This window comes from Salvelinus alpinus, chromosome 1, assembly GCF_045679555.1.
Source record: "Salvelinus alpinus chromosome 1, SLU_Salpinus.1, whole genome shotgun sequence".
Classification (NCBI taxonomy): Eukaryota; Metazoa; Chordata; class Actinopteri; order Salmoniformes; family Salmonidae; genus Salvelinus; species Salvelinus alpinus.
Genome location: NC_092086.1, coordinates 16,415,704 through 16,481,206, shown reverse-complemented (window position 1 = coordinate 16,481,206; position 65,503 = coordinate 16,415,704). Strand labels below are relative to the sequence as shown.

The 65,503-nt window shown below is 46.8% G+C and overlaps 3 protein-coding genes and 1 long non-coding RNA gene across 17 annotated transcripts; 3 read left to right on the top strand and 1 right to left on the bottom strand.

Moving 5' to 3' along the window:
- The first annotated feature begins 5,834 nt into the window (after nt 1–5,834).
- Nucleotides 5,835–9,159, top strand: cldnk (claudin k). 3 transcript variants are annotated; one of them, XM_071392822.1, is made up of 2 exons: nt 5,835–6,204; nt 7,908–9,159. In XM_071392822.1, exon 2 carries the CDS (start codon nt 8,204–8,206, stop codon nt 8,846–8,848), a length of 645 nt encoding a protein of 214 aa, XP_071248923.1. In that variant the 5' UTR covers nt 5,835–6,204; nt 7,908–8,203; the 3' UTR covers nt 8,849–9,159. The 3 variants fall into 3 exon arrangements, with proteins under 3 accessions (XP_071248923.1, XP_071248940.1, XP_071248929.1); XM_071392839.1 differs by having other exon boundaries at nt 5,840–6,204; nt 7,933–9,159; XM_071392828.1 differs by having other exon boundaries at nt 5,840–6,223.
- Nucleotides 9,160–12,764: 3,605 nt separating this feature from the next.
- Nucleotides 12,765–43,579, top strand: hgs (hepatocyte growth factor-regulated tyrosine kinase substrate). 11 transcript variants are annotated; one of them, XM_071392782.1, is made up of 20 exons: nt 12,765–13,004; nt 14,447–14,531; nt 14,772–14,847; nt 15,388–15,480; nt 21,194–21,311; nt 22,238–22,290; nt 22,395–22,463; nt 24,543–24,667; nt 25,740–25,845; nt 26,921–27,019; nt 27,103–27,198; nt 28,007–28,045; nt 28,555–28,749; nt 29,160–29,370; nt 29,792–29,964; nt 33,105–33,245; nt 37,010–37,178; nt 39,510–39,634; nt 40,508–40,699; nt 41,160–43,579. In XM_071392782.1, exons 1-20 carry the CDS (start codon nt 12,968–12,970, stop codon nt 41,253–41,255), a joined length of 2,298 nt encoding a protein of 765 aa, XP_071248883.1. In that variant the 5' UTR covers nt 12,765–12,967; the 3' UTR covers nt 41,256–43,579. The 11 variants fall into 11 exon arrangements, with proteins under 11 accessions (XP_071248883.1, XP_071248875.1, XP_071248910.1 ...); XM_071392774.1 differs by having other exon boundaries at nt 40,505–40,699; XM_071392809.1 differs by having other exon boundaries at nt 29,157–29,370.
- Nucleotides 43,580–44,465: 886 nt separating this feature from the next.
- On the bottom strand, nt 44,466–45,467 carry LOC139570650 (uncharacterized). The gene is made up of 3 exons (XR_011674136.1): nt 45,148–45,467; nt 44,774–44,852; nt 44,466–44,611 (listed from the first exon to the last, which is right to left on the bottom strand). It is a non-coding gene; the product is annotated as an uncharacterized lncRNA (long non-coding RNA).
- mrpl12 (mitochondrial ribosomal protein L12) lies at nt 45,439–59,342 on the top strand. Of its 2 annotated transcripts, none has more exons than XM_071392700.1 (5): nt 45,439–45,656; nt 48,645–48,837; nt 54,512–54,586; nt 56,372–56,509; nt 57,188–59,342. In XM_071392700.1, exons 1-5 carry the CDS (start codon nt 45,598–45,600, stop codon nt 57,302–57,304), a joined length of 582 nt encoding a protein of 193 aa, XP_071248801.1. In that variant the 5' UTR covers nt 45,439–45,597; the 3' UTR covers nt 57,305–59,342. The 2 variants fall into 2 exon arrangements, with proteins under 2 accessions (XP_071248801.1, XP_071248794.1); XM_071392693.1 differs by lacking the exon at nt 57,188–59,342 and adding an exon at nt 56,865–57,038.
- Nucleotides 59,343–65,503: the final 6,161 nt, after the last annotated feature.

The following is a 65,503-nucleotide window of genomic DNA, read 5'->3' as shown; positions in this document are numbered from 1 at the left end:
AGGGGAGGGGGAAACTGAAAACGAGCTGTTATTGGCAGAGGTTTGGAACTCTCTTTCTTATTGGTCTGCTACCAATTTATGACCTGGTGATGTCACCAGGCAGGCCAAAACTCCATCCCACCAGAACAGGCTGTAATTTCAGACGGTCTTTTTAAACAACTCTTACGCTATAAGGGCATTATCATACATTTCACAGTTGCTCAGATTTATTCCAATCTCATAGTGTGGAAATATATATAAACACAGAAAGGTCTAGTTTTTGATTGAACTGGGCCTTTAAAGTTGTCAGCAACACAAGTGCTCCCACCCACTACAAGACCATCCACTACAAGACCATCCATCCACTACAAGACTATCCATCCACTACAAGACCATCCACTACAAGACCATCCATCCACTACAAGACCATCCATCCACTACAAGACCAACCATCCACTACAAGACCATCCATCCACTACAAGACCATCCATCCACTACAAGACCATCCATCCACTACAAGACCAACCATCCACTACAAGACTATCCATCCACTACAAGACCAACTATCCACTACAAGACCATCTATCCACTACAAGACCAACTATCCACTACAAGACCATCCATCCACTACAAGACTATCCATCCACTAAAAGACCATCCATCCACTACAAGACCATCCATCCACTACAAGACCAACCATCCACTACAAGACCAACTATCCACTACAAGACCAACTATCCACTACAAGACCATCCATCCACTACAAGACTATCCATCCACTACAAGACCATCCATCCACTACAAGACCAACTATGCACTACAAGACCATCCATCCATTACAAGACCATCCATCCACTACAAGACCATCCATCCACTACAAGACCATCCATCCACTACAAGACCATCCATCCACTACAAGACCATCCATCCACTACAAGACCATCCATCCACTACAAGACTATCCACTACAAGACCATCCATCCACTACAAGACCAACTATGCACTACAAGACCATCCATCCACTACAAGACCATCCATCCACTACAAGACCAACTATCCACTACAAGACCATCCATCCACTACAAGACCATCTATCCACTACAAGACCATCCATCCACTACAAGACCATCCATCCACTACAAGACCATCCATCCACTACAAGACCAACTATGCACTACAAGACCATCCATCCACTACAAGACCAACTATCCACTACAAGACCATCCACTACAAGACCAACTATGCACTACAAGACCATCCATCCACTACAAGACCATCCATCCACTACAAGACCAACTATGCACTACAAGACCATCCATCCACTACAAGACCATCCATCCACTACAAGACCATCCATCCACTACAAGACCATCCATCCACTACAAGACCATCCATCCACTACAAGACCATCCATCCACTACAAGACCATCCATCCACTACAAGACCATCCATCCACTACAAGACCAACTATGCACTACAAGACCATCCATCCACTACAAGACCATCCATCCACTACAAGACCATCCATCCACTACAAGACCAACTATGCACTACAAGACCATCCATCCACTACAAGACCATCCATCCACTACAAGACCATCCATCCACTACAAGACCATCCATCCACTACAAGACCAACTATCCACTACAAGACCATCCACTACAAGACCAACCATCCACTACAAGACCAACTATCCACTACAAGACCAACCATCCACTACAAGACCAACTATCCACTACAAGACCAACCATCCACTACAAGACCAACTATGCACTACAAGACCATCCATCCACTACAAGACCATCCATCCACTACAAGACCATCCATCCACTACAAGACCATCTATCCACTACAAGACCATCCATCCACTACAAGACCAACTATCCACTACAAGACCATCTATCCACTACAAGACCATCCATCCACTACAAGACCATCCATCCACTACAAGACCATCCATCCACTACAAGACCATCCATCCACTACAAGACCATCCATCCACTACAAGACCATCCATCCACTACAAGACCATCTATCCACTACAAGACCATCCATCCACTACAAGACCATCTATCCACTACAAGACCATCCATCCACTACAAGACCATCCATCCACTACAAGACCATCCATCCACTACAAGACCATCCATCCACTACAAGACCATCCATCCACTACAAGACCATCCATCCACTACAAGACCATCCATCCACTACAAGACCATCCATCCACTACAAGACCATCCATCCACTACAAGACCATCCATCCACTACAAGACCATCCATCCACTACAAGACCAACGATGCACTACAAGACCATCCATCCACTACAAGACCATCCATCCACTACAAGACCAACTATCCACTACAAGACCATCCACTACAAGACCAACCATCCACTACAAGACCAACTATCCACTACAAGACCAACCATCCACTACAAGACCAACTATGCACTACAAGACCATCCATCCACTACAAGACCATCCATCCACTACAAGACCATCCATCCACTACAAGACCATCCATCCACTACAAGACCATCTATCCACTACAAGACCATCCATCCACTACAAGACCATCTATCCACTACAAGACCATCCATCCACTACAAGACCAACGATGCACTACAAGACCATCCATCCACTACAAGACCATCCATCCACTACAAGACCAACTATCCACTACAAGACCATCCACTACAAGACCAACCATCCACTACAAGACCAACCATCCACTACAAGACCAACCATCCACTACAAGACCAACTATGCACTACAAGACCATCCATCCACTACAAGACCATCCATCCACTACAAGACCATCCATCCACTACAAGACCATCTATCCACTACAAGACCATCCATCCACTACAAGACCAACTATCCACTACAAGACCATCTATCCACTACAAGACCATCCATCCACTACAAGACCATCTATCCACTACAAGACCATCTATCCACTACAAGACCATCCATCCACTACAAGACCATCCATCCACTACAAGACCATCCATCCACTACAAGACCATCCATCCACTACAAGACCATCCATCCACTACAAGACCATCTATCCACTACAAGACCATCCATCCACTACAAGACCATCCATCCACTACAAGACCATCCATCCACTACAAGACCATCCATCCACTACAAGACCATCCATCCACTACAAGACCATCTATCCACTACAAGACCATCCATCCACTACAAGACCATCCATCCACTACAAGACCATCCATCCACTACAAGACCAACTATCCACTACAAGACCAACTATGCACTACAAGACCAACTATCCACTACAAGACCATCCATCCACTACAAGACTATCCATCCACTACAAGACCATCCATCCACTACAAGACCATCCATCCACTACAAGACCATCCATCCACTACAAGACCAACTATCCACTACAAGACCAACTATGCACTACAAGACCATCCATCCACTACAAGACCATCCATCCACTACAAGACCATCTATCCACTACAAGACCATCCATCCACTACAAGACCATCCATCCACTACAAGACCATCCATCCACTACAAGACCATCCATCCACTACAAGACCAACTATGCACTACAAGACCAACTATGCACTACAAGACCAACTATCCACTACAAGACCATCCATCCACTACAAGACCATCCATCCACTACAAGACCATCCATCCACTACAAGACCAACTATGCACTACAAGACCAACTATGCACTACAAGACCATCCATCCACTACAAGACCATCCATCCACTACAAGACCATCCATCCACTACAAGACCATCCATCCACTACAAGACCAACTATCCACTACAAGACCATCCACTACAAGACCAACCATCCACTACAAGACCAACTATCCACTACAAGACCATCTATCCACTACAAGACCATCCATCCACTACAAGACCATCTATCCACTACAAGACCATCCATCCACTACAAGACCATCCATCCACTACAAGACCATCTATCCACTACAAGACCATCCATCCACTACAAGACCATCCATCCACTACAAGACCATCCATCCACTACAAGACCATCTATCCACTACAAGACCATCCATCCACTACAAGACCATCCATCCACTACAAGACCATCCATCCACTACAAGACCATCCATCCACTACAAGACCATCCATCCACTACAAGACCATCTATCCACTACAAGACCATCCATCCACTACAAGACCAACCATCCACTACAAGACCAACTATCCACTACAAGACCAACTATGCACTACAAGACCATCCATCCACTACAAGACCATCCATCCACTACAAGACCATCCATCCACTACAAGACCATCTATCCACTACAAGACCATCTATCCACTACAAGACCATCCATCCACTACAAGACCAACTATCCACTACAAGACCAACTATGCACTACAAGACCAACTATCCACTACAAGACAATTCACTACAAGACCATCCATCCACTACAAGACCATCCATCCACTACAAGACCATCTATCCACTACAAGACCATCTATCCACTACAAGACCATCCATCCACTACAAGACCAACTATCCACTACAAGACCAACTATGCACTACAAGACCAACTATGCACTACAAGACCCTGGTGTTTACCTACGGAGCAGCAAGGGGAACTGTCCCTCCTTGCCTTCAGGCTATGCTCAAACCCTACACCCCAACCTCCCGAGTGGCGCAGCGGTCTAAGGCACTGCATCTCAGTGCTAGAGGCATCATTACAGACCCTGGTTTGATTCCAGGCTGTATCACAACCGGCCGTGATTGGGAGTCCCATAGGGTGGCGCGCAATTAGCTTAGTGTCGTCCGGGTTAGGGTTTGGCCAGGTTAGGCCGTCATTGTAAATAAGAATTTGTTCTTAACTGACTTGCCAAGTTAAATAAATAAATAAAACCTGAGCACTCCGTTCTGGTGTCTTGGTCCTCCCACCCCTAGGGGAGGGCAGCTCCCACTCAGCCCAGTCAAAGCTCTTCTCTGTCCTGGCACCCCAATGGTGGAACGAGCTTCCTCATGAAGCTAGGACAGCAGTCCCTGCCCATCTTCTTAAAATGTCTGTACCTCTTCAAAGAGTATCTTAAATAAGACATCCCAGTCTTATTTCCCCTCCAACTTAAAGTTAACTTCTCTTTTCCTACAAGCACTGACCTTGCTGATAACTACTTTATTGAGTTAAAAAGGAACTTACTGTTGTTATATGTGGTTGTCCCACCTAGCTATTTTAAGATGAATGCACTAACTGTAAGTCACTCTGGATAAGAGCGTCTGCTAAATGACATAAATGTAAAACGTAAAAAGTTAATTTTGATCCCTGTCTGTTCTTCCAGTACTTCCTGTTTCTCTCGTTGGTTAGTTGAATTCTCGTCGTTGATTAGCATGGTTAACAGGTTGATGGTTGATTACCACAGCTACAACGGTCCTTTTGTAACTCCCAAAGTTCAAGTTAAAGGCAGGTCTTTAGGAGACATGATTTTCCTCTTTATTTTTCTATTTCCTTCATGTGAACAGGAGGTAGAATAAGGGAAAGAACTAAACTAGAGCCCTCTGTGACCCGCCTCAGTCACCAACTTCAGTTGAACACATAAAACATTAGAAACAGGGAGATGAAAAGAATGGAGCACATCAAAGAACAAGAGAGCGAAAAGATGAAAAAGAAGACAGAATGGGTTGTTGGCCTGGATGGATGGAGGAATGAATGGATGATGGTGTGGGGGCGTCGGAGAGAGAGAACAGCAGTGGAGAACAGCGTGTCATTGTACTTGAACACCAGGCACTGGGAGACACACACACACATTTACACACACACACACACACACACAAAAACACAGGCACACACACTGTCACACACGCTTACACAGACACACTCACAGACACACAAGCGTATGCTTCTACCCACTGCCACACAGACTTGCGCTAGCTGGCATCTCAGAGGGCAGCCCTCTCTCCAGTCCTGTCCTGGGTGTTGAAGCTAGCTGGACGTTGAAGCTCTTCACCCCTCTGCAGAAGCCAACCTGACCTCTCAGGTCCTCGTTCGTACCTGTGGACTGAGCTGAACCTTCAAGGCCTCTGTCTCCGCCTCCCCCTCAACCAGCCAATCCGGCTACCTACATCCACCTCTGACCTATACAACCACAGCACCACAGGACTGCTGAAGAACACGCTGCTTTTCCAACGACTGCTTGGAAGACGAGAGGAGATCCATCACACTACATCTGAGGTGACTAATGTACTCTAAGGTATTGTTTGTTGTGTATTGAAAATACTATGGTGTTGGTATAGTCAACAAAAACATTGTGGTATTGAAACATTCCACCTCAAGGTTAAGAATGTGTATTCCCTAGGTTGTTGGACCTGTCTGTGTCAGGATTTCACTGTCTATTATACTAATCTGTTTATTCTCTTTTAGGATCTCACTGTCTATTATACTAATGTGTTTATTCTTTTTTATCATTAGTATGATACTGTAATTTACAAACTGGGTGGTTCTTATTGCTTAAGTATCTGATGCCTATTCTTTTTTTTAAACAATGTGGCATGAAACTAGAGAGGTGAAACAAAAGTTAAAGGTCCATCCCCTGTTAGACAATATTTGAATCATAATCTTATTTCATCATCCCACTGGGCACAGACGTCAATTCAATGACATACATTACATTTGGTTGAGTTGTCAACTAACCGCGAATTCAACTTGAAATGAACAACAAATGTCATCATGTCATTGGATTTAGGTTAAAAGTTAGGTGAGAAAAAGACGAAATGCCCGTTACGTTGATGACTTTTTGATCCGGTCAGTTTCCCACGTTGATTCAACGTCATCACGTAGATGTTTTGTTGTTGTTGAAATGACGTGGAAACAACGTTGATTCAACCATTTTTTGCCCAGTGGGTTAATCTCTATCAATTTTGCCCAGTGGGTTAATCTCTATCAGTTTGCCGCAGTGGGTTAATCTCTATCAGTTTTGCCCAGTGGGTTAATCTCTATCAGTTTTGCCCAGTGGGTTAATCTCTATCAGTTTTGCCCAGTGGGTTAATCTCTATCAGTTTGCCCAGTGGGTTAATCTCTATCAGTTTTGCCCAGTGGGTTAATCTCTATCAGTTTGCCCAGTGGGTTAATCTCTATCCGTTTTGCCCAGTGGGTTAATCTCTATCAGTTTTGCCCAGTGGGTTAATCTCTATCAGTTTTGCCCAGTGGGTTAATCTCTATCAGTTTTGCCCAGTGGGTTAATCTCTATCCGTTTTGCCCAGTGGGTTAATCTCTATCAGTTTGCCCAGTGGGTTAATCTCTATCAGTTTTGCCCAGTGGGTTAATCTCTATGCGTTTTGCCCAGTGGGTTAATCTCTATCAGTTTTGCCGATACAAGTAGTGATTGATCAATCTATTGTATTAGTCCAGCTGTTATTTCTCCCAGTGTAATCAGTCCAGAACAGAGTTAAACCGAGCTGGGTCCTCAGTCAACAGAGCCTGGGCCCACTGTACCAGTCCGGTATGAAAGCCCTGCTGTGTTCCGATCCTCCTCGTGTTTTTCTGAGATAATCCAGTGTTCCGGCCAGGCAGGCATAGCAGCTCGTAGCTCCAACACCCACAACAGCACAGTCAATGGAAACCATTCTCTCTGCTCCTTCGGGTCCACACTGGAATCCAGTCACTCTCGGGCCCTCCCTGCCTGTTTACAAATAGTTATGATAAACATTATTTACAGTAGATAAGCACTGTGATTATTTTGACTTTGGAAATGTTTATTAATGCCATGTTAATCTGTGTAGGATTCAATAGACTGGGTGAATGTTATTTACAGTGATTAATGATTTGATTTGCTATTATTCTGGTGGTTTAGAAGTTAATTTGCATAAGTACAGTTCAGAAATGTCCTCAGCTGGATCATTATACTAACCACTGCTTTAATTTCATCTGGTTGTTAGGACTTTTGGCCTTGTCTGTCCCCAGTTGGCCTCCACATCAACCAGAGAGAAGGAGAGGGGCAAGAAGAAGAAGAAGAGGAGGAAGACATCTGTTTTTCAAGATTTCGGGGGTGCATAGACTTTCCACAGCTTGGGACTATTTTAGTGAGACAAAGAGAAAGGACTTTAACATCCCAGTAACAACCAACGTGGTACAAATACTTACGAAGATCCAGCCAAATACCGGTAGACATCGTCAACCGTCACCACAACCGTTACTACTACCACAACAACAACAACAGCCTTTCACCTTCACCATGGCGACCACCGGCATGCAGCTCCTGGGCCTGGTCTTATCCCTGGTTGGCTGGGTGGGCGGCTTCCTGGTATGCTCTGTTCCGCTGTGGCGCGTCACCGCCTTCATCGGCAACAACATTGTGACGGCTCAGATCATCTGGGAGGGGCTGTGGATGACCTGCATCGTCCAATCAACAGGCCAGATCCAGTGCAAGGTGTACGACAGTCTCTTGGCCCTGCCCAGCGACATGCAGGCGGCCCGGGGCCTCACCGTGCTCTCCGTCCTCCTATGTGGCCTGGCCCTGGCTCTAGGCGTGGTGGGGGTAAAGTGCACCAAGTGTATTGGTCAGAATAGTCTGAAGGCTCGTATTGCAAGGATCTCCGGCTTTCTGTTCGGCATCGCTGGGTTTCTCTACCTGGTTCCTATCTGCTGGACGGCACACTCCATTATCAGGGACTTCTATGATCCCCACGTGGCCGCGCCGCACAAGAGAGAGCTAGGCCCCGCCCTATACCTGGGCTGGGGCGCGTCAGCCTTGCTCCTGATTGGTGGTTCGCTGCTGTATGCGGGGTCGAGTCCTCCCGGCATCCCCGGGTCTCCGACCTTCAGCAGCGACAGCAGCCCCCGTAGAGGACCTGCCGCTCAGGTCAAAGGTTACGTTTGATCGGAATGCCACAAAACACAAAACAACACCCCATGATTCCGAGAATCTATGATTCTCTGATTCCATGATTCCGCCCCGACAACATGAGAAACCCTCCTCTCTTAGTATTTATACTTTTTAATACTTTGGAATGTTATTATTATTCTGTGGTGCTTTTTCTCATTCTTTCAAAAGATGCACTAGGAGGTTATGAAGGGAATTGTGAAATCATTTTGTTATTTCATGTGTCCCTGTTGTCCTCCGATAACCCTATTTTCTGTCAGTCTGTCTGTCAGTGTAAAACCCAATAAAATCATCAGTCTTTCAATTCCTCTCTGGGAAACTCCTCTGTGTGAATTCATCTATTCTAGGATACAGTAGCCTATATATGCTTCAAACCAAAGGATTAGAAATGATGGTCACCAAGAGTAAATGTCTTGGCATTGTAGTGGGCCAATGGAACATGTTGTCATGTCGTCACCATTGTGCACTGTGAGTGGTGGTGCAGATTGGAACGGAACAATAGAACAATGGGGAACTGTGTACGTGTGTACGTCTGTGAGTGTGTGGTGTAGCGCTGATGGAGAGAGCACCAGCGAATGGTCTTTTTCCCAACCAGCTACCACTCATCCTCCATCTCCCATCAGGCCATCACTACAGTCTGTACAGTTATCTCCATGTTTCAATGTCTCCAGTCCAGTCTAGATATCAAAACCGGGGTCCTGTCCTCAGTTCTTAGGGGACACTGCCCGCGTCCCAAATACCACCCGATTCCCTATACAGTTCAATGCTTTTGATGGAAGCATAGAGCTCTGGTTTAAAACTAGTGCACTACAATGGGCTCTGATCAAATGAAGTGCACTATATAGGGAATAGGGTTCAATTTAAGACTCAGACTGGGTCCAGTCCAGCAGAACCAGGCTCCTCACAAATGATTGGCTGACAATGACATCATCACCTGATGATGTCATTGTATAGTTCCCATACAACGTAAGACATGGTTCGTCAACTAGGTTTTTGCCTCGGGCCCAAAAGGTTTTCTGAGCTAATAGTCGGCGGGTCGGAACATAATTAGCATATAATACGAGCAAGGTTAATAGGCTTACACTACAAATGGAACAGCATTGTTTTTGAACACATGATTAATACATAATACATTGAATGACTATAACATAATCATTTTGAATTGATTAAACTCATAAAATCACCCCAATGTCTTCTTATTCAGTTCTTATTTAGTGTATTTCTCTGTGCGTTGATTGGTGGGGAAAAACAGCTCTACGTAGTCTACTGTAGGCTACGCTAGTTTTACTTACGGCAACATTCCTTCAGAACAATTACCTTCCATATACTGGATGATTTGATGTCAAATCTCCACTGTTGATTGAGTACATTAGAAGAAATGACAAACATCTCTCCATTCAAACGGTAAGTGTGAGTGTGTGTGTGTGTGTGTGTGTGTGTTTTGTCGAAGCATGTCATGTGGGATGTGTTGAGGCCCAGTAATAAATATTGTATTCATGAGGCATAGTTGACATCCTTCAGATTCTACAGTGCAGTGCTGTTATAGCTACTTTAATTTGATAAGTCATTTCATAAGATCTATCCATCTTACAAATATGACAACCCACATCACCGGCAGGAATAATGACTATCAATGTATCATATATAAATGCAGATTTCATTAACTGTACAGCAGCAGATATGTATTACAGTGCATGGCATGTAGCCTCTTAGTGTAGGTACAGTCTGAGGTCATTAAAGATCCCATGGTGCTTATTGTAAGAGTAGGGGTGTTAACCCCGGTGTCCTGGCTAAATTCCCAATCTGGCCCTCAAACCATCATGGTCACCTAAGAATCCCCAGTTTACAATTGGCTCATTCATCCCCCTTCCTCTCCCCTGTAAATGAGAATGTGTTCTCAGTCAACTTGCTTGGTAAAATAAACTAATAACACACTAATTATTGTATTTTTCTTGTTTATATTGAATACATCGTTTAAACATTCACAGTGTAGCTTGGAAAAAGTATGTGAACCCCTAGGTTATTGGAGTCAGGAGTCAGCTAACCTAGAGTCCAATCAATGAGATGAGAGCTTCCCTGCCCTATAATAAACACTCACAAAATTTGAGTTTGCTATTCACAAGAAGCATTGCCTGATGTGAATCATACCTCCAACAAAAGAGATACAGTATATAAATAAATCAAGTAACATATTTTAAACACACACATTCTACTTTTAATTAAAGTAGAATGTCTGCACACAAAATGGTATCCATCTCATTAAATTAAACACATGTCATCTGCTATAAGCAGTTGTTTATACATTGTCTTGTTTCTTTGACTGGTGGGTGGTGAGGACGCTCTTGGCAGCTTGTCTCTCTCTGTGTCCAGCCTTACCAGCTAATAGTAGAGGCTAGTAGACAGCAGTGGTGGAAAAAGTACCCAATTGTCATAATTGAGTAAAAGTAAAGATACCTTAAAAGAAAATGACTCAAGTAAAAGTGAAAGTCAACCAGTAAAATACTACTTGAGTAAAAGTCTAAAAGTATTTGTTTTTAAATGTATTTAAGCATCAAAAGTAAAAGTATAAATCATTTAAAATTCCTCATATTAAGCAAATCAGACGACACAATTTTCTTGTTTTTTATAATTTAGGGATATCCAGGAGCACAGTTCAACACTCAGACATAATTTACAAATGAAGCATTTGTGTTTAGTGAGTCCGCCAGATCAGAGGCAGTAGGGATGACCAGGGATGTTCTCTTGATAAGTGCGTGAATTAGACAATTTTCCTGTCCTGCTAAGCATTAAAAATGTGACGAGTACTTTCGGGTGTCAGGGAAAATGTAAGGAGTAAAAAGTATATTATTTTATTTAGGAATGTAGTGGTAAAAGTTGTCAAAAATATTAATAGTAAAGTACAGATACCCCCCAAAAACTACTTAGGTAGTACTTTAAAGTATTTTTACATAAGTACTAGTAGACAGCCTTCCTCTCTCTGCGTCCAGCCCTACTAGCTAACAGTAGAGGCTAGTAGAGACGGAGACACAATGCCACTGTATGGAGCATCAGGATCACAGCCACAACAATGGCCTCCAGTGTTGTGAGTGCCAGGTAGTGACTCATACATAGAAATATAATCCACAGAAAAGGGCTTGGAACCTCTAACCCTGGCAATTTGACTGGTAAACTCATGGGTACACTCACATTGGCTGCCAGTCCACCCATAATGTCATCATTGACTTGAATGGGGTGGGTCGTTCTATGCATTCTGCTTCTATGTACTCATCTATGACCTAAGTAGACCTATGTATACCAGTGTAGGGAGGAGGAGAGTGTGATGAAATATAGCAAGGCAGTTCCCATTATTCCTCATAACAATGTGATGGAATGGATAGATGGCTGGATAGGGCCTGATCACACTTGATGACGTAGGCCTATACCACAGGAGGCTGCTGACGGAAGGATGGCTCATAATAATGGCCGAAATTGCGCAAACGGAATGGCATCAACCACATGGAAACCATGTGTTTTATGTATTTGCTACCAGTCCTCCCCAATTAAAGTGCCACCAACCTCCTGTGGCCTAGACACATAGAAGGTTGCAGCTCCACCACCCACCAACACATAATGATCCCTCTCTTCTCTTGAACAATTTCATGTCAATTAAATTGGCTCACATAGGTAGACTGTGATGGGCCTCTGATTTGTTCTCTAAATTAAATGTCTCCCTATATTTCACTTTATCAAACTGAGTAGAATTTAGGTGAACCAACTGATCAGAAAACCGCCATCGTTTGGGATTGATTGAGTAGCCAGTAGGGCTAGCTTGTTGCACCGTCATACATGTTCCTATGTCAAACGTAATGTTATGGAACCCATGTCCACTTGAATAAACTGTACACAACAATGACCCCCTGTACACTCACCTCTTCAGACTCTAGGGGGCAACGTCGCAATACTTTTAGGAATAGACGGACTTCACCGAACCACAGAGTTTCTAAACCCGACACGGGAAGTAGGAAGTAGGAATAACTTTGCAGCTGGCTAGCGATCTTTACAGTGGATGTGTCAAAATAATTTTTGATTGACCAAAAAATTACGTCTCGTCAGCTAGCCTGAGTCATTGGATCAGCCATGGGAAAGGGTGGTGGAACATTTGAGAGGCTTCTTGGTAAGATATGAGTATCTTAACATTTTACACCGGTGATTGTTTTTGCTTATTGTTTTGGCAGTCGTTTGGGGCTGTGACACAGCCCTTCTAACATTAGCTAGTTACCTAGCTAAAATTGGCATTGTCTGTGTTCAGTTCGACGATAGGCCGAGGCCTCTAATCGAGAATCGTCTTTTCTATCGAGCATTGCAGTTTAACTGCTTATCAACAACATGTCATTTAATCTACCAAAAACTATGCTTGCATTTGCTCTGTAAGTTACCCGGAAAGTGTCAAGCCTAGGTTAGCTTGGCTAGCTAGCAACGCAATCAGAGGATGTTGTGTGGGTTCGCTGCGCCCCGATTTTCCCGACATAAAATCCTAAATACAAACATATTTGTTTTGTTGGATATCCCTGATCCTCAGACATAAATCATTGTTTTTGTAATTTGCATAACTTTCATTATTTGCCATCTAGCTTGCTAGTTGTTCTAGCTATATTAGCTCGTTTGCTAGTAGTAGCTTAGTTGGCTATCTATCCAGCTCACCCCACTGCGCCAGACAACGTCACCAGACATATTTTCTTATCAGCCTCATCATAGACTAACTTAAACCCCAAAACAGTTTAGACAACTCGCTGACAACTGTAATCACGAGTAGATTGCTTCAAGTGCTCTGATGTTATTGAGGGTGCCAGTGCCTATTGTTGAGCCCTGTGTTGGCATAAAAAAACTGGCCAACACATAATAAACTGGCCAACAGAAAAGGCCGAAGGTTTGTGTCAAACATAATAACATACAGGCTCATTCCCGGTCACCGACGTTTCCTCTTAGTTTTGCAACAGCCGCAAGCTAGTTAGTTACTGTGTAGAAATGCATTCCATAACAACATCCCTTGATCCACTCACTATTAATCACTAACTAGGCCTACCCCACCCCCATCAGTTACTGAATGGAGAAATCCTCTGGTTCATACCTACAGTGATCGTATAATATGATCAGTTACATTTGTATAGGCCCACACGCCATGCCTGGACATGTTCATATTGTAGTCTAAACTCTGAATTCATATGTGATGTGTGAAAGGCTGTTTTCTCAGTCATTAATGATTTTGAATAGGCCCTAGTCACATGAATCAATATCACCTGCTCACAAGCAAACACACAACTCTACTGTTTAGAGAAATAGCCTATGCTTTCAGGTGTAAGGTTTAGTCTTATCCACCCTGGTTAAAAGACCCTCACACTTCTCTTTTCTTACCTACACTCACTTAGCTGATAGCTACTTTATTGAGGAAAAGTGTACTTGCTACGACTGTGAAATGTGGTTGTCCCACCTGGCTATTTTAAGATGAATGCACTGGCTGTAAGTCAGATAATATTGTCTGCTGAATGACGTAAATGTTTATGATGATCTTGAATGAAAGACATGTGAGACAGTGAACCCTCTCCTCTCTGTCTGCAGATAAAGCCACCAGTCAGCTGCTGCTGGAGACAGACTGGGAGTCCATCCTGCAGATCTGTGATCTCATCCGTCAAGGAGACACACAGTGAGTAGTAGAGTGCTGAGTACACCACAGCCCTGATCAAATACTTACAATCCTTCCTTCCTTCTGGTAATCACTAGCCTAATCTCTGTGATTGGATAATTGCAGTGGAGAGGTCCTTAAGTGTTTCCATGACGAGGCCTAGGAAGGAAGGAACCATTTGAAAATAATTGGAACTAGCCCCATGTTTCTCCACACGATAGACGTGTGTCTGGTCTGATCAAAGTCTCTCTCTTCCTGCAGGGCGAAGTATGCCATCGGAGCCATTAAGAAGAAGCTGATGGATAAGAACCCGCATGTGGCCCTCTATGGTCTTGAGGTGGGTTACTAGACTGACCAATGCTGCGTGGATCTACGCTGAACCGCTTGTAATGACACCATGATAACCTTCTAGTGCTGCTTAAAGGATGGCTTGATCAATTATTCAAATTGGGACATATTCAGATGTTTTGAATAATAAATAGAAATTATATCCAGATTTATATGCCTCGATCACACCGATAGCGTGATTCCATTTTGGTACACCAGAGGTACGTTCGTTTCCAATGGAACGCTGTGTTAGCCTTGCAGCATTGCAGAGGCAGTGCGTTCTGTGTGGTGCATACGTTGGATTTATTGAACGTAAGCGTCTAACTGTATGTGTAGACGGCTTGACAGAAATGGTAGCAGAAGGTGAATGTTGAACTTTTGTTGCACACATATCCAGATGATGCTGTGTAACATTTTGCATAATGACGCTGTCGGTGCATCCAAGGTGATAGTCCAGTTCCATAGTAAAAAGTCTGACGTGAGGCTTAATCAGAAGAATTAGGCCCCTGTGTTGTGAAGTGTGATTATGAGTGTTTCTTCTACCTGTCAGGTGTTGGAGTCAGTAGTGAAGAACTGTGGGCAGACGGTCCATGATGAGGTGGCCTGTAAAACCACCATGGAGGAGCTGAAGGATCTACTGAAGGTGACCCTGTCTTGATTCACCCCCTCTACACCACCCCCTCTCCACCTCCTCCACCCCCTCTACACCACCTCCTCCACCCCCTCTACACCACCCCCTCTACACCTTCCATTCACCCCTGCCATGCTCCATCTTTCTTAGCATCATAGCAGTCTTTCACTTTGATTATTTTCTAGGTGGGGCACAAAGGCTCACAGGTCCACATCAAGGGCCTCTTAAACCAAAAGTTTCAATTGAAACCAACTGAAGCCAAATCATTTTAAGCAGGTTACTCAGATGTTTCTCTCTCTCTCTCACCCTCCCACTCTCCACTTGCTCAGTTCCACTCCAGGGAAGCTCCATTGAGACCTGGATGACCCCATTCTGATGGGTCATTCCTTAAAACAAGTAATGGAGTCAGGCCTAATGGTGTCATGTCCTTACCTTTACCTCCACTCCTTGTTGTATAGGAGTGTTACTGTAGAGGGGACTAGTCTGCTGTGGTCTTCTACAGGCCTACATCCCATCAATCTCCTTGTTGTAAAGGAGTGTTACTGTAGAGTGGACTAGTCTGCTGTGGTCTTCTACAGGCCTACATCCCATCAATCTCCTTGTTGTATAGGAGTGTTACTGTAGAGGGGACTAGTCTGCTGTGGTCTTCTACAGGCCTACATCCCATCAATCTCCTCATTGGGTTACTTCCGTTCAGACAGCTCTCATAGGGCCAGTTATGTTTGTGGTGAGCCAAGAGAATGAAGGGACAGGAACATTAATGTTTGTGCTGAGCCAAGAGGATGAAGGGACAGGAACAGTTATGTTTGTGGTGAGCCAAGAGGATGAAGGGACAGGAACAGTAATGTTTGTGGTGAGCCAAGAGGATGAAGGGACAGGAACAGTTATGTTTGTGGTGAGCCAAGAGGATGAAGGGACAGGAACAGTTATGTTTGTGCTGAGCCAAGAGGATGAAGGGACAGGAACAGTTATGTTTGTGGTGAGCCAAGAGGATGAAGGGACAGGTACAGTTATGTTTGTGCTGAGCCAAGAGGATGAAAGGACAGGAATCAATCTACACATTAGAATAATAAAAAAAATGTTAGCATTTCAATTTAGACCAGAAAAAGGAATGTCTTGGTTTTATGTCGGCTGTCAGTTTGACAAGATACAACTTATTCAGATCTCAGTGTAGGAACTGGGAGGGTTAGGCTGCAGCACTGAAATACTAATCCAATCACGTGAGGGTTTCTTGTGGACTAGGGTGAAGTTCTCCCTAGACACTGATCTTGGGTCAGTTTTGCATTCCCCCCCCACTAATGGTTAAGGTTTGGAGTGGGGGAGGGGAAGGTGACCCTAGATCTGAACCTAGAGGAAACTTTACCCCGCTCCTTGTGGAAGGAATGCCCTCCCTGGCTCTGGAGCTCTTGTGGTTTAGTTGGCTAAAGGAGGAAGGCTAAGACTAGGCCGTGACCCAGTCAGCTGACATGGGCTTGCTTCCCAAATTACACCCTGTTCCCTAGTGCGCTACTTTTGACCAGGGCCCATATAGGACTCTGGTATAAAGTAGTGCAAAGTAATGCACTATGTAGGGAATAGGGTAGCGTTTGGGACGTAACCATGGCGATCACAGCACAGCAGAACAGCTGTAATAACACAGCAGACACCTCTCCCTCTGCTCTGCTTTCTCCACCGTGTCTAGATAGCAGACATGGTCCCTCTATACTGAAATCAGCTTCATGGCCAGCTACAGTTTGTACTAGTTTTCACACACACCGTGTGATCTGTCTGGGGGATATGTCTGAGCCTTGTGCTGCTGACTCCAATCCTTATGACCTTTCAACCCTGCGTCTTAGCCTGATAATCACCCACTGGTGCTGTAGTGAACTGCAGACCTGGGTTCAAATAGGGTTAGAAGTCTTTCAAATATTTCTGGTGTTTTGCTTAAACCTGTCTGGAATGCCAGAATCTGCAGGGTTTGCCGTTTTCAGACTATTCTATTGGTTGCATTGCTCCAGGTGAGCTAAATCAAGCCTTGGTCAAGTCTTTGAAATGATTTTCAAATAGTATTTGAACCCAAGTCTGCTGTAGTCTGACAGCCTGGGAGCTGGCCAGAGGTCATTCAGTTTTCCACATAGAAATGTAGCCTAATGAGTGGAGTTGACATGATTCCTTACAGGACTGTCAATTGTATGTTCTACACAATGCGTTTCTATCTGCAATGTTCAGAATAAGATAGACATTTTATGAATAAAACTGAAATCAGTCTATTTTTATTTAATTTTTTATTAAACCTTTATTTAAGTAGGCAAGTCAGTTAAGAACAAATGTTTATTTTCAATGACGGCCTAGGAACAGTATCTGTTCTACACCACGCATATCTATCTGATTGTGAAGGGTATGTTAAGGGTGCACCCTCTTGAACAGTTCATTTGGATACACTATACAGCATGACATTGCAGTCTTTTGATTGGCTCCCCACCCTTGTCAGGTGACCTTTTGTTGACTTCCTGATGGTGATGTCATAGCTTGGTCACACGCTGATTCAGGTCAGACTGAGGGACTTCCCAGCACAAGTCTCTCCTCTCTGTGAGAGAACACAGCAAGACAACACTCTGAATGTTTAGTCTCTGAAGTGACGTCTGGAATGGGATTATTTTGGGGGAAAAGGACTAAAGGAAACCTTTTAGTTTGAAGTATTTCTCTAGAGACTTGTTGGTCTGGTAAAACAAGTCTCTCTAGCCAGGTTAGAACCTTGTTTCAGTCTAGATGTATTCATATGGTATTATTATTATTATAGTATAGCTTAGTATTGTCTTCTATTTTTGGGGAAGTGTTGTGTTTGTAAGGGGACTGAGGTGCCCAATTTATTATTATTTTTTGCACTTAATATAGAGTAGCGTTTTTAATGCAGTTTATCTGTCTATAAAAGGTGTACTTGTGAAGTTGTACTCAGTGAGTGGTGATGTGTATATGTACTGTGACTGTAACTCAGTGAGTGGTGATGTACTACAGTGTATCTGTACTGTGACTAACTCAGTGAGTGGTGATGTACTACAGTGTATCTGTACTGTGACTGTAACTCAGTGAGTGGTGATGTGTTACAGTGTATCTGTACTGTGACTAACTCAGTGAGTGGTGATGTGTTACAGTGTATCTGTACTGTGACTGTAACTCAGTGAGTGGTGATGTACTACAGTGTATCTGTACTGTGACTGTAACTCAGTGAGTGGTGATGTGTATCTGTACTGTGACTGTAACTCAGTGAGTGGTGATGTGTATATGTACTGTGACTGTAACTCAGTGAGTGGTGATGTACTACAGTGTATCTGTACTGTGACTAACTCAGTGAGTGGTGATGTACTACAGTGTATCTGTACTGTGACTGTAACTCAGTGAGTGGTGATGTGTTACAGTGTATCTGTACTGTGACTAACTCAGTGAGTGGTGATGTGTATCTGTACTGTGACTGTAACTCAGTGAGTGGTGATGTGTATCTGTACTGTGACTGTAACTCAGTGAGTGGTGATGTACTACAGTGTATCTGTACTGTGACTGTAACTCAGTGAGTGGTGATGTATTACAGTGTATCTGTACTGTGACTGTAACTCAGTGAGTGGTGATGTGTTACAGTGTATCTGTACTGTGACTCAGTGAGTGGTGATGTGTTACAGTGTATCTGTACTGTGACTCAGTGAGTGGTGATGTGTTACAGTGTATCTGTACTGTGACTGTAACTCAGTGAGTGGTGATGTGTTACAGTGTATCTGTACTGTAACTCAGTGAGTGGTGATGTGTTACAGTGTATCTGTACTGTGACTGTGACTGTAACTCAGTGAGTGGTGATGTGTTACAGTGTATCTGTACTGTGACTGTAACTCAGTGAGTGGTGATGTACTACAGTGTATCTGTACTGTGACTAACTCAGTGAGTGGTGATGTGTTACAGTGTATCTGTACTGTGACTGTAACTCAGTAAGTGGTGATGTACTACAGTGTATCTGTACTGTAACTCAGTGAGTGGTGATGTGTTACAGTGTATCTGTACTGTAACTCAGTGAGTGGTGATGTGTTACAGTGTATCTGTACTGTGACTGTAACTCAGTGAGTGGTGATGTGTTACAGTGTATCTGTACTGTGACTGTAACTCAGTGAGTGGTGATGTGTTACAGTGTATCTGTACTGTGACTGTAACTCAGTGAGTGGTGATGTATTACAGTGTATCTGTACTGTGACTGTAACTCAGTGAGTGGTGATGTATTACAGTGTATCTGTACTGTGACTAACTCAGTGAGTGGTGATGTACTACAGTGTATCTGTACTGTGACTAACTCAGTGAGTGGTGATGTGTTACAGTGTATCTGTACTGTGACTATAACTCAGTGAGTGGTGATGTGTTACAGTGTATCTGTACTGTGACTATAACTCAGTGAGTGGTGATGTGTTGCAGTGTATCTGTACTGTAACTCAGTGAGTGGTGATGTACTACAGTGTATCTGTACTGTGACTGTAACTCAGTGAGTGGTGATGTACTACAGTGTATCTGTACTGTGACTGTAACTCAGTGAGTGGTGATGTGTTGCAGTGTATCTGTACTGTGACTGTGACTGTAACTCAGTGAGTGGTGATGTACTACAGTGTATCTGTACTGTGACTGTAACTCAGTGAGTGGTGATGTATTACAGTGTATCTGTACTGTGACTGTAACTCAGTGAGTGGTGATGTACTACAGTGTATCTGTACTGTAACTCAGTGAGTGGTGATGTACTACAGTGTATCTGTACTGTGACTGTAACTCAGTGAGTGGTGATGTGTTACAGTGTATCTGTACTGTGACTGTAACTCAGTGAGTGGTGATGTACTACAGTGTATCTGTACTGTAACTCAGTGAGTGGTGATGTGTTACAGTGTATCTGTACTGTGACTGTAACTCAGTGAGTGGTGATGTACTACAGTGTATCTGTACTGTAACCCAGTGAGTGGTGATGTACTACAGTGTATCTGTACTGTAACTCAGTGAGTGGTGATGTACTACAGTGTATCTGTACTGTGACTAACTCAGTGAGTGGTGATGTATTACAGTGTATCTGTACTGTAACTCAGTGAGTGGTGATGTGTTGCAGTGTATCTGTACTGTGACTGTAACTCAGTGAGTGGTGATGTGTTACAGTGTATCTGTACTGTGACTGTAACTCAGTGAGTGGTGATGTGTTGCAGTGTATCTGTACTGTGACTAACTCAGTGAGTGGTGATGTGTTACAGTGTATCTGTACTGTAACTCAGTGAGTGGTGATGTGTTACAGTGTATCTGTACTGTAACTCAGTGAGTGGTGATGTGTTACAGTGTATCTGTACTGTAACTCAGTGAGTGGTGATGTGTTACAGTGTATCTGTACTATAACTCAGTGAGTGGTGATGTATTACAGTGTATCTGTACTGTAACTCAGTGAGTGGTGATGTATTACAGTGTATCTGTACTGTAACTCAGTGAGTGGTGATGTATTACAGTGTATCTGTACTGTGACTGTAACTCAGTGAGTGGTGATGTATTACAGTGTATCTGTACTGTGACTGTAACTCAGTGAGTGGTGATGTATTACAGTGTATCTGTACTGTGACTATAACTCAGTGAGTGGTGATGTATTACAGTGTATCTGTACTGTGACTATAACTCAGTGAGTGGTGATGTGTTACAGTGTATCTGTACTATAACTCAGTGAGTGGTGATGTGTTGCCCCTTGAAACAGACGGAGCCCAACGTGAGGAATAAGATCCTTTACCTGATCCAGGCCTGGGCCCACGCCTTCCGCAACGAGCCCAAATACAAGGTGGTTCAGGACACGTACCAGATCATGAAGGTGGAGGGTAAGTCAGATCCCAGATCAGCCCCAAGCCCCCTAGACACTCCTGAAGACCTGAGAAGACCCCAGATCAGCCCCTAGCCCCCTAGACACTCCTGAAGACCTGAGAAGACCCCAGATCAGCCCCTAGCCCCCTAGACACTCCTGAAGACCTGAGAAGACCCCAGATCAGCCCCTAGCCCCCTAGACACTCCTGAAGACCTGAGAAGACCCCAGATCAGCCCCTAGCCCCCTAGACACTCCTGAAGACCTGAGAAGACCCCAGATCAGCCCCTAGCCCCCTAGACACTCCTGAAGACCTGAGAAGACCCCAGATCAGCCCCTAGCCCCCTAGACACTCCTGAAGACCTGAGAAGACCCCAGATCAGCCCCTAGCCCCCTAGACACTCCTGAAGACCTGAGAAGACCCCAGATCAGCCCCTAGCCCCCTAGACACTCCTGAAGACCTGAGAAGACCCCAGATCAGCCCCTAGCCCCCTAGACACTCCTGAAGACCTGAGAAGACCCCAGATCAGCCCCTAGCCCCCTAGACACTCCTGAAGACCTGAGAAGACCCCAGATCAGCCCCTAGCCCCCTAGACACTCCTGAAGACCTGAGAAGACCCCAGATCAGCCCCTAGCCCCCTAGACACTCCTGAAGACCTGAGAAGACCCCAGATCAGCCCCTAGCCCCCTAGACACTCCTGAAGACCTGAGAAGATTGGCTCGCTGGAAGAAACATGGTGCCAGCTCTTTGGCATTTTGCTCTCATCCCCTCCTCTCAGGTGTCCTCAGGTTTCCCATAGGGAGGTTGGCTATGATCTGGGATTCAGACACACAGTCACTAACACACAGCAAACAGAATTGAGTAGTGTCACAGTAAATATTCAACTTGTATTAATAAACCTTTATCCTGTATTGTTGGACATCCTGTATCTCCCGTTGTTCCAGGTCACGTGTTTCCAGAGTTCAAGGAGAGTGATGCCATGTTTGCTGCAGAGAGAGTAAGAGTCTCCTTCTCACTGATGTTGTTCTGGTTTGATACGTCCTTACTACTGAATGTTCTCCGCTTGTTAGGAGGATCTCTGATGTCTCTCTGTGTGTCCAGGCTCCAGATTGGGTGGATGCAGAGGAGTGTCATCGCTGCCGGGTTCAGTTTGGAGTGATGACTAGAAAGGTAAGACAACACGGCAGACTGGCGGAATGACGGACTGGCGGAATGACGGACTGGCGGACTGGCTGAATGACGGACTGGCTGAATGACGGACTGGCTGAATGGCGGAATGACGGACTGGCTGAATGACGGACTGGCTGAATGACGGACTGGCGGAATGACGGACTGGCTGAATGACGGACTGGCTGAATGACGGACTGGCTGAATGACGGACTGGCTGAATGACGGACTGGCTGAATGACGGACTGGCTGAATGACGGACTGGCTGAATGACGGACTGGCTGAATGACGGACTGGCGGAATGGCGGAATGACGGACTGGCGGAATGACGGACTGGCGGAATGACGGACTGGCGGAATGACGGACTGGCTGAATGACGGACTGGCTGAATGACGGACTGGCGGAATGACGGACTGGCGGAATGACGGACTGGCGGAATGACGGACTGGCGGAATGACGGACTGGCGGAATGACGTACTGGCGGAATGACGTACTGGCGGAATGACGTACTGGCGGAATGACGGACTGGCGGAATGACTGACTGGCGGAATGACGGACTGGCGGAATGACGGACTGGCGGAATGACGGACTGGCGGAATGACGGACTGGCGGAATGACGGACTGGCGGAATGACGGACTGGCGGAATGACGGACTGGCGGAATGACGGACTGGCGGAATGACGGACTGGCGGAATGACGGACTGGCGGAATGACGGACTGGCGGACTGGCGGACTGGCGGACTGGCGGAATGGCGGACTGGGGGAATGACGGACTGGCGGAATGACGGACTGGCGGAATGACGGACTGGCGGAATGACGGACTGGCGGAATGACGGACTGGCGGAATGACTTTCTCTCTCTCCTGTCGCAGCATCACTGTAGAGCCTGTGGTCAGATCCTCTGTCTGTCTGTCTGACATTCTCTCCCTCCTGTTGCAGCATCACTGTAGAGCCTGTGGTCAGATCCTCTGTCTGTCTGTCTGACATTCTCTCCCTCCTGTTGCAGCATCACTGTAGAGCCTGTGGTCAGATCCTCTGTCTGTCTGTCTGACATTCTCTCCCTCCTGTTGCAGCACCACTGTAGAGCCTGTGGTCAGATCCTCTGTCTGTCTGTCTGTCTGACATTCTCTCCCTCCTGTTGCAGCACCACTGCAGAGCCTGTGGTCAGATCTTCTCTGTCTGACATTCTCTCCCTCCTGTTGCAGCACCACTGCAGAGCCTGTGGTCAGATCCTCTGTCTGACATTCTCTCCCTCCTGTTGCAGCACCACTGCAGAGCCTGTGGTCAGATCCTCTGTCTGTCTGACATTCTCTCCCTCCTGTTGCAGCACCACTGCAGAGCCTGTGGTCAGATCTTCTCTGTCTGACATTCTCTCCCTCCTGTTGCAGCACCACTGCAGAGCCTGTGGTCAGATCCTCTGTCTGTCTGACATTCTCTCCCTCCTGTTGCAGCACCACTGCAGAGCCTGTGGTCAGATCCTCTGTCTGTCTGACATTCTCTCCCTCCTGTTGCAGCACCACTGTAGAGCCTGTGGTCAGATCCTCTGTCTGTCTGTCTGTCTGACATTCTCTCCCTCCTGTTGCAGCACCACTGCAGAGCCTGTGGTCAGATCTTCTCTGTCTGACATTCTCTCCCTCCTGTTGCAGCACCACTGCAGAGCCTGTGGTCAGATCTTCTCTGTCTGACATTCTCTCCCTCCTGTTGCAGCACCACTGTAGAGCCTGTGGTCAGATCCTCTGTCTGTCTGACATTCTCTCCCTCCTGTTGCAGCACCACTGCAGAGCCTGTGGTCAGATCCTCTGTCTGTCTGACATTCTCTCCCTCCTGTTGCAGCACCACTGCAGAGCCTGTGGTCAGATCTTCTCTGTCTGACATTCTCTCCCTCCTGTTGCAGCACCACTGCAGAGCCTGTGGTCAGATCCTCTGTCTGTCTGACATTCTCTCCCTCCTGTTGCAGCACCACTGCAGAGCCTGTGGTCAGATCCTCTGTCTGTCGGACATTCTCTCCCTCCTGTTGCAGCACCACTGCAGAGCCTGTGGTCAGATCCTCTGTCTGTCTGACATTCTCTCCCTCCTGTTGCAGCACCACTGTAGAGCCTGTGGTCAGATCTTCTGTGGGAAGTGTTCCTCCAAGTACTCCACCATCCCCAAGTTTGGCATCGAGAAGGAAGTGCGTGTGTGTGAGCCCTGCCACGAGCTGCTCAACAAGTGAGTTACCGGGCTAGAGAGAGAGAGTTACCGGGCTAGAGAGAGAGAGAGACAGTTACCGGGCTAGAGAGAGAGAGAGAGAGTTACCGGGCTAGAGAGAGAGTTACCGGGCTAGAGAGAGAGAGAGAGAGAGTTACCGGGCTAGAGAGAGTTACCGGGCTAGAGAGAGAGAGAGTTACCGGGCTAGAGAGAGTTACCGGGCTAGAGAGAGAGAGAGACAGTTACCGGGCTAGAGAGAGAGAGAGAGTTACCGAGCTAGAGAGAGAGAGAGAGAGAGAGTTACCGGGCTAGAGAGAGTTACCGGGCTAGAGAGAGAGAGAGAGAGTTACCGGGCTAGAGAGAGAGAGAGTTACCGGGCTAGAGAGAGTTACCGGGCTAGAGAGAGAGAGAGAGAGAGTTACCGGGCTAGAGAGAGAGAGACAGTGAGTTACCGGGCTAGAGAGAGAGACAGTGAGTTACCGGGCTAGAGAGAGAGACAGTGAGTTACCGGGCTAGAGAGAGAGAGAGAGTTACCGGGCTAGAGAGAGAGGGAGTGGCTCAGCCAAAACCACTATCAATTCCATTTCATCAGCCTGTATATTTAAAATGTCCCACTTCAGCCTTCATAGAGCATTTCATCAGCCTGTATATTTAAAATGTCCCACTTCAGCCTTCATAGAGCATTTCATCAGCCTGTATATTTAAAATGTCCCACTTCAGCCTTCATAGAGCATTTCATCAGCCTGTATATTTAAAATGTCCCACTTCAGCCTCCATAGAGCATTTCATCAGCCTGTATATTTAAAATGTCCCACTTCAGCCTCCATAGAGCATTTCATCAGCCTGTACAAGATGTTGTTCTAGTGGTATCATTTCATGTGGTGGGTAGGTACAGTTAGTGAATGATCTGTATGGATACTTGTGATCTTCTACTGTAAATACCATTCTGCTGCTCAGTACCCTTCGGTTTCCATCCATCCAGTTTATTGTCCATGTCCAACCACCTCTGACTCACCAAGTTGTGTGTCTGACCCCTGACCTCCCTTCTGACCCCTCTCCTCACCAGCCACCCTTCCCTCTCTCCCCCGCCTAGGAAAGCTGAAGGGGGTAAACCCGTCGGGACATCCACCTCCGTGGCCCCAGGCCCGGCAGAGCTGCCGCCAGAGTACCTGACCAGCCCCCTGTCCCAGCAGTCTCAGGTAGTGGTCCAGGAAACAGTAAGTGAATGTATGGCCTAAGAGACGACCCCCTGGTGGTGATAGCCAGGGTCAGGGTGTCTGCGTCCCAAATGGCACCCTATTCCCTACATAGTGCACTACTTTGGGCTGTGACCACCAGAGCTCCATAGTAGTGCACCAAATAGGGAGTAGGGTTTAATTTCAAGTGCAGACCCAGACAGTCTCATCCTCCCCAATAGAGACGACATATGGGGATCAGTTTAACATGCCATAAACTACAACATGGGAGTTGTAGTTTGATGAGCTTTGTGGGGGGGGGGGGGTTGTAGTTTGACATGGTAAAATGATTCCCAATGATCACCAATCATCTCCCTCCCCCCTGGAACACACAGAAATCAAGTCTTTGTTATTAGATTCTTATAAGGCCCCACCTGCTATCTCTCGTTTTGTCTTTCTCCTAACGTTCCCTGCCTCCTTGACCACGGTGGGGTTCCAGGTTGTGTGTGTTTGCAGTGAGGCTGCTCCTCAGTTCATGCCCCTTGGTTGGAGAGCGAGGCAGCAGCAGTGTTCCCTCTGCAGTCGGGGGGTTCAGGTGATCAGATCTCACAACGTCTGTAGGACTGTTTTATGGTGAACCATCCATCCTGGAACTGCAACAATATGACAAAGCGATATTCTGAGACGTGAAGCACAACTGCAATGAAGACCACCTGGAACGCAGCCATTGGCTTGGCTTATTACCCAATGCCCACCCTGCTTTACCTTCCCTGGTGTTTCTCCTCTAACCTTCCCCTCCCTGGTCCTCTCTCCTCCCTGGTCCTCTCTCCTCCCTGGCCCTCTCTCCTCCCTGGCCCTCTCGCCTCCCTGGCCCTCTCTCCTCCCTGGTCCTCTCTCCTGTGGGCCCCTGTTCCTCCCTGGTCCTCTCTCCTCCCTGGCCCTCTCTCCTCCCTGGCGCTCTCTCCTCCCTGGTCCTCTCTCCTCCCTGGTGCTCCCTCCTCCCTGGTCCTCTCTCCTGTGGGCCCCTGTTCCTCCCTGGCCCTCTCGCCTCGGGGCCTCCCTCCCCTGGGGGTTTCATCTCTTTTCCCTGTCTCACCAGGTGCCCCCCAAACGGGATGAGGCGGCCCTGCAGGAGGAGGAGGAGCTTCAGCTGGCCATCGCCCTATCACAGAGCGAGGCTGAGGAGAAGGAGAGGATGGTGGGTAGTGCTGTATATAAATAAAGGGACTGTAGCTCCACAGTGTGAATGGAAAGACACTGATACATGTTGTGTGTCTACAGAGACAGAAGAACTCGTACGGGGTCTACCCCAAAGCTGACCCCGCCCCAGTCACCTCCTCAGCCCCCCCCGTCAACTCACTCTACTCCTCTCCTGTGGTAAGACTTACTCTCATCCACTCTCTCCATCCTCTCTTTCTGTCTATAGATGTACTCTGTGTTAACACCATCCTCTCTCTCTGTCTATAGATGTACTCTGTGTTAACACCATCCTCTCTCTGTAGATGTACTCTGTGTTAACACCATCCTCTCTCTCTCTAGATGTACTCTGTGTTAACACCATCCTCTCTCTCTCTAGATGTACTCTGTCTTAACACCATCCTCTCTCTCTATAGATGTACTCTGTTTTCTACACTATGTCGTGCCGCCCCACTAAGTCTCTTGTGAAGTATTACTTAGTAACTGGTACATTATGACGGCTCCATATTATACTGAACTGCTGCACATCTTTTCATCTAAATATTTATTTATACCCGTAAGTCATCTTTTACACTAACCACCTAGTTGGTCAAGAGGTGAATAATGAGACATGTACTCTGTTTGTATGTGTTGTTATGTATGGTAATGTGTATATTCAAGTACCACTATGCACCTGTAATTACTATGCCGGGGGCCTATGCACCTGTAATTACTATGCCGGGGGCCTATGCACCTGTAATTACTATGCCGGGGGCCTATGCACCTGTAATTACTATGCCGGGGGCCTATGCACCTGTAATTACTATGCCGGGGGCCTATGCGCCTGTAATTACTATGCCGGGGGCCTATGCGCCTGTAATTACTATGTCGGGGGCCTATGCGCCTGTAATTACTATGCCGGGGGCCTATGCACCTGTAATTACTATGCAGGGACTTAACCATGTATAGGGTCTGTTGTTGTAATGTATAATGTGTGTGTTCTCCACAGAACTCCTCTGCTCCCTCAGCTGAAGATGTGGACCCTGAGGTAAGACACATGTCAACTCTGACACTCCTGTGCTGTCTCTGGGCTGTCTCTGTGCTGTACTGTACTGTCTCTGACACTCCTGAGCTGTCTCTGACACTCCTGAGCTGTCTCTGACACTCCTGAGCTGTCCCTCTGCTGTCTCTGTGCTGTCTCTGTGCTGTCTCTGTACTGTCTCTGACACTCCTGTGCTGTCTCTGTGCTGTCTCTGTGCTGTCTCTGTGCTGTCTCTGTGCTGTCTCTGAGCTGTCTAGAATTAAACCTACGTCTCATTTGATACAGTTACATTTACAGCTCAGACTGCACTGTAGTGTAAATTAACTATATACTGGGGTGAGTTTCCCAGAAACATACAGGTGATTACTAGATCATTGGTTGTCCATTGCTCACCTATGGACTCATGATCTTTCTGCTAAAGATCGTCTTTATGTGTTTGGGGAACTGGTCCCAGGTCAGTATGTCTAGTCATGTTTTGGTTGAGAGGACCTGATCTATAATGGTCTTCTCTCCAGCTGGCTCGCTACCTGAACAGAACGTACTGGGAGAAGAAACAGGAAGAGGCACGCAAGAGTCCCACCCCCTCTGCCCCTGCCCCCGTACCATTGGCTACTGAGCCCCTGCCAATCAGCCAGCCCCAGCCAGTGGAAACTGTCGCACCACTCCCAGCTCAAGTCGTCATGGCCCCGCCTCCAGTCAACGTAGTGGAGGTTAGTTGTACACTACTGTGTTATGAAAGATGGAAGACAAACGGATTTTCTTTTTTATTCAGGTGAAAATTCATGCATAGCAGCAGAGATTGAAGTAGATTTGGATTAGAAATGACTACATGCTCCTTTTCATTAGCTGTTTGTTCCTCCTGAATGACTCCACTTTCCCTCCTCTCCTTTCTCTTCCTCTACTCCCTCCTCTTCCTCCCCGTCCTTCCTTTCACCTCTTCTCTTCCTCCCTTTCTCCTCTCCTCTTCCTCCACCATCCTCCCTTTCTCCTCTCCTCTTCCTCCGTCGTCCTCCCTTTCTCCTCTCCTCTTCCTCCGTCGTCCTCCCTTTCTCCTCTCCCCTCTCTTCTTCCCCCGTCCTCCCTCTCTCCTCTCGCCTCTCTTCTTCCCCACCCCCAGCAGCAGTATCAGAATGGTGAGTCGGAGGAGAACCACGATGCGTTCCTGAAGGCTCTGCAGAATGCGGTCACCACCTTCCTGAACCGTATGAAGAGTAACCACATGCGTGGTCGCAGCATCACCAACGACAGCGCCGTGCTCTCCCTCTTCCAGTCCATCAACACCATGCACCCCCAGCTACTGGACATCCTCAATCAGCTGGACGAGAAGAGACGTGAGTTAGGGGGGGTTGGTTTTGTGTGTGTGTGGGGGGAGGGGGGTTGGTTCTGTGTGTGTGTGTGTGTGGGGGGAGGGGGGGGGGGGGTTTGGTTCTGTGTTTGACTTTGTTTCAGTTTTTGTAAGAGATTCTCTGAAGCCGTGATTCAATCTGATCGCGCTTTGTCTGCAATGCATGTTTTAAATACTATGTTCCCATGTTCGTGGAGACCACATTCACTGTAAACGATACATATGTCTCAATCAGGAATGGCCTATAAATGGCATATTGTCCAAATCTGTGATTGGATTGAATCCCGGCCTAACTCTTGCTGAAACCGTGAGCATGTCTGCTTGTTGGTTTACCATGTTTGTTGTCTTGGTCCTGTAATGTTTAACCGCTGTCTAACTAAACATCTCCATGTCTGTCTGTCTGCCAGTGTACTACGAGGGTCTACAGGACAAGCTGGCCCAGGTGCGTGATGCGAGGGCCGCCCTGAACGCCCTACGAGACGAGCACAGAGAGAAGCTGCGTTGTGCTGCCGAGGAGGCAGAGAGACAGAGACAGATCCAGCTGGCCCAGAAACTGGAGATCATGAGACAGAAGAAACAGGTGACAGACTGGGGAACAACAGGGCTGGGAGTCTGTTTAGGAGGGGTGTTATTACAGATAATAACAGGTGACAGACTGGGGAACAACATGGCTGGGAGTCTGTTTAGGAGGGGTGTTATTACAGATAATAACAGGTGACAGACTGGGGAACAACATGGCTGGGAGTCTGTTTAGGAGGGGTGTTATTACAGATAATAACAGGTGACAGACTGGGGAACAACAGGGCTGGGAGACTGTTTAGGAGGGGTGTTATTACAGATAATAACAGGTGACAGACTGGGGAACAACAGGGCTGGGAGACTGTTTAGGAGGGGTGTTATTACAGATAATAACAGGTGATAGACTGGGGAACAACAGGGCTGGGAGTCTGTTTAGGAGGGGTGTTATTACAGATAATAACAGGTGACAGACTGGGGAACAACAGGGCTGGGAGTCTGTTTAGGAGGGGTGTTATTACAGATAATAACAGGTGACAGACTGGGGAACAACAGGGCTGGGAGTCTGTTTAGGAGGGGTGTTATTACAGTCAATAACAGGTGACAGACTGGGGAACAACATGGCTGGGAGTCTGTTTAGGAGGGGTGTTATTAGAGATAATAACAGGTGACAGACTGGGGAACAACAGGGCTGGGAGTCTGTTTAGGAGGGGTGTTATTACAGATTATAACAGGTGACAGACTGGGGAACAACAGGGCTGGGAGTCTGTTTAGGAGGGGTGTTATTACAGATAATAACAGGTGACAGACTGGGGAACAACAGGGCTGGGAGACTGTTTAGGAGGGGTGTTATTACAGATAATAACAGGTGATAGACTGGGGAACAACAGGGCTGGGAGTCTGTTTAGGAGGGGTGTTATTACAGATAATAACAGGTGACAGACTGGGGAACAACAGGGCTGGGAGTCTGTTTAGGAGGGGTGTTATTACAGATAATAACAGGTGACAGACTGGGGAACAACAGGGCTGGGAGTCTGTTTAGGAGGGGTGTTATTACAGATTATAACAGGTGACAGACTGGGGAACAACAGGGCTGGGAGTCTGTTTAGGAGGGGTGTTATTACAGATAATAACAGGTGACAGACTGGGGAACAACAGGGCTGGGAGTCTGTTTAGATATATTGTGTAGAACAGATCAGCTGTAGAATATTTAAAGGCCCAGTGCAGTAAAAAACGTGATTTCCCTGTGTTTTCTATTTATGTCCACACTATGAGGTTGGAATAATAGTGTGAAATGACAATGCCATTTTAGTGTAAGAGCTGTTTGAGAAACAACAGCCCGACAACACCAGGCTGCAAATTTAGTTAATAGACCAATAAGAATGAGTTCCAAATCTCTCCGCCAATAGCAATTCTTGCTTTGCTAAGAAGCACATTTTTGTTTCTTTTTGACCATTTTAATTGAAAACAATTACAGTAAGGTACTTAATTGTTAACCAGAAAGGATTTGATGTTGAGATAAAAACTGCTGCATTGGACCTTTTTAATAGAATAATTTGAACCCTGAGATTCAGTAGGATTTAGTCACATGATGAGGTATGGGTTGTTCTGCGGTAGGGGGTTAGTAACGTGATGAGGTATGGGTTGTTCTGCGGTAGGGGGTTAGTCACGTGATGAGGTATGGGTTGTTCTGCGGTAGGAGGTTAGTAACATGATAAGGTATGGGTTGTTCTGCGCTAGGGGGTTAGTAACGTGATGAGGTATGGGTTGTTCTGAGGTAGGGGGTTAGTAACGTGATGAGGTATGGGTTGTTCTGCGCTAGGGGTTAGTAACGTGATGAGGTATGGGTTGTTCTGCGGTAGGGGGTTAGTAACGTGATGAGGTATGGGTTGTTCTGAGGTAGGGGGTTAGTAACGTGATGAGGTATAGGTTGTTCTGCGGTAGGGGGTTAGTAACGTGATGAGGTATGGGTTGTTCTGCGGTAGGGGGTTAGTAACGTGATGAGGTATGGGTTGTTCTGAGGTAGGGGGTTAGTAACGTGATGAGGTATGGGTTGATCTGCGCTAGGGGTTAGTAACGTGAGGAGGTATGGGTTGTTCTGCGGTAGGAGGTTAGTAACGTGATGAGGTGTGGGTTGTTCTGCGGTAGGGGGTTAGTAACGTGATGAGGTATGGGTTGTTCTGAGGTAGGGGGTTAGTAACGTGATGAGGTATGGGTTGTTCTGAGCTAGGGGGTTAGTCACATGAGGTATGGGTTGTTCTGCGGTAGGGGGTTAGTAACAATGAGGTATAGGTTGTTCTGCGGTAGAGGGTTAGTAACGTGATGAGGTATGGGTTGTTCTGCGGTAGGAGGTTAGTAAAGTGATGAGGTATGGGTTGTTCTGCGGTAGGAGGTTAGTAACGTCATGAGGTATGGGTTGTTCTGCGCTAGGGGGTTAGTAACGTGATGAGGTATGGGTTGTTCTGCGCTAGGGGTTAGTAACGTGATGAGGTATGGGTTGTTCTGCGCTAGGGGTTAGTAACGTGATGAGGTATGGGTTGTTCTGCGCTAGGGGTTAGTAACGTGATGAGGTATGGGTTGTTCTGCGCTAGGGGTTAGTAACGTGATGAGGTATGGGTTGTTAGAGATGGGACCTAGAGATGCAGCGTCAGCCTGTTAGGTGATATATGGTGTCTGATGTGGTGATATATGGTGTCTGATGTGGTGACCTGTGTTTCAGGAGTACCTAGAGATGCAGCGTCAGCCTGTTAGGTGATATATGGTGTCTGATGTGGTGATATATGGTGTCTGATGTGGTGACCTGTGTTTCAGGCGTACCTAGAGATGCAGCGTCAGCCTGTTAGGTGATATATGGTGTCTGATGTGGTGACCTGTGTTTCAGGAGGACCTAGAGATGCAGCGTCAGCCTGTTAGGTGGTATATGGTGTCTGATGTGGTGACCTGTGTTTCAGGAGGACCTAGAGATGCAGCGTCAGCCTGTTAGGTGGTGTATGGTGTCTGATGTGGTGACCTGTGTTTCAGGAGGACCTAGAGATGCAGCATCAGCCTGTTAGGTGGTGTATGGTGTCTGATGTGGTGATATATGGTGTCTGATGTGGTGACCTGTGTTTCAGGAGGACCTAGAGATGCAGCGTCAGCCTGTTAGGTGGTATATGGTGTCTGATGTGGTGATATATGGTGTCTGATGTGGTGACTGTGTTTCAGGAGTACCTTGAGATGCAGCGTCAGCTGGCCATCCAGCGGCTCCAGGAGCAGGAGAAGGAGAGACAGATGAGGCTGGAGCAACAGAAACACACCATCCAGATGAGAGCCCAGATGCCTGCCTTCCCCATGCCCTACCCACAGGTAGACACTATACTATACTATAACCTACCCACAGGTAGACACTATACTATACCGTCTCCTACCCACAGGTACCCTATACTATACCGTGCCCTACCCACAGGTAGACACTATACTATACCATGCCCTACCCACAGGTAGACACTATACCGTGCCCTACCCACAGGTAGACACTATACTATACCATTCCCACAGGTAGACACTATACCATGCCCTACCCACAGGTAGACACTACACTATACTCTACCATGCCCTACCCACAGGTACACACTATACCATGCCCTACCCACAGGTAGACACTACACTATACCATACCATGCCCTACCCACAGGTAGACACTATACCATGCCCTACCCACAGGTAGACACTATACTATACCATACCATGCCCTACCCACAGGTAGACACTATACCATGCCCTACCCACAGGTAGACACTACACTATACCATACCATGCCCTACCCACAGGTAGACACTACACCATGTCCTACCCACAGGTAGACACTATACCGTGCCCTACCCACAGGTAGACACTATACCGTGCCCTACCCACAGGTAGACACTATACCGTGCCCTACCCACAGGTAGACACTATACTGTACCCTACCCACAGGTAGACACTATACCGTTCCCTACCCACAGGTAGACACTATACCGTGCCCTACCCACAGGTAGACACTATACTATACCATTCCCACAGGTAGACACTATACCATGCCCTACCCACAGGTAGACACTACACTATACCATACAATTGCCTACCCACAGGTAGACACTATACCATGCCCTACCCACAGGTAGACACTATACCATGTCCTACCCACAGGTAGACACTACACTATACCATACCATGCCCTACCCACAGGTAGACACTATACCGTGCCCTACCCACAGGTAGACACTATACCATGCCCTACCCACAGGTAGACACTATACTATACCATGCCCTACCCACAGGTAGACACTATACCATGCCCTACCCACAGGTAGACACTATACCGTGCCCTACCCACAGGTAGACACTATACCGTGCCCTACCCACAGTTAGACACTATACCGTTCCCTACCCACAGGTAGACACTATACCGTCTCCTACCCACAGGTAGACACTATACCGTCCCCTACCCACAGGTAGACACTATACTATACCATGCCCTACCCACAGGTAGACACTATACTATACCATGCCCACAGGTAGACACTATACCGTGCCCTACCCACAGGTAGACACTATACCGTCCCCTACCCACAGGTAGACACTTTACTATACTATGCCCTACCCACAGGTAGACACTATACCATGCCCTACCCACAGGTAGACACTATACTATACCATGCCCTACCCACAGTAGACACTATACTATACCATGCCCACAGGTAGACACTATACCGTGCCCTACCCACAGGTAGACACTATACCATGCCCTACCCACAGGTAGACACTATACTATACTATACCCTACCCACAGGTAGACACTATACTATACCATGCCCTACCCACAGGTAGACACTATACCATGCCCTACCCACAGGTAGACACTATACTATACCGTGCCCTACCCACAGGTAGACACTATACTATACCTTGCCCTACCCACGGGTAGACGCTATACCATGCCCTACCCACAGGTAGACACTATACTATACCATGCCCTACCCACAGGTAGACACTATACTATACCGTGCCCTACCCACAGGTAGACACTATACTATACCATGCCCTACCCACAGGTAGACACTATACTATACCATGCCCACAGGTAGACACTATACTATACCGTGCCCTACCCACAGGTAGACACTATACTATACCGTGCCCTACCCACAGGTAGACACTATACTATACCATGCCCACAGGTAGACACTATACTATACTATACCCTACCCACAGGTAGACACTATACTATACCATGCCCTACCCACAGGTAGACACTATACTATACCGTGCCCTACCCACAGGTAGACACTATACTATACCATGCCCTACCCACGGGTAGACACTATACCATGCCCTACCCACAGGTAGACACTATACTATACCATGCCCACAGGTAGACACTATACTATACCGTGCCCTACCCACAGGTAGACACTATACTATACCGTGCCCTACCCACAGGTAGACACTATACTATACCATGCCCACAGGTAGACACTATACTATACCGTGCCCTACCCACAGGTAGACACTATACTATACCGTGCCCTACCCACAGGTAGACACTATACTATACCATGTCCTACCCACAGGTAGACACTATACTATACCATGCCCTACCCACAGGTAGACACTATACTATACCATGCCCTACCCACAGGTAGACACTATACTATACCATGCCCTACCCACAGGTAGACACTATACTATACCATGCCCTACCCACAGGTAGACACTATACTATACCATGCCCTACCCACAGGTAGACACTATACTATACCATGCCCTACCCACAGGTAGATACTATACTATACCATGCCCTACCCACAGGTAGATACTATACTATACAATGCCCTACCCACAGGTAGATACTATACTATACCATGCCCTACCCACAGGTAGATACTATACTATACCGTGCCCTACCCACAGGTAGATACTATACTATACCGTGCCCTACCCACAGGTAGATACTATACTATACCGTGCCCTACCCACAGGTAGATACTATACTCTGCTCTCTGGACGGCACACAGGGGAGTTAGTCTTCAAACAGAGCCTTGGAGAAGGCGTGTCACGACACACTGTTAGTCTATAGAGGTTCTGCACACTGTTAGTCTAGAGGTTCTGCACACTGTTAGTCTATAGAGGTTCTACACACTGTTAGGCTATAGAGGTTCTACACACTGTTAGTCTATAGAGGTTCTGCACACTGTTAGTCTATAGAGGTTCTGCACACAGTTAGTCTATAGAGGTTCTGCACACTGTTAGTCTATAGAGGTTCTGCACACTGTTAGTCTATAGAGGTTCTGCACACTGTTAGTCTATAGAGGTTCTGCACACTGTTAGTCTATAGAGGTTCTGCACACTGTTAGTCTATAGAGGTTCTGCACACTGTTAGTCTATAGAGGTTCTGCACACTGTTAGTCTATAGAGGTTCTGCACACTGTTAGTCTATAGAGGTTCTGCACACTGTTAGTCTATAGAGGTTCTGCACACTGTTAGTCTATAGAGGTTCTGCACACTGTTAGTCTATAGAGGTTCTGCACACTGTTAGTCTATAGAGGTTCTGCACACTGTTAGTCTATAGAGGTTCTGCACACTGTTAGTCTATAGAGGTTCTGCACACTGTTAGTCTATAGAGGTTCTGCACACTGTTAGTCTATAGAGGTTCTGCACACTGTTAGTCTATAGAGGTTCTGCACACTGTTAGTCTATAGAGGTTCTGCACACTGTTAGTCTATAGAGGTTCTGCACACTGTTAGTCTATAGAGGTTCTGCACACTGTTAGTCTATAGAGGTTCTGCACACTGTTAGTCTATAGAGGTTCTGCACACTGTTAGTCTATAGAGGTTCTGCACACTGTTAGTCTATAGAGGTTCTGCACACTGTTAGTCTATAGAGGTTCTGCACACTGTTAGTCTATAGAGGTTCTGCACACTGTTAGTCTATAGAGGTTCTGCACACTGTTAGTCTATAGAGGTTCTGCACACTGTTAGTCTATAGAGGTTCTGTGTAAATGGTTGCTGCAGGTGTTTTATCTGGCGTTTACCTTAGTGGCTGTTCTTTTTGTCCAGCTCTTGTGTAAATTCCTCTCCGTTTCACCCTAGATGCAGTCTTTGCCCCCCAACGTGGCAGGAGGGGTGGTGTACGGGCAGCCGGGGGGACCCCCCAGTTACCCAGGCACCTTTAGCCCCTCAGGGTCAGTGGAGGGGTCGCCCATGCACAACGTCTACATGAACCAGCCTGGACCAGGACAGTACCAGGCCATGCCTCCAGGTTAGTACAGACCCCAATGAGTCAAATGTTTGTGTCTTGTTGAATAGCATGGTAGTTAGTCTGGGGGCCAGCATGTCTTGTTGAATAGCATGGTAGTTAGTCTAGGGGCCAGCATGTCTTGTTGAATAGCATGGTAGTTAGCCTGGGGGCCAGCATGTCTTGTTGAATAGCATGGTAGTTAGTCTAGGGGCCAGCATGTCTTGTTGAATAGCATGGTAGTTAGCCTGGGGCCCAGCATGTCTTGTTGAATAGCATGGTAGTTAGCCTGGGGACCAGCATGTCTTGTTGAATAGCATGGTAGTTAGTCTGGGGCCAGCATGTCTTGTTGAATAGCATGGTAGTTAGTCTAGGGGCCAGCATGTCTTGTTGAATAGCATGGTAGTTAGCCTGGGGGCCAGCATGTCTTGTTGAATAGCATGGTAGTTAGTCTAGGGGCCAGCATGTCTTGTTGAATAGCATGGTAGTTAGCCTGGGGCCCAGCATGTCTTGTTGAATAGCATGGTAGTTAGTCTAGGGGCCAGCATGTCTTGTTGAATAGCATGGTAGTTAGCCTGGGGCCCAGCATGTCTTGTTGAATAGCATGGTAGTTAGCCTGGGGGCCAGCATGTCTTGTTGAATAGCATGGTAGTTAGTCTAGGGGCCAGCATGTCTTGTTGAATAGCATGGTAGTTAGCCTGGGGACCAGCATGTCTTGTTGAATAGCATGGTAGTTAGCCTGGGGACCAGCATGTCTTGTTGAATAGCATGGTAGTTAGCCTGGGGGTCTGCATGTCTTGTTGAATAGCATGGTAGTTAGCCTGGGGACCAGCATGTCTTGTTGAATAGCATGGTAGTTAGTCTAGGGGCCAGCATGTCTTGTTGAATAGCATGGTAGTTAGCCTGGGGACCAGCATGTCTTGTTGAATAGCATGGTAGTTAGCCTGGGGGCCAGCATGTCTTGTTGAATAGCATGGTAGTTAGTCTGGGGGTCTGCATGTCTTGTTGAATAGCATGGTAGTTAGCCTGGGGACCAGCATGTCTTGTTGAATAGCATGGTAGTTAGCCTGGGGGCCAGCATGTCTTGTTGAATAGCATGGTAGTTAGCCTGGGGACCAGCATGTCTTGTTGAATAGCATGGTAGTTAGCCTGGGGGTCTGCATGTCTTGTTGAATAGCATGGTAGTTAGCCTGGGGACCAGCATGTCTTGTTGAATAGCATGGTAGTTAGCCTGGGGGCCAGCATGTCTTGTTGAATAGCATGGTAGTTAGTCTAGGGGCCAGCATGTCTTGTTGAATAGCATGGTAATTAGTCTAGGGACCAGCATGTCTTGTTGAATAGCATGGTAGTTTGTTTGATGTGGCAATGCGTTACAAGGAGTGGCAAGATGGCACAAACAGATCTGGGAACAGGATAAATGCTGGAGTGTCTCAGAATCAGGGGTGGAATCAGGGGTGGAATCAGGGGTGGAATCAGGGGTGCTCCTCCCCTTTGATGCTATAACAGCCTCCACTCTTCTGGGAAAGCGTTCCACTAGATGTAGGAACATGGCTGTGGGGACTTGGTTCCAGGCTAGGTTGGGCACTGACATTGTGCGATTAGGCCGGGCTCTCAGTTCGTTGGGGTTGAGGTTAGTGCAGGCCAGTCAAGTTCTTCCACACCAATCTCGACAAACCATTTCTGTATGGACCTGGCTTTGTGCTCAGGGGGGCATTGTCATGCCTTAACAGGAAAGGGCCTTCCCCAAACTGTTGCCACCATTATTCCTCCTTCATGAACCTTTACAGGTGGCACTATCCATTAGAACAGTTAACATTCTCCTGGCGTCCTCCAAACACATTGAGCATGGTGATCTTGGGCTTGTGTGCGGCTGCTCGGCCATGGAAACCCATTTCATGAAGTTCTTGTGCTGACGTTGCTTCCAGAGGCAGTTTGGAACTCAGTAGTGAGTGTTGCAATCGAGGACAGACGATTTTTACGTGCTTCAGCACTCAGCGGTCCCGTTCTGTGAGCTTGAGCTCCTAGACGTTTCCATATCACAATAACAACACTTACAGTTGACTGGTGCAGCTCTAGCAGGGTAGAAATGTGACCAACTGACTTGTTAGAAAGGTGGCATCCTATGACGGTGTCACTTTGAAAGTCACTGAGCTCTTCAGAACGGGCCATTCTACTGCCAATGTTTGTCTCTGGAGATTACATGGCTGTGTGCTTGATTTTATACACCTGTCAGCAGCGAGTGTGGCTGAAATAGTTGAATCCACTAATTTGAAGGGATGTCCACATACTTTTGTATATATTGTGTACATTGACCTTCTGTAACGTGACGCTCCTGTGTTTGCCTCCCTGCTCCAGACCCCAACATGTACATGTACCAGCCTGCAGGAACCAATGGGCAGCCTGCACTCCCTGGCCAGGCCCCGCCCACCACTAGCCCCGCCTACTCTAACTACCAGCCCACACCCACACAGGGATACCAGGTGAGAACAGAGGGGGGAGTGTCATGCCTGTTACAATACTATTGGTGTTGAAATGGAAAAGTGGTAGTGGACTCCCTCATACGGAGTTTGTCGTCTAGGTAACTAGGTTTCCTCCTTAATGTGAACTACATGATGTAATAATGCCTGATGTCACGGCCCAATGAGAGGCTCAGCATTACACCGTCAGATCAAATCAAATGTTATTTGTCACATGCGCCCGAATACAACAGGTGTAGACCTTACAGTAAAATTCTTATTTTACAAGCCCTTAACCATCAATGCAGTTTTAAGAAAATTATTAATTGTTAAGTAAAACAATAGAAAATAAAAGTAAAACAGCAGTCAAATAATAGTAGTGAGGCTGTATACAGGGGTACCGGTACAGAGTCAATGAGCAGGGGCACGGTTAGCTGAGGTAATATGTACATGTAGGTAGAGTTAAAGTGACTATACATAGATTATAAACAGAGAGTAGCAGCAGCGTAAAATAGGGGTCTGGGTAGCCCTTTGATTAGCTGGTCAGGAGTCTTATGACTTGGGGGTAGAAGCTGTTTAGAAGCCTCTTGGTACTAGACTTGGTGCTCCGGTACCGTTTACCGGAGTCCTTTTAAAATGTGTTTCAGGTTTCATGTCACTCTTTCATTTTGTTTCCTGGTCCTCACTTTCTAAAGCTCAGCGTGGCTCCTCCTCAGAGCTGTTTGACTGTTATTTAGCATCATAATGGGATGATGATTATAGAGGGAGTCAAACGGCTCACGACTAGTGTTCTAATAGATTATAACCACATCATAATACATTCTACATGTAGGCTTTAAATCCTCTGTTAGCGACGTCTGTAATGTTAATATTTTCTTGTGTCATCGGTCTCAGCAGAACGTGGTGTCCCAGGCCCAGTCTCTGCCCCCCATGTCCCAGCCTCCCCCCACTAACGGTATGTCCTATGTGGCCTACCCTCCACCTTACGCCATGCAGAATATGATGGCAGCCCTACCTGGGCAGGACCCCAACATGCCCCCACAACAACCCTACATGCAGGGCCCAGGACAACAGCCCATGTACCAACAGGTAGGAGTCCTTGGTTTCTCTTCCCCCTCTCTTCCTGTCTCTCTCTTCCTCTCTCTCTCCTTTCTTCCTCTCTCTCTCCTTTCTTCCTCTCTCTCTCCTTTCTTCCTCTCTCTCTCCTTTCTTCCTATCTCTCTCCTTTCTTTCTCTCTCTCTCCTTTCTTCCTCTCTCTCTCTCACTCCTATCTTCCTCTCTCTCTCACTCCTATCTTCCTCTCTCTCTCACTCCTCTCCTTCCTCTCACTCTCCCTCCTCTCTTCTTCCTCTCTCCTCTCTTCTTCCTCTCTCTCCTCTCCCTCCTCTCTCTCTCCTCTGACTCCTCTCTCTCTCTCCCTCTACCAGCATAGTGTTGCCTGTCTATAGGGGGACTTCTGATTCTGTATGTCAGAGGTTTGTTCTATGTGTTATGTAGTGGGAGTTGCAGTGAGGGATTGATGGTAATCTCTCATCTGTCTCTGTGTAGATGGCTCCCCCTGGTGGCCCCCAGCAGCAGGTTCAGCAGCAGCAGCCTCCGCAGGTCCATCCAGGCAGCGAGGCACAGCTCATCTCCTTCGACTGATCCATCCACCTGGCTAGCTCAGCTTAACGTTACCACCTGCTGCTGGCAGGGTTCAACACTACACCCTCTCTCTCCTCTTCTGTCCTCACCTCTCTCTCCTCTTCTGTCCTCACCTCTCTCTCCTCTTCTGTCCTCACCTCTGTCCTCACCTCTCTCCTCCTCTGTGTTCTCTCTCTCTGCTGGGCTCGTGGCCTGGATTCCCCAACAAACACACATGTTTCTTACAATGTTTCTGTTTTGTTAAGGCAATGTTGTGAACTAACGGACATGTTACCCCTCCTCCTAGACATCCTCTCTCCCCCACCTGACATGGAGGATGAGAGGAGTGAGGAGGGGGTTAGGTAGGGTTACTATGCACCATGCATACCCCGGAACCTAGACGGGGAGGGACTACCTGAACTTATAACAAACACTTTCCCTTTTAATGCGTTTGGCTACAGTGTTCTCTCCTCTCTCTCTGTCTCTCTCTCTCTCTCTGATAATGTATGTAGTCTTTCTCTTCTGAAAGTAATATCTGAAGCTCATCTAGTCAGTGGTATAATAAAGGAACAAATCAAATATGATAGGAATCAATGGAATCTAAGACAAGACCATAATCATCCTTCCTCATATTTGTATAAGCTAGTTTGCATGTTAAAGTCCTTATTTTCATGGACATGGCAGATGTTACAGCAGTAACTGTTCTGGAGTCATATTGTGGTGAGTGGCCATGTTTCATACTGCCTGCTTGGTTGACCGAGGCTGTGGGAGTTAATGGAGATGGGGGAGGAAAGATGTAGGACAGAGCACAGAAAGCACCTCGAACAGGTTCCAGGGTTCTAGTGAGTGTCAGAGAAGGGAGGCATGGAGGGAGGAATGGATGAATGGAGGGAGGAATGGATGAATGGAGGGAGGAATGGATGAATGGAGGGAGGGAGGGAGGGAGGGAGGAATGGATGGATGGAGGGAGGGAGGAATGGAGGGAGGGAGGGATAAATGGATGAAGGGAAGGATGGAGGGAGGAATGGATGAATAGAGGGAGGGAGGGATGAATGGAGGGAGGAATGGATGAATGGAGGGAGGGAGGAATGGATGAATGGAGGGAGGGAGGAATAGAGGGATGACTGGATGGATGCACTAACCCACCTCTCCTAACCTCCTGAGTTTACATTCAAGTGTAATTTTCCACACACACATCCACTGACACAGAGCTCATTTTAAAGTATAGATGGGCCGTCTTATGTTGGTAAGGCTTGGTAGTGTTTTTCACTATATCTTTTTGAGTTGATGGAGAACATGGGAGAAAGAACCTTTTTATTAGTTTGTACATGTCTGATAGTTATCTTCTCACCAATCAGACTGGCTGAGGGGAAGCAGTATGGGACTACAATAAAACACTTACATCCAGTGTGGAACTACAATTCCCAATACTCACAGCTCCAGAGACAGATTACCACCATCACTCTCTCAATGTGTCCTATGTCACAACTGTTGGCATAATGGGTCTCTCCGAACAACTCCATTAACCACAATGCCTTGCGTCACACTCCAGGAGGAACTAGTGTGAATATAACTTAAGATTACAAATATTAACTAGCAGTTATCCAGAGGGTTGCAGTCAGGTCTATATGGCTGTTTACACAGGCAGCCCCATTCTGATCTTTTGACCAATTAGTGGTACAAGACCTGATCTGATTGGTCAAAAGATCAGTTAGTGGCAAAACCCCCAGAATGGGGCTGCCTGTGTAAACACAGCCTATGAGAGAGTAGAGACCCTCTGACCGTGTGTCCTAAAAAATAGCACCCTTTTCCCTATATAGTGCACTACTTTTGACCAGAGCCCTATAAGTGTGTGTCTGTGGGTGCTGAGATGTAGACAGGGCTGAGATGGAGTTATCTGATCTGTAGAGGGGGACTACATTAGATGGGCATCCATTTTGTTTCTGGTGCTAGTTTCAGTAAATTTCGGTTTAATCACAAAACTATTTCCTCGTTTCCTTTCCTTGGTTCTTCTTCCAATACTTTGCCCGCTTCCGTCTGTTTTTGAGGAGGAGGAGGAGGAGAGAGGACCTAGGGGAGGGAATCAGGAAAAAACTTTTGAGATCCACCCTTTCGGAGTGTCTTTCAGAACCCCGTGGGTCGCGAGTGGAGAGGTGGTGGTAGTCAGTTCTTCAGGGTATGTACATGTGTTGTGCATGTATGTAACATACACCCAATCAGTGACTTCTTCTGTAACCCCTTTGATGCCATCTTTGAACTTCTTTACTTCATCATTAATGATCTTCTGTCTGACCTCTTTAAAGTCATTTTAAGATTATATTTAATAAATATCTTGTTCTCTTGTCCACCTGCTTTGTGTGTTTCTGTCATATTGTCTTTGGGATCTGAAGTAGGCTGAGTGCCAGTCTGTTGTCATGCCAACTCCTTGTCACTCATTGCCATGCAATGCAGTTGGCAAGTGCACAAACAGATCTGGGACCAGGCTAGATGCATTGTCATGGAGTTGGCTATACAGCACAAACAGATCTGGGACCAGGCTAGATGCATTGTCATGGAGTTGACTATACAGCACAAACAGATCTGGGACCAGTCTAGATGCATTGTCATGGAGTTGACTATACAGCACCAACAGATCTGGGACCAGTCTAGATGCATTGTCATGGAGTTGACTATACAGCACAAACAGATCTGGGACCAGGCTAGATGCATTGTCATGGAGTTGACTATACAGCACAGACAGATCTGGGACCAGGCTAGATGCATTGTCATGGAGTTGACTATACAGCACAGACAGATCTGGGACCAGGCTAGATGCATTGTCATGGAGTTGACTATACAGCACAAACAGATCTGGGACCAGACTAGATGCATTGTCATGGAGTTGACTATACAACACAAACAGATCTGGGACCAGGCTAGATGCATTGTCATGGAGTTGACTATACAGCACAAACAGATCTGGGACCAGGCTAGATGCATTGTCATGGAGTTGACTATACAGCACAAACAGATCTGGGACCAGTCTAGATGCATTGTCATGGAGTTGACTATACAGCACAAACAGATATGGGACCAGTCTAGATGCATTGTCATGGAGTTGACTATACAGCACAAACAGATCTGGGACCAGTCTAGATGCATTGTCATGGAGTTGACTATACAGCACAAACAGATCTGGGACCAGACTAGATCCAGTGTCATTTAGGAGCTGAAAATGAAAGGGCACACACATTTTATTTTGCATAACGTACTTTATTTACATAAATAGATGTTTAAAATATGGGTCATTAGGATGTTTGTTCAGATGCAGAAGAAGCCCTGTTTTCATGTCAACGTTTCCTGAAGACCAGGCATTTATTATACTGTTCCATCTCTATCTGGGAAAACAAATGAAGACTTGATCCTCAACATCCTTTTAGAAGGACTGAGCTAGCAGCAGACGTACCTTCTATGTTACATTCTGTGTGTACAGTATAGTCCACCCTTAAAGATCCATTAGTTTATACATACACACAAGCAGACTGGTTAAAGAGGCTCACCATCCTCTCCATACGCATCCCGTTCCCAAACGCCAGCTGTCTCAGAACGTCGATGTCTGCTAGACCCCACCCTGGGTTCCTGTAGGGGAACAGAAGTGACATGGTAAAACAGTGTGGTAGTCTGGGTTCCTGTAGGGGAACAGAAGTGACATGGTAAAACAGTGTGGTAGTCTGGGTTCCTGTAGGGGAACAGAAGTGACATGGTAAAACAGTGTGGTAGTCTGGGTTCCTGTAGGGGAACAGAAGTGACATGGTAAAACAGTGTGGTAGTCTGGATTCATGGATAGAACCCTCACCCTGAGTGAACTAATGTCTAGAAGCTATATGGTAGTAGCTCCACATTGGCCAGCTCTCTCTATGATGTCATAACTCACATCTGTCGTAGTTCCTGGTCCAAGTCCTCCATACAGCTGGGGGTGATGATGGCGTATGGCTGGGGAGCGAGAGAGAGGGGTGTCTGACGTTGAAAAACACTTAAAACAAATGTACAGTATAAATGTCCTCTTTATCTCCCATATTTATATATATTTATATTTTTCTATATGTATACTTTGACAATGTAAGTAATAATGAACTTTAAAGTCAATTGAATTGAATTGAGAGACGCACGCACGCACACACAGAGATTGACAAAAGCTACTTTGTTAATAAAGTTATTTAGTCGAACTACAACTCGTTTGTGGCGCAATGCATTGTGGGTAGGTCAGTAACAGAGAGTGGAGGACGCCATGTGCTATTGAGGGAGAAGGACCAGGATTGACAGGTTACACTGTGACTGTGAATTGTAAATATCTATAGGAGATCCGGGGGCACAAATAATAAAAATGTACTGCACAAGACATTGCATTCGGACCGCACTGCGAATCGCCGCAAAGACACATCGGTAAGCGGGTGTCATATTTAACCGGGGATTGCAGCTGTAACGTTGCTTGTGTAAATTCTAGAACAGTGGGACACAGGAGCTAGATGGTTTGCTAACGCTTAAAGCGTCAAGGGCAGAGAATTACTAGCTAATTTGCCATGCATTAACCATTTATGTGCCCCAAATAGTCTGAATCACATAGTCACATAGAACTGTTAACATAATAACCCTGGGCTCATTCATTTGCTTTGTGAAGAACGGATTTTATGATTAGCCGGATAGCTAGCCAGCCGCAATGCCACCAATTACTCGTTAGCTAACTAGTGAGGAACGATCTTGCAGCCAAATGGATTAATCTGTCACGGGGATTGTGTTGCAAAACCAGCTAACTAATTTGTAATCTAGAGCGAGTAGGCTCAGTTAGCATTTAATAACGTTAGACAGTTCCATGAACCTAATGCACCCTGTTCCTTCCTTATGAGATGTGCCAGTCAAGGTCATGTGTTTCTTGTATGGCATTTGTGTTTAACTTTGACAAATGGTTGTCATATCCTGTACCTTGCTAGAGCTTCCCTCCTGGTTCTGATTAGTGATTTGTATTGATTTTCACCATTGTATAATGAGCTTGTCAACCTTCCTGTGGCAGTTGTACAACTGATTCAGAGGGGTTGGGTTAAATGCGGAAGACACATTTTGGTTGAACTTTGACAAATGGTTGTCATATCCTGTACCTTGCTAGAGCTTCCCTCCTGGTTCTGATTAGTGATTTGTATAGATTTTAACCATTGTATAATGAGCTTGTCAACCTTCCTGTGGCAGTTGTACAACTGATTCAGAGGGGTTGGGTTAAATGCGGAAGACACATTTTGGTTGAATGCATTCAGTTGTGCAACTGACTAGGTATTCCCTTTCCCAACTGAACCAGGCGGGAAATCAGGATGAGGAATAGTAACTAAATAGCTACTGCTAGATTACAAGCTGGTGGTGGATTTGAAGAATCTTTGAGAGATCTATGACAACATTGAATCAGTCATTCCCCATAGGCCTAGAGGTTTTTCAAGATGGGACTCAAAAGGCCTCTAAAGCTACATCCAGGAGCCTAAATCTAATTCATTAGTGCATAGTTGTAAATTAATTTGCACCATAACTGTCAATTTAAACCAATAGAAACCAAGCTATCTTAGGTGGACGGGTTGCACGCTCTATAGAGGAAACACTGGAGTGAATGTAGAGGTCGACCATTATGATTTTTCAACGGCGATACCGATTATTGGAGGAGCAAAGGAGGCCGATACCGATTCATCGGCTAATTTTTATATATATATTTGTAATAATGACAATTACAACAACATTGAATGAACACTTTTTTATTTTAACTTAATACATAAATAAAATATATTTAGTCTCAAATAAATAATGAAACATGTTCAATTTGGTTTAAATAATGCAAAAACACAGTGTTGGAGAAGAAAGTAAAAGTGCAAATGTGCCATGTAAAAAAGCTAACGTTTAAGTTCCTTGCTCAGAACATGAGAACATATGAAAGCTGGTGGGTCCTTTTAAGATGAGGCTTCAATATTCCCAGGTAAGAGGTTTTAGGTTGTAGTTATTATAGGAATTATAGGACTATTTCTCTCTATACCATTTGTATTTCATATACCTTTGACTATTGGATGTTCTTATAGGCACTATAGTATTGCCAGCCTAATCTCGGGAGTTGATAGGCTTGAAGTCATAAACAGCGCAATGCTTGAAGCACAGCGAAGAGCTGCTGGCAAATGCAGGAAAGTGCTGTTTGAATGAACGCTTACGAGCCTGCTGCTGCCTACCACTGCTCAGTCAGACTGCTCTATCAAATATCAAATCATAGACTTATTTATAATATAATAAACGCACAGAAATAAGAGCCTTAGGGCATTAATTTGGTAAAATCCGGAAACTAATTTAGAAAACAAAACGTTTATTCTTTCAGTGAAATACGGAACCGTTCCGTATTTTATCTAACGGGTGGCATCCATAAGTCTAAATATTGCTGTTACATTGCGCAACCTTCAATGTCATGTCATAATTATCTAAAATTCTGGCAAATTAATTACAGTCTTTGTTAGGAAGACATGGTCTTCACACAGTTCGCAAGGAGCCAGGCGGCCCAAACTGCTGCATATACCCTGACTCTGCTTGCACAGAATGCAAGAGAAGTGACAATTTCCTGAGTTAAAAAAAAATCATGTTAGCAGGCAATATTAACTAAATATGCAGGTTTAAAAATATATACTTGTGTATTGATTTTAAGAAAGGCATTGATGTTTATGGTTAGGTACATTGGTGCAACGACAGTGCTTTTTTCGCGAATGCGCTTGTTAAATCACCGTTTGGCAAAGTTGAAGTAGGCTGTGATTCAATGATAAATTAACAGACATCGCATCGATTATATGCAACGCAGGACAAGCTAGATAACTCCACATGGTTGATGATATTACTAGTTTAACTAGTGATTATGTGAAGATTGATAGTTTTTTTAGAAGATACGTTTAATGCTAGGAACTTACCTTGGCTCCTTGATGCACTCGCGTAACAGGTGGTCAGCCTGCCACGCAGTCTCCTCGTGGAGTGCAATGTAATCGGCGACCAAAAATGTGGATTACTGATTGTTATGAAAACTTGAAATCGGCCCTAATTAATCGGCCATTCCGATTAATCGGTCGTCCTCTAATTGAATGATACATAAGTCTCAGTAATGATACATAAGTCTCAGTAATGATACATAAGTCTCAGTAATGATACATAAGTCTCAGTAATGATACATAAGTCTCAGTAATGATACATAAGTCTCAGTAATGATACATAAGTCTCTGCTCCCAAGTGGCACAGTGGTCTAAGACACTGCATCTCAGTGCAAGATGCCTGGTTCAAATAAATAAGAATTTGTTCTTAACTGACCGGCCTGTTAACTAAAGGTTAAATAAAATAATAGTTCAATAAAATAAACTGTATGATTTGTTTCCACAGGCAGGAGCTCCAGACACCAACGCTATGTGCCCTCCGAACACTCGGGACCAGCCCAGCCAGCCTTTCTGATGTCATCGCCACCCCCCCTCTGGACGGAGCCCCCAAAGCGTACCCCCCCAAAATCACCCAGCTGGTACACGACATCACCAGCCTCACCTTGTTAGAGGTGTCAGACCTCAATGAGCTCCTCAAGGTATGGAACTGGAACATGTAGACTGTGTAGATTAACATAAGGAGACATGTACATTTGAGTCATTTAGCAGACGCTCGTATCCAGTGCCACACAGTAAGTGCCATAAATTATAGCACATTGGCCTATATATAACACATAGCCATGCACATTGGCCTATATATAACACATAGCCTGGAATATAGCATCTTGGCCTTTATATAACACATAGTACTTAGCCATAACACAGTACTTAGCCTGGAATATAGCATATTGTCCTATATATAACAGATAGTACATAGCCTGGAATATAGCATCTTGGCCTTTATATAACACATAGTACATATATAACGGATAGTACATAGCCTGGAATATAGCACATTGGCCTATATATAACACATAGTACATTGGCCTTTATATAACACGTTGTACATAGCCATGCACATGGGCTATATATAACACATAGTACATATATAACACATAGCCATGCACATTGGCCTATATATAACACATAGCCATGCACATTGGCCTATATATAACACATAGCCATGCACATTGGCCTATATATAACACATAGCCATAGCACATTGGCCTATATATAACACATAGCCATAGCACATTGGCCTATATATAACACATAGCCATGCACATTGGCCTATATATAACACATAGCCATGCACATTGGCCTATATATAACACATAGCCATGCACATTGGCCTATATATAACACATAGCCATGCACATTGGCCTATATATAACACATAGCCATGCACATTGGCCTATATATAACACATAGCCATGCACATTGGCCTATATATAACACATAGCCATGCACATTGGCCTATATATAACACATAGCCATGCACATTGGCCTATATATAACACATAGCCATGCACATTGGCCTATATATAACACATAGCCATGCACATTGGCCTATATATAACACATAGCCATGCACATTGGCCTATATATAACACATAGCCATGCACATTGGCCTATATATAACACATAGCCATGCACATTGGCCTATATATAACACATAGCCATGCACATTGGCCTATATATAACACATAGCCATGCACATTGGCTTATATATAACACATAGCCATGCACATTGTTCTATATATAGCACATAGCCATAGCACATTGGCCTATATATAACACATAATACATAGCCTGGAATATAGCACGTTGGTCTGTACTTGAGTATAATTAAGCAAATCTGACATTACATATGTTTTTTAATTTACCAGACGTTGTTATCCAGAGCGACTTACAGGAGCCATTAGGGTTAAGTGCCTTGTTCAAGGACACGTCCTGTAGTCGGCTCGGGGATTCGAACCAGCGACCTTTCGGTTACTGGCCCAGCACTGTTAACTGCTAGGCTACCTGCTACCTGTGCAATAGGCTACAACTTAATTTGTCCAACTATTACATCAGAAATTCGAGGAGACAAAACTCCAGACCACCTTTACTCCACCAACAGGCTCTCCCTCACCCTCCATTTGGCAAATCTGACCATAACTCTATCCTCCTGATTCCTGCTTACAAGCAAAAACTCAAACAGGAAGTACCCAGTGATGCGCTCAATACAGAAGTGGTCCCATGAAGCGGTTGCTAAGCTACAGGACTGAGAGCTTTAAGTTCCTCGGTGTCTGCATCACTAAAGATCATGGTCCAACACACACCAACACAGTTGTGAAGAGGACATGACCACGCCTCTTCCCCCTCAGGAGTCTGAAAAGATTTGGCATGGGCCCTCAAAAGGTTCTACAGCCTCACCATTGAGAGCATCTTGACTGGCTGCATCACCGCCTGATACGGCAAATGCTTGGCATCCGACCACAAGGCGCTACAGAGGGTAGTGCGTGCGGCCCAGTACATCACTGGAGCTGAGCTCCCTGCCATCCAGGACCTCTATACCAGGCGGGGGCAGAGGGAGCCTCTAAAAATGGTCAATAACTGCAGCAACCCTAGTCATAGACTGTTCTCTCTGCTATCGCACGGGAAGTGGTACCGATGCACCAAGTCTGGAACCAACAGGACCCTGAACAGCTTCTACCCCCAAGCCATCAGACTGCTAAACAGTTAGTCAGTTCAATAGATACCCAGATAGATACCCTATCTGCATTGACCCTTTTTGCACCAACTCTTTTAATCACATTTAAAAAAAATATATATATATATTCCACAGAGCTCCTGCCTGTGGAAACAAATCATACAGTTCATGTATTATTATATTTAACCTTTATTTAACTAGGCAGGTCCGTTAAGAACAAATTCTTATTTACAATGACGGCCTAGGAACAGTGGGTTAACTGCCTTGTTCAGGGGCAGAACAACAGATTTTTACCTTGTCAGCTCGGGGATTCGATCTAGCAACCTTTCGGTTACAGGTCCAACACTCTAACCACTAGACTACCTGCCTCCCCTCTAACCACTAGACTACCTGCCTCCCCTCTAACCACTAGGCTACCTGCCTCCCCTCTAACCACTAGGCTACCTGCCGCCCCTCTAACCACTAGGCTACCTGCCCTCCCTCTAACCACTAGACTACCTGCCACCCCTCTAACCACTAGGCTACCTGCCCTCCCTCTAACCACTAGGCTACCTGCCGCCCCTCTAACCACTAGGCTACCTGCCGCCCCTCTAACCACTAGGCTACCTGCCGCCCCTCTAACCACTAGGCTACCTGCCGCCCCTCTAACCACTAGACTACCTGCCGCCCCTCTAACCACTAGACTACCTGCCTCCCCTCTAACCACTAGGCTACCTGCCTCCCCTCTAACCACTAGGCTACCTGCCTCCCCTCTAACCACTAGGCTACCTGCCTCCCCTCTAACCACTAGGCTACCTGCCTCCCCTCTAACCACTAGACTACCTGCCTCCCCTCTAACCACTAGGCTACCTGTCGCCCCTCTAACCACTAGGCTACCTGCCTCCCCTCTAACCACTAGGCTACCTGCCTCCACTCTAACCACTAGGCTACCTGCCTCCCCTCTAACCACTAGGCTACCTGCCTCCCCTCTAACCACTAGGCTACCTGCCTCCCCTCTAACCACTAGACTACCTGCCTCCCCTCTAACCACTAGACTACCTGCCTCCCCTCTAACCACTAGGCTACCTGCCTCCCCTCTAACCACTAGACTACCTGCCTCCCCTCTAACCACTAGACTACCTGCCTCCCCTCTAACCACTAGACTACCTGCCTCCCCTCTAACCACTAGGCTACCTGCCTCCCCTCTAACCACTAGGCTACCTGCCTCCCCTCTAACCACTAGGCTACCTGCCTCCCCTCTAACCACTAGGCTACCTGCCTCCCCTCTAACCACTAGGCTACCTGCCTCCCCTCTAACCACTAGGCTACCTGCCTCCCCTCTAACCACTAGGCTACCTGCCTCCCCTCTAACCACTAGGCTACCTGCCTCCCCTCTAACCACTAGGCTACCTGCCGCCCCTCTAACCACTAGACTACCTGCCTCCCCTCTAACCACTAGGTTACCTGCCTCCCCTCTAACCACTAGACTACCTGCCTCCCCTCTAACCACTAGACTACCTGCCTCCCCTCTAACCACTAGACTACCTGCCTCCCCTCTAACCACTAGGCTACCTGCCGCCCCTCTAACCACTAGACTACCTGCCTCCCCTCTAACCACTAGATTACCTGCCTCCCCTCTAACCACTAGACTACCTGCCTCCCCTCTAACCACTAGACTACCTGCCTCCCCTCTAACCACTAGACTACCTGCCTCCCCTCTAACCACTAGGCTACCTGCCACCCCTCTAACCACTAGACTACCTGCCTCCCCTCTAACCACTAGACTACCTGCCTCCCCTCTAACCACTAGGCTACCTGCCACCCCTCTAACCACTAGACTACCTGCCTCCCCTCTGACCACTAGACTACCTGCCGCCCCTCTGACCACTAGACTACCTGCCTCCCCTCTGACCACTAGACTACCTGCCTCCCCTCTAACCACTAGACTACCTGCCTCCCCTCTAACCACTAGGCTACCTGCCGCCCCTCTGACCACTAGGCTACCTGCCTCCCCTCTAACCACTAGACTACCTGCCTCCCCTCTAACCACTAGGCTACCTGCCTCCCCTCTAACCACTAGGCTACCTGCCGCTCCTCTAACCACTAGGCTACCTGCCGCCCCTCTAACCACTAGACTACCTGCCTCCCCTCTAACCACTAGGCTACCTGCCTCCCCTCTAACCACTAGACTACCTGCCTCCCCTCTAACCACTAGACTACCTGCCTCCCCTCTAACCACTAGACTACCTGCCTCCCCTCTAACCACTAGGCTACCTGCCTCCCCTCTAACCACTAGGCTACCTGCCTCCCCTCTAACCACTAGGCTACCTGCCTCCCCTCTAACCACTAGGCTACCTGCCTCCCCTCTAACCACTAGACTACCTGCCTCCCCTCTAACCACTAGACTACCTGCCTCCCCTCTAACCACTAGGCTACCTGCCTCCCCTCTAACCACTAGACTACCTGCCGCCCCTCTAACCACTAGACTACCTGCCTCCCCTCTAACCACTAGACTACCTGCCTCCCCTCTAACCACTAGACTACCTGCCTCCCCTCTAACCACTAGGCTACCTGCCTCCCCTCTAACCACTAGGCTACCTGCCTCCCCTCTAACCACTAGGCTACCTGCCTCCCCTCTAACCACTAGGCTACCTGCCTCCCCTCTAACCACTAGGCTACCTGCCTCCCCTCTAACCACTAGGCTACCTGCCTCCCCTCTAACCACTAGGCTACCTGCCGCCCCTCTAACCACTAGACTACCTGCCTCCCCTCTAACCACTAGACTACCTGCCTCCCCTCTAACCACTAGGCTACCTGCCTCCCCTCTAACCACTAGGCTACCTGCCCTCTCTCTAACCACTAGACTACCTGCCTCCCCTCTAACCACTAGACTACCTGCCTCCCCTCTAACCACTAGACTACCTGCCTCCCCTCTAACCACTAGACTACCTGCCCTCCCTCTAACCACTAGACTACCTGCCTCCCCTCTAACCACTAGACTACCTGCCTCCCCTCTAACCACTAGGTTACCTGCCTCCCCTCTAACCACTAGGTTACCTGCCTCCCCTCTAACCACTAGACTACCTGCCTCCCCTCTAACCACTAGACTACCTGCCACCCCTCTAACCACTAGACTACCTGCCTCCCCTCTAACCACTAGACTACCTGCCTCCCCTCTAACCACTAGACTACCTGCCTCCCCTCTAACCACTAGACTACCTGCCTCCCCAACGCTGCTGCTACTGTTTATTATCTGCCGCTTTGTTCCTAGTAATATGTACTGGTAGCCCGTGTATAAAGCCATGTTATCATTACTCATTGACTCTGTACTGGTAGCCCGTGTATAAAGCCATGTTATCATTACTCATTGACTCTGTACTGGTAGCCCGTGTATAAAGCCATGTTATCATTACTCATTGACTCTGTACTGGTAGCCCGTGTATAAAGCCATGTTATCATTACTCATTGTGTATTTATTATTACGTGTTTTACTTTTCTATTATTTCTCTGTTTTCTTTCTCTCTGTATTGTTGGGAAGGACTATAAGTAAGCATGTCACTGATGGTTGACACCTGTTGTTTAAGAAGCATGTGATGAGTAACATTTTATTTGACTTGCTCAATGACTTCTCAATAAAGTATGTTTAATTTTTGTCCCAGAAAACCCTGAATATCCAGGATGTTGGGATGATGCCAATGGGAGCCATGACTGCAGCAGCAGCACCTGCAGCTCTGGTAAGACAGGGATTGTTTCAGTGTGTTTCTGTGTTTTTATTCAATACGTTTATCAAGCTTCTTTACCTGTATTGGTTAGCCTGCCCTTACGTGATGCCCCGTGGTTACCCCTTACGTGATGCCCCGTAGTTACCCCTTACGTGATGCCCCGTAGTTACCCCTTACATGATGCCCCGTAGTTACCCCTTACGTGATGCCCCGTGGTTACCCCTTACGTGATGCCCCGTAGTTACCCCTTACGTGATGCCCCGTAGTTACCCCTTACATGATGCCCCGTAGTTACCCCTTACATGATGCCCCGTAGTTACCCCTTACGTGATGCCCCGTGGTTACCCCTTACGTGATGCCCCGTAGTTACCCCTTACGTGATGCCCCGTAGTTACCCCTTACGTGATGCCCCGTAGTTACCCCTTACGTGATGCCCCGTAGTTACCCCTTACGTGATGCCCCGTAGTTACCCCTTACGTGATGCCCCGGGGTTCCCCCTTACGTGATGCCCCGTAGTTACCCCTTACGTGATGCCCCGTGGTTCCCCCTTACGTGATGCCCCGTGGTTACCCCTTACGTGATGCCCCGTGGTTACCCCTTACGTGATGCCCCGTGGTTCCCCCTTACGTGATGCCCCGTGGTTACCCCTTACGTGATGCCCCGTGGTTACCCCTTACGTGATGCCCCGTTGTTACCCCTTACGTGATGCCCCGTGGTTCCCCCTTACGTGATGCCCCGTGGTTACCCCTTACGTGATGCCCCGTGGTTACCCCTTACGTGATGCCCCGTGGTTACCCCTTACGTGATGCCCCGTGGTTACCCCTTACGTGATGCCCCGTTGTTACCCCTTACGTGATGCCCCGTGGTTACCCCTTACGTGATGCCCCGTGGTTCCCCCTTACGTGATGCCCCGTGGTTCCCCCTTATGTGATGCCCCGTGGTTCCCCCTTACGTGATGCCCCGTAGTTACCCCTTACGTGATGCCCCGTGGTTACCCCTTACGTGACGCCCCGTAGTTACCCCTTACGTGACGCCCCGTAGTTACCCCTTACGTGACGCCCCGTTGTTACCCCTTACGTGACGCCCCGTGGTTCCCCCTTACGTGATGCCCCGTAGTTACCCCTTACGTGACGCCCCGTGGTTACCCCTTACGTGACGCCCCGGGGTTACCCCTTACGTGACGCCCCGGGGTTACCCCTTACGTGACGCCCCGGGGTTACCCCTTACGTGACGCCCCGGGGTTACCCCTTACGTGACGCCCCGTGGTTACCCCTTACGTGACGCCCCGTGGTTACCCCTTACGTGACGCCCCGGGGTTACCCCTTACGTGACGCCCCGTGGTTACCCCTTACGTGACGCCCCGGGGTTACCCCTTACGTGACGCCCCGGGGTTCCCCCTTACGTGATGCCCCGTAGTTACCCCTTACGTGATGCCCCGTGGTTCCCCCTTACATGATGCCCCGTGGTTACCCCTTACGTGATGGCCCGTGGTTCCCCCTTACACGATGCCCCGTGGTTCCCCCTTACACGATGCCCCGTGGTTCCCCCTTACACGATGCCCCGTGGTTCCCCCTTACCCCACCCTACATGACTTGATCTAGGAGGTACCCCTGCAGAGCTCATTGGCCTTCTATCTATAAATGCTTTAACCTCGTTTAGTTTCGATGCCCAATGTAAGCTTCTCTACTGCAATACAATCGTTCTGCTTGACTGTACACACAAGCATGTCATGTAGTGTCCTCAGGGCATAGATAGAACATGTTCTAACCTCGCATTGTATTCATTCTGCTCCTATAGGCAGTGGAAGAGGACATGGTACCAGTGAAGAAAGAGAAGACACACTTCACAGTGAAACTGACAGAACTGAAGGCAGCAGAGAAAGTGAAACTCATAAAAGAAGTGAAGAACTGCATCCAAGGCTTGAACCTGGTGCAGGTCAGATGGTCTTCCTGTTTTCCTCTGTGTGATGTCACAGCCAGACAATGATTCTTTAGTTCTTTCCTGTCTCTGTAATCATTTGTCCATTCCGTCTCTGACCACACACGCTCCAGTGTCCAAGCTTAAAGGACACAGAGTCAAATCAGTCTGAGACATAGGATAGCTTTGGGTTGGAGGCCTTTCACTCTGGTACTGCTCTCTTTATGTATATAGTAGGTTAAGAGGTTGGTTGACTTCTCTGTTCTCTCTGTATAATCCTCCTTCTGTTTCTTACTCTGAAAGACATACAATCACGTCCGTCTAGGAGGTTGCTTTGTGTTAATGTTACTATAGATCCTCTGTCCTCTACCAGGCTAAGAAGTTGGTTGCTTTGTGTTATTGTTGCTGTAGATCACTGATCTCCTCTGTCCTCTACCAGGCTAAGAAGTTGGTTGCTTTGTGTTATTGTTGCTGTAGATCACTGATCTCCTCTGTCCTCTACCAGGCTAAGAAGTTGGTTGCTTTGTGTTAATGTTACTATAGATCCTCTGTCCTCTACCAGGCTAAGAAGTTGGTTCCTTTGTGTTATTGTTACTGTAGATCACTGACCTCCTCTGTCCTCTACCAGGCTAAGAAGTTGGTTGCTTTGTGTTATTGTTGCTGTAGATCACTGACCTCTCCTCTGTCCTCTACCAGGCTAAGAAGTTGGTTGAGTCCCTCCCCCAGGAGATCAGAGCCAATGTGTCCAAAGAGGAGGCGGAGAAGCTGAAGACGGCCCTGGAGACAGCAGGAGGCACTGTGGTGTTGGAGTAAACCGTCCCTCCTCTCCATCCCTGCCTCCACCCGACTGACCCCCATCCACCGTCTGGCTGCGGTTACTCCCGTCTTCTGACTGTCTGTTTTATACAGCAGTTAAAGAACAAAGGAACCAATACCCTGGGAAAGGAAACTGAAATATTGCCTTTTGACAACGTCGCTGTACCAGCTACCAACTGGACGGTGTGAGGCGGGGCGGGAGAAACTAACTCAGACTGAACTCCTCAGGCTCAGAGCCTGAACACACCCGCAAGCTGCCCGGCCACTCGTCAATTTACTCGCCCATTTGTCTTGTTTGTTCTGGCTGGCTCTGTCCCGATTCTCCATCCTTCTCCCGAAGTGTGCACTTCAATTGCGTTCTTTCTCGCATTGATTCAACAATGGTGGAAACTCAAACTCCCTCAAGCCAATGTTTACATCAGCTCCATGTTTAAAAGTCCATGACTGGGAATATGAGGGCACAGTACAGGAGAAGGGTGGATAATGTGTACTTTTGCCCATTGGTCTGCAGTCAAGCTGGCCCTGGGCCTCCTGTCTGTTCGTCTGGGGGTGAGTTGCCCTGAAAGCCTCGTAGCTAACGTGGCATGTTATTTCTCTTGACAAACCTCCACAGTGACCATTGAAATATCTACGTTTGACTGTCTGTATTCTCCAGAGGCTGGTGGGAGGAGCTATAGGAGGTCAGGCTCATTGTAATGGCTGGAATGGAATTATGGAATGGAGTCAAACAGGTGGTTTCCATTTGATACCATTCCATTAATTCCATGTCAGCCATTACAATAAGCCTGTCCTCCTATAGCTCCTCCCACCAGCCTCCGCTGGTATTTTATCTGCGTTAATGAACTAAATTTGTCAAATGAACACTTTGCTGGTTGTTCTATGAGTGGTGTGAGTCTGGGTCATCAAGAGGACTGAGGTACCACGTTCACAACAAATCTTTTTTAGAAACCCTCCCCATGACTGATAACAGACTCCTGTGTAGGGAGACATGGTTACCGTGTTATCTAGAACCAGGAGAACAGAGCTGATTCCTCATTACGGGTTGGAACCGGTTCAGGGAACAGAACTGAAAAGCCGGAAAATAACGTCATTTTTCAAGTAGCAGAAACAGAACCTGGAACGAAAGTGATCCATAGAACCATTATTTTAAAAGCATGGGAACCGGTTAATAACGTTCTTTTACATTCCAGGCGTTTCTACTCTCACAAAGAAACGCAACAAAGTGCCTAGGCAAAGCCCTCACTCTGTCACTCAGAAACATATTCCAGTATCTGCCTGCAAGCTGAAAATCTTTACCAGTGTGTGTGCATGTTTAGGCTACCTACCCCCCTGAAGCTAGGCTACTGTAGTGACTTACAATCGCGATTCAGAAGATAGGGGGAGAGATTTTTTAATTAGCTAGAAGACTATATTAACTTTTTTGATGCTAGTTAAGGATACTATAGGCCTAGTTATCACGTTTCACATTGGGTTTATTAACTACAAAAAGGTAAGACGTGTTTTTTAAGTCTGGTGCCGCTCTGCACAAGCTAGCTTGTTGGCTAGCAAGGTCAAAGGCCATTAAAAGTTCCTCCGTAGAAGCCACTCCTCCTAGGTATAATTCTGTGGACATAAATCAGATAAGGCATGTCATAACGATGCCCAGCGCTTCAAGCCTCCTCCTCAACCCTCTTGTTCTCTTCCCCACCCGCAAAATGTCAGTCGCATCTTGCGCCGTAGGCTACACTTGTTTGTCCATCACGCAAGCTTGCCTGCTCTATCCGCACTGATTGGTGAAGTCATTTAATCAGCTAAATGTAAAAAAAAAAAAAAAAAATTTTAAAGGTTAAAAAGGAACAGAAAGGAACGTTATAAACCGGTACTTTGGTTTGAACCGGTTCTGAACTTTATTTTGCTGGTCGAAACAGTGGAACATAACTTTTTTTTTTCTGTTCAGAACTAAACGATTTGGAAAAATAATTTTGGTTCCAACCCCTGGTCTTTATACTGTATGGCTGATATAGGATCAATGATGAAGTGATTAAAATAAAAAATACAAGTTACATTTCTTTGGTTGGTTGAATATAATCTTACATTGGATCACATTTGACAGATTAGATTGTGCTGTAAAGACTATGTAGGATTATTAAATAGTACCTATGTGAAACGTATTCATAATGATGTGATTACATATTTATATTTTTGTAAAGCTTCATTTGGTGTTAGACATCCATATTTTGAATTCACTTTGTTTCAAATTCTAATGGAGTTTAATATGTAAAAGAGCCACTAGGAGGCAGAAGAGAGCTGTGCTGATTCTCCCAGACCAGGGCAACTGGCAGCCCCGCCTGGTTTTGTAGGCCCACTGATCACCCCACCCCACCCCACCCCCCCATCCTATGGGGTCTCAATTTACTGCTGAGAGTTATAATAGCTAGTTGAGTGACTGTCAGTAACCGACATAAGAGAGAAACTGCTGATGCAAAACCACATTGCTAAATTGCACCTTGTGTATTCTACTATGTCAACTTAAATTGTTTTATATTTGGAAGTTAGTCTAGAGACCAGCTAGCAATCATGTTCAAATTACCGACTGGGAGCCTCATTGATTTTGTTAGTTACTCCGACTCAAATATATTAATAACGGCAAACATTTCTCTCCACCCTATGGCAAAATGTGTAGAATTGCAGGAAATTTGCTTTTAAAACTGCTAATTTTTCTCTAAACCTAGAGCTGTTGCGTTGACCATATTACTGCCACACCAGCAGTCATGAGTCATCAAGAAGACCACAGTCAAATTCTATGTGAGTCGCGGTAATCTCCTCTTATGCACTCTGGACATGCCTTGGTAGTACCCAAAACATGGTCCTTGTCCATGTTGTTTCAAAGCCTTAATACAGCAAAATGGACATCGCTTTCTAAGGTGAGGATTCATTAAAAACACCCAGAAGCATGTTAGAGCCAATAGATATGCCTATATAACCCCCACACTAAAAAACTGAATTAAAGTAATGATTTATACAATACAATGGCCTACTGCACTGCATAACTACTAAAGGCAGAAAAACATTACAAAACATTTATGTAAGATGTCTTTGCTACATAATTGGTTGGGCCTTTACAAATTCTAGTAATGGCCTTTTGAGTGATTGTATTATGATGCATACTGGATGGACTGGTTACCTTATGCTCCATACGTCCTGGCCATTATTCTGGGATGGAACATATAGACCATGCTGTTGGATGGACTGGTTACATTATGCTCCAAACATCCTATCCATTATTCTGGGATGGAACGTATAGGCCATGCTGTTGGATGGACTGGTTACCTTATGCTACAAACATCCTATCCATTAGTCTGGTAGAGAACGTATAGGCCATGCTGTTGGATGGACTGGTTACCTTATGCTCCAAACATCCTGTCCATTAGTCTGGGAGAGAACGTATAGACCATGCTGTTGGATGGACTGGTTACCTTATGCTATGCTACAAACATCCTATCCATTAGTCTGTTAGAGAACGTATAGACCATGCTGTTGATTCATTGTGGAGGTTGGCTTACAGAGTTAGCCTACAATTATTGTGAATTTCTATTTGATTTTATAATAGCCTAGTTATAGTGTATTTGTTAAATATTTTCATTATTAATAGGCTGACACATCACCTTTTAACTATAGAATATCTCACCGCCGTGTGTTTCCTTCTCCTCTCCATTTCTTTTTTTGAGCTCGCAGAGAGAGGGGTTGTCAACAGTTTAATTATGTTTTGTGAAAACATTTTACTTATCGATGTTCCTGAACAGATTCCACTTGGTTTTCCAAATGAAGCACTGGGTAATTTCAGGAACAGAGTTGGAAAACCCATGGTATACATAGCACAGGGTAGTTTCAGGAACAGGGTTAGAGAACCCATGGTATACAGAGCACTGGGTAGTTTCAGGACCAGGGTTAGAGAACCCATGGTATACAGAGCACTGGGTAGTTTCAGGAACAGCGTTAGAGAACCCATGGTATACATAGCACTGGGTAGTTTCAGGAACAGCGTTAGAGAACCCATGGTATACATAGCACTGGGTAGTTTCAGGAACAGGGTTAGAGAACCCATGGTATACAGAGCACTGGGTAGTTTCAGGAACAGGGTTAGAGAACCCATGGTATACAGAGCACTGGGTAGTTTCAGGAACAGGGTTAGAGAACCCATGGTATACAGAGCACTGGGTAGTTTCAGGACCAGCGTTGGAGAACCCATGGTATACAGAGCACTGGGTAGTTTCAGGAACAGCGTTAGAGAAACCATGGAGTGACCTAACCGGAGGAGCTTACCAGGCTATTGAAAACGAACCAGCGGGAAAGCGGCCTCCCATTTACCTCTTCCAGTGCATACAGATGACATGTATTTTCCCCGGTTCCTGCCCATTTGATAATGGGCAATTCTAAATAAAAACTAATTTGAAATATTAGCAAAAGCAAGATTAAATTGAGAATATTCTGATGGGTGAAATATGATCACTTAATTAGAGGGTGCCTGATGCAAGGAACTGAGCACAGGCTTTTTTTTTTAAAGACTTTCTCAAATCGCCAGACGCATCATGCAGGCCTTTTGTGTTGATTTCCTGCACATTCTAAGGTTTGTATCATTCACAACTAAAGTTGCCAAATAACTCTAAATCTAGCATATTATAGGACCTGATTCAAATGATCACTTTTACGCTCAACATAACCACTTCATATGTGCACCTCCTCTGGAATGTAAAAAATATTCAGTAATATTCTTTTTACTATAAGATCATATAATATAAAATGACATGGGCCTTTATAAGCCTATCTTGTCAGCTAAATGAACAAGCCTACAGCCTATGGCATGAAGCATAGCCAGATAACATACAGTAGGCGACTCATATTCTGTTCTTGTGAAATACATTTTCTTCATATAAATGTTTCTTTAGACCAGCCTAAAATAAATAATGGATTTTAATGTGATGGGGTATATTAAATTAATTTAATAGACTTTTTAAAAATGTAGATTTTCTCAGGTCGCACATCAGTGACTTGTATGTGTGGAGACCTGGAATGTTGCTTAGCGCCCCCTAAAGGCTGGGGCTGGTACTGACCATGTGTGGAGACCTGGAATGTTGCTTAGGGCCCCCTAAAGGCTGGGGTTGGTACTGACCATGTGTGGAGACCTGGAATGTTGCTTAGGGCCCCTAAAGGCTGGGGTTGGTACTGACCATGTGTGGAGACCTGGAATGTTGCTTAGGGCCCCCTAAAGGCTGGGGTTGGTACTGACTGCATGTGTGGAGACCTGGAATGTTGCTTAGGGCCCCTAAAGGCTGGGGTTGGTACTGACCATGTGTGGAGACCTGGAATGTTGCTTAGGGCCCCCTAAAGGCTGGGGTTGGTACTGACTGCATGTGTGGAGACCTGGAATGTTGCTTAGGGCCCCTAAAGGCTGGGGTTGGTACTGACCATGTGTGGAGACCTGGAATGTTGCTTAGGGCCCCCTAAAGGCTGGGGCCGGTACTGACTGCATGTGTGGAGACCTGGAATGTTGCTTAGGGCCCCCTAAAGGCTGGGGCTGGTACTGACTGCATGTGTGGAGACCTGGAATGTTGCTTAGGGCCCCTAAAGGCTGGGGTTGGTACTGACTGCATGTGTGGAGACCTGATATGTTGTTTAGGGCCCCTAAAGGCTGGGGTTGGTACTGACTGCATGTGTGGAGACCTGGAATGTTGCTTAGGGCCCCCTAAAGGCTGGGGTTGGTACTGACCATGTGTGGAGACCTGGAATATTGCTTAGGGCCCCTAAAGGCTGGGGCTGGTACTGACTGCATGTGTGGAGACCTGGAATGTTGCTTAGGGCCCCCTAAAGGCTGGGGTTGGTACTGACCATGTGTGGAGACCTGGAATATTGCTTAGGGCCCCTAAAGGCTGGGGCTGGTACTGACCATGTGTGGAGACCTGGAATGTTGCTTAGGGCCCCTAAAGGCTGGGGTTGGTACTGACCATGTGTGGAGACCTGGAATGTTGCTTAGGGCCCCCTAAAGGCTGGGGTTGGTACTGACTGCATGTGTGGAGACCTGGAATGTTGCTTAGCGCCCCTAAAGGCTGGGGTTGGTACTGACTGCATGTGTGAAGACCTGGAATGTTGCTTAGGGCCCCTAAAGGCTGGGGTTGGTACTGACTGCATGTGTAGAGACCTAGAATGTTGCTTAGGGCCCCTAAAGGCTGGGGTTGGTACTGACTGCATGTGTGGAGACCTGGAATGTTGCTTAGCGCCCCCTAAAGGCTGGGGTTGGTACTGACTGCATGTGTGGAGACCTGGAATGTTGCTTAGGGCCCCTAAAGGCTGGGGTTGGTACTGGCCATGTGTGGAGACCTGGAATGTTGCTTAGGGCCCCTAAAGGCTGGGGCTGGTACTGACCATGTGTGGAGACCTGGAATGTTGCTTAGGGCCCCTAAAGGCTGGGGTTGGTACTGACCATGTGTGGAGACCTGGAATGTTGCTTAGGGCCCCCTAAAGGCTGGGGTTGGTACTGACCATGTGTGGAGACCTGGAATGTTGATTAGGGCCCCTGAAGGCTGGGTTTGGTACTGACCATGTGTGGAGACCTGGAATGTTGCTTAGGGCCCCCTAAAGGCTGGGGCTGGTACTGACCATGTGTGGAGACCTGGAATGTTGCTTAGGGCCCCCTAAAGGCTGGGGTTGGTACTGACCATGTGTGGAGACCTGGAATGTTGCTTAGGGCCCCCTAAAGGCTGGGGTTGGTACTGACCATGTGTGGAGACCTGGAATGTTGCTTAGGGCCCCCTAAAGGCTGGGGTTGGTACTGACCATGTGTGGAGACCTGGAATGTTGCTTAGGGCCCCTAAAGGCTGGGGTTGGTACTGACCATGTGTGGAGACCTGGAATGTTGCTTAGGGCCCCCTAAAGGCTGGGGTTGGTACTGACCATGTGTGGAAACCTGGAATGTTGCTTAGGGCCCCCTAAAGGCTGGGGTTGGTACTGACTGCATGTGTGGAAACCTGGAATGTTGCTTAGGGCCCCTAAAGGCTGGGGTTGGTACTGACTGCATGTGTGGAGACCTGGAATGTTGCTTAGGGCCCCTAAAGGCTGGGGTTGGTACTGACTGCATGTGTGGAGACCTGGAATGTTGCTTAGGGCCCCCTAAAGGCTGGGGTTGGTACTGACCATGTGTGGAGACCTGGAATGTTGCTTAGGGCCCCCTAAAGGCTGGGGCTGGTACTGACCATGTGTGGAAACCTGGAATGTTGCTTAGGGCCCCCTAAAGGCTGGGGTTGGTACTGACCATGTGTGGAAACCTGGAATGTTGCTTAGGGCCCCCTAAAGGCTGGGGTTGGTACTGACCATGTGTGGAGACCTGGAATGTTGCTTAGGGCCCCCTAAAGGCTGGGGCTGGTACTGACCATGTGTGGAAACCTGGAATGTTGCTTAGGGCCCCCTAAAGGCTGGGGCTGGTACTGACCATGTGTGGAGACCTGGAATGTTGCTTAGGGCCCCTAAAGGCTGGGGTTGGTACTGGCCATGTGTGGAGACCTGGAATGTTGCTTAGGGCCCCCTAAAGGCTGGGGTTGGTACTGACCATGTGTGGAGACCTGGAATGTTGCTTAGGGCCCCTAAAGGCTGGGGCTGGTACTGACCATGTGTGGAGACCTGGAATGTTGCTTAGGGCCCCTAAAGGCTGGGGTTGGTACTGACCATGTGTGGAGACCTGGAATGTTGCTTAGGGCCCCATAAAGGCTGGGGTTGGTACTGACCATGTGTGGAGACCTGGAATGTTGCTTAGGGCCCCTAAAGGCTGGGGTTGGTACTGACTGCATGTGTGGAGACCTGGAATGTTGCTTAGGGCCCCTAAAGGCTGGGGTTGGTACTGACTGCATGTGTGGAGACCTGGAATGTTGCTTAGGGCCCCCTAAAGGCTGGGGTTGGTACTGACCATGTGTGGAGACCTGGAATGTTGCTTAGGGCCCCTAAAGGCTGGGGTTGGTACTGACCATGTGTGGAGACCTGGAATGTTGCTTAGGGCCCCTAAAGGCTGGGGCTGGTACTGACCATGTGTGGAGACCTGGAATGTTGCTTAGGGCCCCTAAAGGCTGGGGTTGGTACTGACCATGTGTGGAGACCTGGAATGTTGCTTAGGGCCCCCTAAAGGCTGGGGTTGGTACTGACTGCATGTGTGGAGACCTGGAATTTTGCTTA

Coding starts and splice junctions, on each gene's coding strand:
- mrpl12 (XM_071392693.1), top strand. CDS start 45,598: ATGTACTGCACAAGACATTGCATTCGGACCGCACTGCGAATCGCCGCA. Junction 45,657..48,644: donor ATCGCCGCAAAGACACATCG/GTAAGCGGGTGT, acceptor TTGTTTCCACAG/GCAGGAGCTCCAGACACCAA. Junction 48,838..54,511: donor ACCTCAATGAGCTCCTCAAG/GTATGGAACTGG, acceptor TTTTTGTCCCAG/AAAACCCTGAATATCCAGGA.
- hgs (XM_071392721.1), top strand. CDS start 12,968: ATGGGAAAGGGTGGTGGAACATTTGAGAGGCTTCTTG. Junction 27,199..28,006: donor CACTCTACTCCTCTCCTGTG/GTAAGACTTACT, acceptor TGTTCTCCACAG/AACTCCTCTGCTCCCTCAGC. Junction 29,965..33,104: donor TCATGAGACAGAAGAAACAG/GTGACAGACTGG, acceptor ACTGTGTTTCAG/GAGTACCTTGAGATGCAGCG.
- cldnk (XM_071392822.1), top strand. CDS start 8,204: ATGGCGACCACCGGCATGCAGCTCCTGGGCCTGGTCTTATCCCTGGTT.